General features: G+C 45.0%; 1 protein-coding gene across 3 annotated transcripts; it reads right to left on the bottom strand.

The window, feature by feature from the left end:
* Positions 1-13,975: 13,975 nt before the first annotated feature.
* PIGW (phosphatidylinositol glycan anchor biosynthesis class W) lies at positions 13,976-55,420 on the bottom strand. Of its 3 annotated transcripts, none has more exons than XR_005777778.1 (4): positions 55,153-55,420; positions 16,581-16,687; positions 14,615-16,489; positions 13,976-14,325 (listed from the first exon to the last, which is right to left on the bottom strand). XR_005777778.1 is itself a non-coding variant. In XM_040426337.1 (3 exons), exon 3 carries the CDS (start codon positions 16,487-16,489, stop codon positions 14,972-14,974), a length of 1,518 nt encoding a protein of 505 aa, XP_040282271.1. In that variant the 5' UTR covers positions 16,581-16,687; positions 33,904-33,972; the 3' UTR covers positions 14,484-14,971. The 3 variants fall into 3 exon arrangements, 1 of the variants encoding a protein (XP_040282271.1); XR_005777777.1 differs by lacking the exon at positions 55,153-55,420 and adding an exon at positions 33,904-33,972; XM_040426337.1 differs by lacking the exons at positions 13,976-14,325; positions 55,153-55,420 and adding an exon at positions 33,904-33,972 and having other exon boundaries at positions 14,484-16,489.
* Positions 55,421-72,089: the final 16,669 nt, after the last annotated feature.

Here is a 72,089-nt window from a genome sequence, read left to right as displayed (position 1 = left end):
GTCTTCCTATTCGCCATCCTGCTGGGAATTACTCTCCACCAACTTTGCACATTCCCTGAAGTTGGGTATCCGCTATGGACAAATAGCTTATAAAATCTTTGGCACGTTCCTCATTCCAAGTTTCCTCATACTTGGATGACTCTCTACGCCCCGCCATGCATAAAGCCAGAAACACCCTAAAGCTGCCTAAACAGATCAAGAAGGGAGTGTGTAAGCAACCGGACTCCCCAAGAGTAGAGGCCTCGTCTGACCCCACCACACCTCTCCCCAATACCAAGTAGAGCTGAACGTTCTGAACAGGACTCTATGCAAACGACTTTGGTGGTCCGAGAGGTCTCTAACATACTGATCCCACTTTTTGATAAGCGACTAGCTGTACTTCACTCAACTAATACAGCGGCTACTGCCCAAATAACTACCAATACTCAGAAATTGACGGACCTGGAAAATATAGTCCAAGCATCTGAAACTTCAACTTCGGAACTAGAGGTCTCTTTGAGACAAAACCAGGCGGAAGCTAACTGTCCACGATTGCAAAATTCTCATCTTCCAGGACTTCGCAGCTGCTGTCGCCCAAAAAAGGAAAACCTATGTGCCAGTGTGCCATCTCCTTGTTGAGAGGAATATAATGTTCCAGCTACTATACCCTGCCAAGCTCAAAGTTCAAGGTGGTGATCATACGATTATCTATGAGGATCCTGAATCAGCCGGGAGAAGATTCCGACCTGATAAAGACGCCACAGCAGGATGACCTACACGCTCTACTGTTTGCCTCACTTTCTTATAGAAAGACTGTTTCCTTACTGAAATGTTTTCCTTAGTAACAGTACTGTTGATATGGTTTATGTTATGCTTCAGGCTGTCACTGAACCCCTATACTAACACTTAGGGTCCGTTCACACGTCCGCAAAATGGGTCCGCAATTTTGCGGAACAGGTGCGGACCCATTCATTTTCAATGGGGTCGGAATGTGCTGTCTGCATTTGCGAATCCGCACTTCCATACCGCAAAAAACATAGAACATGTCCTATTCAAGAAAAGGCATTTTCTGAGAGTGCCGGCGATGTGCGGTCCGCAAAATGCGGAACACAGATTGCCGGTGTTCGTGTTTTGCGAATCCGCAAAACACATACGGACGTGTGAATGGACCCTTATAATGTACAATTATAATATTTTGTGTTCTTCCCCCTCCTATGCCTCAGATGCTTCCATGGGCGGGATCCACCACAGAAGACACCTTCTCCAACTGTTCATTCCTGCGGCTCGCTGGGACCGAAAGGGATGAGCTTCCTACATTACAGCACTTGACCTTGGACCCAGGATGAGTACCTCTAATACACCAGACCCCAAACACCAGACACATCTCAGCTCACCTACGGTTCGTATCATGGAACATGGCAAGCCTTAACACCCTTTTGAAAAGGAAAACAATTCTAAATCACCTTAAAAGATTTTCCCCAGATGTGGCGATCCTTCAGGAAACCCACTGGAGAACTGACAAACCTGGCAAATTATTAGCACCTTGGATTAGCGCATGCTACACCACCTCACATACTTCTTCCCGGGGAGTAGCGGGGTGGGGTGGGGGTGTAGTTTCTAAAATAGGGCCATTTATGGGTGGTTTCTATTATGTAAGCCCCACAAAGTGATGGGTTTTCGAAGTTTTGTTACTGTCCTAAAAAAATAAAATGACATTTACAAAATGATGCGAACATAACAGTAGACATATGGGGAATACTAAGTAATAAATATTTTATGAGGTATCACTCTCGGTTTTAAAATCTGAGAAATTGAAATTTTTTGTAATTTTTTTTTTTTAGAAAGTTTAAATATATTGACTCAAATTTACCACTGTCATGAAGTACAATGTGTCACGAGAAAACAATCTCAGAATGGATTGGATAAGTAAAAGCGTTCCAAAGTTATTACCACATAAAGTGACATGTCAGATTTGTAAAAAATGGACTGGGCAAAAAGGTGAAAATTGGCCCGGGGTGGAAGGGGTTAAAGGCACAGTCTCTGGTGTTGTAAACATGGGGATCTGGGTCTTTGCCTCTGGAATCCTCTCTTCTCATATAAAAACTCAGAGAGACATTTATTAAGACCGGCTATGTAGATGCCGGTTTTAGTCCTTCAGTGCTGCCGGTGGAGGTGCATGCTCCAGCAAGCCGTGCGACATACTAAAATATACGCCAACTCACTTGCTGATGTAGATCTAAGTCATTTTCCGCACCAAAAACTGGCATGGAAAATAAGAAATGAGACGTGTCTACCGGCCTGCTGTGTTCTCCACCCACTTTTCTCACAACTTGGAAAAAGTGGTGTGAGCGGCAATAAGTGGTAAGACTTTGCCGCAAAAAAGCACTGCGCCAAAATCTGCAACATTAATACGCGAAAAGTGGTGTATATTTCATAATAAATGTCCCCCTCTGACTTTGTAATTTTGTTTAGCTCTGTCTCTTGCCCCTCTTTCCTCCATTTTGATGTATGAGGGGATTGCAGGTGTAATCTTTATTCTAAGTGCAGGTTTTAGAGCCTCCTTTCAGCATGGTAGGACACTAGGACCTTCTCCCCTCACTGGTCTGCAGGTCTTCGTAAAGTCATCAGCCCTGCTGGTTGGTTGGTGAACTGCAGGAAATCATCTTGACGATCCACCCTAAGACAACAAAAGTGCAAGCAGCAAGGGAAGTCTTTTCAGGATGGCACACAAATAAAGTGAAGTCTTTTCTTGTTGGGTGGCATAAGCTGCATCTTACCACACCTAATGTTTACTTGGGCAGCACCTGGGCCCTGTTGAGGTTGTCTCTGCTAAACAGCTGATACATCCTGCATTTAGGGACAATGTAATGGCAGATAAACTTGAGCAGTTCCACATTTTTTAGAAGAAATAACTGGGTTTTTAAATAAATTCTGTTCAGTAAACTTAGGTCATGGATTTTAACTCAGTCCAGAATCACACAGTCATGGCAGGATGAGCAGTTGATGGGTCACCACCCTCGCATCAGATGGATTATACAAAACAAACAAATGTCCTGGTAACCTCTGTCGGTCCGTTGACACACCGAATAAACAGTGGTATTTTCCCATTGCCTTCTATGATCCTTGTAGCTAGGTAAAGGCTGCATGTAAATGTGCGGTCTCCTTCACTGAGCGAGCAGCAAACAGTCGGGAAGGAACGCTTCCTTCCCGACACTTGGCTATTAGATCAGGCAATGTAAATCCATCTTAAGGGCTCATGCACACGGCCACTCATCAGCCGTTCCGTACATTGGGGACCATTGCAGTCCCCAATGCACGGGCAAAATTCCGCAGACGGATCCAGACCCATTCAAAGTGATCCATCCGTAGCGCAAAAAAAAAACTAATTAAATTTTTTTGCCATGCAAAGGCACGGAGGGAAACCCCACGGAACACACCGTAGTGCCTCAGTTCCACACCGACCGACCTACTGGATTGCGAACACATTCAAGAAAATGGGTCCTCATCCGTGATGCACACAGCTGATGCCTGTATATTGTGGACCTTCTGTTTCCAGGCCGCAATACGGGCATGGCCGGCCAACGGTCGTGTGCATGAGCCCTAGCACTGGGCCATATTTCTCCCTTGCTGTAGTACAGGGTTGCTCAAACTTCAGCCCGCCAGCTTTCTCATACGCTCGGGCTCCTCAAACGGATTGTACCTACACCTTGCTCCCTGCGCGCTCCTGGTCCCCGCACAACCGCAGCTGCTTCTCCCCGTGCGCGGATGAATCAGTGTGAGGGGCCCAGGCGTATGGGGGTCCATTTCCAGCCTTGGTTAACCCCTTTAAGGAGACAGGGTGCTGTGAAGGTCACAATTAAGGGGGCAGGGTGCTGTGGAGGTCAGTTAAAATAAACTGTATAACTGCCGGGGTATATAGAGTTACTAGCAGAAAAGTGCATGGATTGGTCGACTGGGCTCCCTTGGAACAAATCCAGTAAACACACAAACAGAGCAACAAGTCATACTCGGGCAGCCCCAGGGACTTTTTCTATCAACTTCTATTGTGCACTGTCGTCATGATGAGCTTTACAGGCTTTATACATTACATTTCCACTGACCTGGCATTCACATGGTTGCAGAAGATACAAAGCTCAGAGCACGCTGTTCATATGTGATGCAGAAGTCCCTACATGTGCTGCAGTCTCTACCCAGAGGTAGAATCGGGACAAAATGTGGACATGAAGGACTGAAATAGCGACTGCCTGTGCGATCAGCTCTGTCTCTGTATAGAGGCTGCTGGGCTTGACCTCTGCAGTAAAGGAAGGCGCTCATGGGTTAAACCTTGTAACAACCACATTAAAATTAGAAAAAACCCTCACAAAACTGTCATTTTTATTGTAGATTTTTAATGTCCGAGTATATTAAAAGTAGAATGACAACTTTATTTTGTGGAGCAGTACAAATGATACTGTCAAATTTATATAATTTTTTTCTTTTTTTTATTAATATTGGAGAGGACTCCTGTGCACGTGCGTATCATTCCTAACATTGTATTTCAGCGCAACTTTAAACGCTGACAGTGGGGGCAGTAGGAAAGTACTTTCGGGGTCATTTATTATACTAAAATACGCCTATATTAAGCGTAGTTCAGGTGCAGATGGCAGTGCAGCAGTTAGTTGCTCTGCAATCTCCGCCTTACCCACTCACGCCAGGTATAAAATTCTGGGAGGGGAAGGTGATGGGCCGGTAGACCCGTCTCATTTACCATTTTCTATACCTGTTTCAGGCGTAGAAAAAGAACTAATTGTAAGGTAGCTTAGAACGGTCTTACACTTAGAACTGGTGCTGGATGCGCCAATGTTATGGAGAGGCCTGCGTCTAAAACGCTGGTCTTAATAAATGTAACACCACTCATGTATTAGGCCAGTTTCACACTAGTAGTTAATTCCTCCAGCAGAGGAACAACATGCCAGAAGACATCGTATCCAGCACAGCTTGAAAGGCCGGTGCACTGCCCGGCCCCACTGCAAGCGGCATTTATTGCCTGGCTGAAATCCAGCACTTACGCTGGGAAAAAAATCCTCGCCGAATCCCATTACAGTCAATGGGGCCTGGCGGTGTTCCAGCCATGCGAGATATAATTTTTCCGCTAGTGTGAAACTAGCCTTATTCAGATAAGGGTACGGCGACATGACGGCACTGTCGAGGCCAGGATCGCAGAGTAGCGGTGATGCCTTAGAAATGAATGGGATTGCAGTGCCAGTTGCAAGAAATCCAGTCGTGTTGGATTTCTTGCGACTCGATTCCCTTTAAGTTCTCTTTTTGTTGAGTTACCCGTGCATACAGCAAATTACAGATTTTTGTTGAAATCTGATATGAACGTCATTACGACCCATTTTCAAAAACTGAATTCCGCAGAATAATCCAAAATGGATTTTGTGCTCTTTCCACAATATAAATGAAGCCATTTTCATCACCAGTCCTTCTAGAAGTAGTAACATCCACATTGTAAAAAAAAAACAAAAAAAAACAAAACTTGCACATACCGACTGTTCAGGAAAACTAAACAAAAATGGCACGTGCAGAATAATGTGGAAAATCTTAACATCTGCCTCAAAAATGCATTGTGCTGTACCAGCTGGTGATGCTATGTGTGATACTACTGGTAATTACTTTGCGCTACTAGCTCAGGAAAATTCCTTCCAAGAAAATGGCCATGAGACCCCCCACCGCGAGCAACAAAAAGGCATTTATCCCAACCTTCCTGACTCAAGTGCTCTAGCAATTTTATGTGCTGTAGTTTCTATTCACTATAAAATGCGGTTGGATCCCAACATACAGCACCCCCGAGCAGTGTGCGACAAAGAGTATATCTTCAGAAGCTCTTCCAGAATTTGTTTCAGCACCTGCAAGAAAACGACCAGTGAAATACTGTCATTCCAAGAAGAAGCTTCTTCGATTCTCTCTCGAGTGACCCTTTCGGGTGATTTCCTTGAGACACCTTCCTCGGAATTCAAGGCATGGGACTTAGAACGTGAGTCACAACGCCTCCAGAATTATGAATTGCACAGTGTCATACTAGCAGAATACATTAAAGTGAAAAGGATCGCGAGAGGTCTACACATACAGACACATCCAACTTTCTTCAAGGAGAACCCTGAATTCTGTATGAAGTTTGAACAGATTCTGAACAAATACTCGTTTGACATCATGACACTCGTCTACCTACAATCTGCAATAACTGAAACTAAAGACCTCATTTGCTCCACAGAGGTCCAACTTCAAGAGATCCTTCCAAAAGACGACTACACTGCACTCCAGTGTTATCTGTCTGAAAAATGTTTAACTGTTTATACCCCCTCTAAAAATGTCTCAGTTGATGAGTCACTTGTTAAATTTAAACGAAGGTTACACTTCAAGCAATTCCTTCCATCCAAGCGGGTCAGATATGGCATAAAATTTACAAATTGTGTGAAAGCACAACAGGTTACACTTCTGCATTTCGAGTGTACCAAGGGAGGGACAGCAAACTAAACCCCCAAGGATGCCCAGCTGGTTTAGGAACAAATGCAAAAGTTGTCTGGGAACTAATGGGTCCAAATTATTTATAGACCATTACTACACAAGCATTTCCCCTTTTCCAGATCCTGCAAGAAGCAAATACGGGAGCATGTGGCACGTTCAGGAGAAATCTCAGAGGTTTTCTACAATCCCTGCTGGTAAAAAAAAAATACAAAGAGGAGAATCTGATGCCCTTCGGAGTGGCAACCTGCTGGCACTACGCTACAAGGACAGAAAAGATGAACTTATGCTAAGTACGATTCACACAGAAGCCACAGTAAGAGAAAGGGGGTCAAACACCGATAAACAAAAACCAACTTGTATACTAGATTACAATAAGTACATGGGGGGCACTGACCTGTCTGATCAGGTACTTAAACCATATGAGGTGATGCGCAAGTCCTATGTCTGGTATAAAAAGTTATCCATTTGCTGCAGATGGCAATGTACAACTCCTATGGGCTGTACAAAAAGTCCGGGGGAACACAAACATTTCTTTGGTATCAAGAAATAATTATTGAGAAATGAATTAGAGGCCCCAGCCTACCACTGGAAGCAGAAGAAATAAGGAGATTAGTTTAAAGGCACTTTATTGCAGTTATACCCCCAACACTAAACCAAAGAAATCCACAAAGGAGGTGCAGTGTCCGCTCAAAACGAGGCATCAGACGAGACACCACTGTGTATTGGAAACGGTTTTAAAGTGCATCATACACCGGCACGCTTTTACATTTTTCTTGCTGAAGAAAAATATGTATAATACTTCTGTTCCCTTTTTGTATTTCGGTACACATAGGGCTGTAGTAGGATTTATTATAATTTTTTTGTAGTTTGAGCTAAATCAGCAGTATAGTGAAAAAAATGTAGTGTATAAAATGGAAAATGTTAATTTTACAATAATACGTTGCATTGTCTATTTTACTCAGTAGTGTCCTTTTTAGGTGATTTTACACATTTCTGCTGCATATGGCCATTGCAAAGACAGCATGCTGGTATCTAAGCCTCTGCTTCTGGGCACCATAAAATGCATTAAGAGTGGGCGACGTACACACTTGGGGTGTTTTTTTACAGGAGTGTTTCCCGCATGGATATTGGGGTTCTTTTTCTTGATAGCTTTCAGGATGTTTGCAGTCATTTGGGCTAAATTAGCAGCAAAGTGAAAAAATGACGTTTTTTTAAATTTTTTGTTCCATCTTCCAAAAGTGGAGAAAAATGGAAAATGGCAATTTTACAATATACCCCTCGTTGAATACTTTAGGATGTCTATTTTACTCAGTAGTGTCCTTTTTAGGTGCTTTTTAATGTTTTGGCTGCATAGGGCCACTGCAAAGACAACATGCTGCTATCTAATGGCCTATGGAAAAAAATGGCACTTTAAAGCCTTTACTTCTGGGCGCCATAAAGTGCCCTGGGAGTGGGCGACGTACACAATTCAGATATTCTATACATCCAGATCAGTAAGGTAATATATATTTTGGTATCAATATTTGCATTTGTACTACTAATCAAGGGAGTGTAGTGGCCAAATTAACTATAAAAGTAAAAATTTCTCTGCTCATAATAATAATAATAAAAAAAGCACAGTAATTTATGAAATCAGTCAAAATAAATACCCTATGTGTCTTGGAAAAAATAAAGTAAAAAAACTGTGATATGCAAAGTACTTGTAAAGATATTATTATTTAAAACACTGCATACCAGAACTGTAAATTTTGACCTGGACACGAGGGCATCAATGACCCTTGGTCATGAAAGGGTTAAGAATACTAGATCCTTCCTACTAGATACCTCATCATTTTTGACCATTATCAGAAATCTGGAACCACTACCACCAGATTCCATTCTAGTGACCTGGGACGTACAGTGAGGAACAGAAGTATTTGAACACCCTGTGATTTTGCAAGTTCTCCCACTTAGAAATCATGGAGGGGTCTGAAATTCACATTGTAGGTGCATTCACACTCTGAGAGACAGAATAAATAAAAAAAAACAGGAAATCACATTGTATAATTTTTTTATAATTTATTTGTCTTGCGCTGCTGAACATAAGTATTTGAACACCTGAGAAACAGCAAGAATTCAGGCTCTCAAAGACCTGTTACTGTGCCTTTAAAAAGACCACCTCTACTCCACTCATTAATCTAACTTAGTAGCACCTGTCTGAGCTCTTTAAAGTCCCCTGTCCACCCCACAGTCAGTCAGACGCCAACTACTACCATGGGCAAGACCAAAGAACTGTCAAAAGACACCAGAGACAAAATTGTGGACCTCCACAAGGCTGGAAAGGGCTATGGGGCAATTGCCAAGCATCTTCGTGAAAATACATCAACTGTTGAAGCAATTGTAAGAAAATGGAAGAGGCTAAAGACTACTGTCAGTCTCCCTCGGACTGGGGCTCCATGCAAGATCTCACCTCGTGGGGTATCACTTTTGGTAAGAAAGGTAAGGAATCAGCCCAGAACTACAAGGGAGGAGCTGGTCAATGACATGAAGAGAGCTGGGACCACAGTTTCAAAGGTCACTGTCGGTAGAACACTATGCCGTCATGGTTTCAAATCATGCATTGCACGGAAGGTTCCCCTGCTCAAATCATCACATGTCCATGCCCATCTGAAGATTGCCAATGACCATCTGGATGATCCAGAGTAGGCATGGGAGAAAGTAATGTGGTCAGATGAGGCCAAAGTAGAACTTTTTGGTCTAAACTTCACTCGTCGTGTTGGGAGGAAAAAGAAGGATGAGTTGCATCCCAAGAACACCATCCCTACTGTGAAGCATGGGGGTGGTAACATCATGCTTTGGGGTGCGTTTCTGCGAAGGGGACAGGACGACTGCACTGTATTAAGGAGACGATGAATGGGGCCATTTATTGTGAGATTTTGAGCAACAACCTCCTTCCCTTAGTCAGAGCATGGAAGATGGGTCGTGGCTGGGTGTTCCAACATGACAACGACCCGAAGCACACAGCCAGGATAACCAAGGAATGGCTCCATAAGAAGCATATCAAGGTTCTGGAGTGGCCTAGCCAGTCTCCAGACCTTAATCCAATAGAACATCTTTGGAGGGATCTGAAACTCCGTGTTGCTCAGCGACAGCCCCGAAACCTGACAGATCTAGAGGAGATCTGTGTGGAGGAGTGGGCCAAAATCCCTGTTGCAGTGTGTGCAAACCTGGTCAAGAACTACAGGAAACGTTTGACCTCTGTAATTGCAAACAAAGGCTTCTGTACCAAATATTAACACTGATTTTCTCAGGTGTTCAAATACTTCTGTTCAGAAGTGCAAGACAAATAAATTATTAAAAAATCATACAATGGGATTTCCTGAATTTATTTTTTCAATTCTGTCTCTCAGAATGGGAATGCACCTACAATGTGAATTTCAGATCCCTCCATGATTTCTAAGTGGGAGAACTTGCAAAATCGCAGGGTGTTCAAATACTTCTGTTCCTCACTGTATCTAGTCTGTATACGTCTACAAAACATCAAAAGGACCTCAGAGCTACACAAAAATTGCTAGAGTCCACAGATCTTCATACAGATAATTCACCTCTGCATAGAACTTTTAGAACTGGTGTTCACTACTTTTTTCTGTTCCAGGACGAATATTTCATCCAGAAAAAGGGGACCGCTATGGGATCAAATGTAGCACCGCCTTATGCAAACTGTTACATGGATGATTTCGAGAATACCCATCAATACCCAAATCTGTCCTTCACTACACATGGCAGACTCTGAACTCGATTTATCCAGAGCTGCAATTCACGCTCTATTACGACTCACTATCCATTCGTTTCCCAGACACTATCGTCACTAAAGATGAACATGGCATTTTGACCACTGATCTATACAAGAAACCGACACATCGTAATAATTTACTGCACTACACCAGTGTCCACCCTCCAAGTACTAAAAAAAAACACTACCAGGTTCCCAATTACACAGGGTGCATAGGATAGTACAAGAAACAACAACAAGGGTTTAACGCATAAATGAAAACCAGATTCCTAGAACGGGACTATCCACCACATATTCTTAACCAAACCATTGAAACCCCTACACCAACCCAAAAGGATCCCTTTTGTGCACACATACCACCCGTGTGCCCAAAAGGTTCTGAACATAATACGTGGACACGGTCATATTCTCCCGGCTTTCCTGTGACATTATGTAAATACGTGTCAATTATATGATGCAATGATATAACCTGTAATATTTTACATTCACAGGCCATTTAACCTTATTGGACCACTTCTACTGCCGCACTATAGTATCCTTTGGGCAATTTTTTCTCTATCTGCCACACTTTTCCTTTTTGTTTATTCTTCCCAACATCATTGACTTCTATTTATTTTTAGTTTCTTTCTACTTTCAATCGTCATTGATTTTTACTTTCATTGTCTTAATGAATCTTTCATTTTTTCATTTTCATATTTGTTCTGATTATTTCTCTCATTTTCTTTTTTCACTCAATTTTCTTAATTTTTTATGTTTATCTAACCCCTTTTTATTTTGACCTTTATTAGATTTTTTAAATTGTGATTTTTCTATAATTTTTTCCTTCCACTACTTATGTGATGCTGATATTTTATGTATATGCTGTTTTCCCGTAGGAGTTTATTTCTATATACATCTTTACAATATCCATTATTTTACCCCTTCCTATATTACTATTATTTTTATTTGATTTCATTTTCATAACTTATTCCCCATTTCTGCATTACACCATTTTTCCCCACTTTTATTTTCATACTCATTTTTCATTGCTTATTCTCCTTTTCTCCATTATTCTAACCACTATTTCTATTCTCTCTACCTTTTCTTATTCTAATTCTCTGTTTTCCCATTCTTTATCTCGTTAGCCCATGATTCACCCCTAAAGCCCATGTGATGCGTTGCATGGGACCGCAATTACTGCGGTTGAAACGCATCGGCATGGCTTGCCGGCGGTCCGCGAGCCCGTCTAAAGCAGAACTTAGGGGACAAATACCTCCACTCTCTTGCCTTATGGCTTATTCTATGGACTCTTTACACTTATCTTTATTATTATTTGTTTATTACACTTTGCATTCCACACAGACACCACTTCCGGGTCCGTGGAACGCAAGCGTCGGGCGATCACATGATGCGGCCGCCCCTTTATAAGCTGGACAACTCAACTTCAGCATTAGGCGCTATTTTTAAACTGGCTAATCACCACATTTCTGGCTAATCACCACCTCATTTCTCCAGGACAGGGTAAAAACGAGTGAAGCTAAGGGTATTTCACTCAACCGATCTCTCACTGTCCTGTGGAGTACCCAGTCTTGTTGAACATCTATCTGAGACCATTGGCCAACATCATTAGGAGCCACAATCTTCAGGTTTCATGTTTATGCGGATGATACACAACTGTACTTTAGGCTTGCCAAAGGAACAGTTGATCAAGTCGATCTGGCCGGATGTCTCTTGGAGATCGATCACTGGATGAGTGCCAATCATCTAAAGCTTAATGGCACCAAAACTGAATGCATTACATTCAGTGACCAGAAAATTACACCCTCAGCACCCTAATGGCCATTGTCTTTTGGACCTGTCCCTGAGACAGCCATCCAGGTCAGGGACTTGGGAGTGGTCTTGGACTCCAGATTAACCTTGGCCCCTCAGATAAATCAGGTGGTTAGTACCTGCCACTACCAGCTGAAACTTCTGGGGAGGATTTTAAAATACATCGAATCCCCGCTCAGGAAAGCCTTGGTCGGAGCAGCGATCATCAGTCGGTTGGACTATTGTAATGCCTTGTACATGGGACTCCCTAAGAAGAACTTGCATAGACTTCAACTTGTGCAGAATGCCGCAGCAAGGCTACTAACGGGTGTTGCCCGCCGAGAGCATATCACTCCCTCTCTTAATGCCTTGCACTGGCTCCCCGTCCAACAACGGGTGATGTTCAAGATTGGATGCTTCATGCATAGGGTATTCCATGGTGTGGGGCCCTTGTACCTGCGACGTAAATTCACCAGGTACATTGAGGACATTGAGGTCTAGTAACTCTGCGAATTTTAACATCCCGCAAGTTAACAAGATCAGATGTGGAGGTAGATCCTTTTCGGCTCAAGGGGCCAGATTTTGGAACCACCTACCTCTGGCCCTGAAAATGATTCCCAGTCTTCTCTCATAGACGTGCACTGAAAACCTTACTTTTCAAACAGGCGTTTGATCTTCCTATATTACACTTACCTGGTTTATATAATTTTGGGGTTTTTCGAAGATCTTAGTCTATAAATTCACAGTTGGTAATGATCTTTTATTATAAAGATACTTTTTCCCCACGTTTATTAAATTGTTTTCTTCACATTCTCTATATCTCGTCTGAACCCTTTGAACCTTGAGACATCCCCTACCTTCCTCCCCTTTTTCTTGACTCTCCATTTGATAAGTGCTAGGAAATTGGTCTCTGGAATAGGTGCCCTATTCTCTAGGCCTTTGTGGCCCATGGCAAAGTGTCATGCCTTCTTTTTTCCTCCCTGTTGAATTAGTCAGCTAAGCGCATCGAGGCCCGAAGGGTAAGACTGCGTGTACACAAGACTATACATCATCATACCTGTGCAGCAGCACCTATTGCTTTTCTTCTCATCTGCGGCAGTGGTGAGTACTTTGGATCCAATTTGACACACTCTGGCTTCCCTGATACTGTACACATCTATATCTCACTACTACCATGTTCTATTAACCTAGTGATATTTCTACCTCCTATATATATAGAAATGGGATGTTTATGTTTCTATGTCCGTTTGTACATCTAGATCTTTAACTGAGCAATATAGATATCAGGTGATTATCCTTGGACAACTGTCCTTGAACCGGGTTGACGAGATACATAATCCAGATGGCACCTGGATCAGAAGCCATCTCATTTAGGGTCCATTCACACATCTGTATGTGTTTTGCGGATCCACAAAACACGGGAACAGGCAATGTGCGTTCCGCATTTTGCAGACCGCACATCGCCGGCACTATAATAGAAAATGCCTGATCTTGTCCGCAATTGTGGACAAGGATAGAACATTGCGGCGCGCTCTGGAAATACGGATAGCACATAGTGTGCTCTCTGCATCCATTCCGTCCCCATATAGAATGAATGTGTGCGCACCCGTTCCACAATTTGCGGAACGGATGCGGACCCATTATTACGGATGTGTGAATGGAGCCTTAATTAGATTTTTTGTTCAGGTATGGACTTTTTTGTTTATGGATGTATTTACTTCTGTCATGTTTCACACTAGATCATCGTAAATTTGACATTTCTCTTTTTTAATTTCTTCACGGCTAGTGTGTGATGAAGGCCTGTGTGCCGAAACGTTACGTGATCTATGCTGTATATCGAATAAAATCCTACTATGAGAGCAACAAGTACTCTAGCATCAGAGGTAGGGGGTGAGAAGACATGGCTGCAGCCTAAAAGAGTACGATGCTTTAATAATTTATTTTTTAAGTTCTGCAATTGTGATATAGGACAATAGAGGAGAAAGGAAAAAAAAGTTAGGCTTTTATTATATTTTTTATTTGGTCGGATTCTATCCTTCGTGGTCCTTTAAAAAGGTTTAGTGCAAATATTTATATCCACTTGGGTCCAGCCCCCATTTTTCAAGTAGAAACCTTATTGTCCTCTGGCAACAAGTACAATTCATTTAAAGCGAATCTGTCATGCTGATTATTACGTCAGGGCTGCAGATTATGTAACAGGAGGAGCTGAGCAGATTGGTATATAGTCCTGTGGGAAAAGATTCAGTAGAACCAGTTTTTCATTTCCTTTTCATTCTGGGCTCTGAAGTCCAGGAGGCGGTCCTCTCAGTGATTGACAGCCTTCTCCCTATGACTGTGTATACAGAGAGAGCTGTCAATCACTGATAGCTCAGCCTTCTCGACTTTAAAGCCCAGAATGAAACAGAAATTGAAATGAATGAAATACAAATCTTTTCCTATAAATCTATAAGACAGTCTGCTCAGCTCCTCCTGCTTTATAACCTGCTGCCTGCAGCTCAGACACCATGGTCAGTGTGACAGGTTCCCTTTTTCTAAGTGTATAACACTGATAAACAATCTTCAGGATACGTCATCAGTATACGATTTGTTGGAGTCTGACACCCGGCACCCCCGCCGATCAGCTGTTTAAAGAGGCCATGGCACTTAGTTAACTGTTGCGGCCTCCTTGCAGCTGACCAAGCACAGTGCTGCCCATTGTATAGCGGCTGTGATTGGAGCTGAGCTGCGTTACCATTCACTTGAATGGTGCCTAGGACATGTGAGTGATTAACTTGATGTCACTGGCCTAGGAAGAAGGCATGGCCTCTTCAAACAGCTGATCGGCGGCAATGCCGGAAGTTGGACCCCCACCGATCAGATACTGATCATCTAACGTGAGGATAAGCCATCAATATCAGAATCTCGGACGACAACTTTAACCAATACTCACCACCACTTAACAGTAATATTTTTCACGTGTAAAATACCTGAAATCAAGCAGTTTAAAAACATGTAGACAAGAAGTACAATGAGTGAGAACAAACTGGTACTGTGAATGGTATCAATGAATAGGTTCACCACGCCAGTCATGATGTTTGAGTGCAAGAACAACAGCAGCTGATTCCTATTGATCGCTTCAATTAGACAAAAGTCAATTTCTTTTTTTCTTTTTTCATATTTTGGATGAGAGTCATTTTTCTGACGACTGTCCACGCGACTGCATATATTCCATGTGCTAGGAACACGGCTTCCAGGTATCAGATACTGAACAAACAGCAAAAGAAGATCACAGAAAAAAACCATGCAAAGCCAAACCATACACTGGCCGATAGTCCAAATGCAAAATGGTAAGTTCACCATTCTACGGGAAATGGGTTCGATGTAAACCTGAACTATGGTCACACTAATAAAGAGCGTAACTGAAAGTATGGTGAACTTAGCCAATAATTGCGCCCATTCTTTCACCAATGTCCTTTTCTTTAGTAGGTAAGACCCGACTTGAACTCCGATCATATAAATTCCCACATATCCAATGACAGAGAATATTCCTTCCCGGTTTGCGTTAAGAAAGCCAAGTCTTGTGCCTCTATTATCACTGCCGTGCAAGATGAAAGCCTTCAAATATGTTGTTTCCAGGGCTATTTGATAGCTCGAAATAATGACTGTCGCTGCAATCCAGATTTTTTGCGCTGGAATCATAGTCAGCAGAAAAGACGAAAACACCCTGACAATCGCCAACGTGAAGAAAAAGTTCCAATGGACGCCATACTCAGAGACATGTTCATGGTAATCTACTGCTTTGACGCTGAGGAGTCGCGCAAGTCCGAGAAAAACCAACGGCCAAACTGCAACGAGCTGTTTCTTCATTCTGTGCAGCGGAGAGAGCTTTTCTTCATGTCGTGCTCTAGCTTCTGGGGAAATAAGGGCGTTGGCAAACGTAAAACATCCCACCCCCAGATCCATTACGCCCGTGCCATAGGTTTCCGTTTTAGCGTAGCGCCTCGGAAACATGGGAAAATCAACAGCTAAAATAGATATGGCGGTAAGCAAGTTAAGGAAAACGCGAAAAGTTGTAACGGACGGCACCTTTCGGTCTTCAATCCGTACGTTCAAAAAGGACTGAAGGACGTTCAGAAGAGACGCGCTTTTGTAAGGAATCCGTTTTCTGTAGATCATGTAGAGGCCCGAAGCACAAGTTACTGAAATACATCCCACCACCAGGGCTAGGAAATCAGAGAAGACCGTGCATGACAATACCTGTGGAAGCACTAACAGAATAAAATCAAGAAAAAGGCGATATTTCCATGAATAAAACACATCACCAAACGTTTGATAAAAGGAGATGAGTATCAAACCCCGGAAGAGAATGCAGAGAGGGGTTATACTTATGCCCAATGAGATCTCGCTGATGCTGGTGCCGTTGAGGTTCCTTACAAAGGATTCTTTAAGCTGCTTCTCAGACATCTGTGATAACAAAAGATATGTAGGGGTTTTATAAATGCATAAAACTAAGTGCTCCAATTGCTAAAATAAAAATGTAGTTACAAAAAGGTACCTTTTTTTCCTACTAGATTTTTGTTTCCCTGTGTTTTCTAACGATGAGCACAAGATAAAGTCCTCGAAAACTCCAATAATCCCCTTTAACTTCCACGAGGGCATTGCCTGTATTAAGAAAAGATAAAATTGGCAAAAGCTACAGAACAGACAGACTAAACATTACATAATGCTTGCCACTTTAATTTCTTACATTTCACAACATTTTCCTGCACTTACCTATTACTTAAAGGGGTTTTATACTGATGACCTATGCTCTGGATAGGATTGATCATCAGTATCTGATCGGTGGGGATCAGACAGCTGTTTTAGTGCCGTGTATTGAATATTGGCTGTACTTTTTTTTTTTTTTTAATATAAATATTTTTATTTTCCAGATTATAATATTAATACATAAAACAATATTAATCACATCGATATGCCTAGCGTGGCAATCATATAAATCATTATGAAAAGTTCTTACACATCATCCTAAGAACACCCCCGCGATAATATGTAATAATAACTATAACAACCCCCCCCCCCCATTGGCTGCCGTCCACTCCATTCATTGATGTATAGAATAGTATCAATCTTCATATAGCTATATACTTCTGCGTGTGCCTCTCCGTTTCCTTTCAATGCCCTCATAGACTCTAATTTGATGAAGATATGAGCTCCACTCCCTTGCTGAGGGCGGGGAGACAGAGCCCCAATACCTTATCAATATAGCTTTAGCGACCATCAATCCCCGCATCCAAATCCGTCTGACCTGGGGCGGGACTCCCACTTCTGACCCATAATCTCCAAAGATCACTATCAAAATCCCTGGGTTATAATTCATTGAGCACTCCTTTTGTAGGGTAGAGAAAACATCATCCCAATATTTTCTTATTTTGCTGCAGCTCCAAAGCAAATGGACATAGTTTGCATTAACATAACCACATTTAGGGCAGCAGCAATCCCTGTCTTTATTTTGGGGGAATTTTCCTTGGGTTTTAGGCGTATAATACAGTCTATGGAGGATCTTGAATTGAATTAACCTATGCGCACTGGAAACTGTCGCCTTTCTCACATTCCTATAGATAGTAGACCACTGTAGTGGGGGGCAATTCAACTCTTGCTCCCACTTATCTGTGCTTTTGAAAGGTGTTACGGTTGCCAGTGCCATTCGGAGTTTCGCATAAAGTCTAGATAACTTCACCTTTTCATGCTTATGACTGTCACAAAAATCAAAAAATATATTCTCTCGTGGGAAAATGCAGCCCCTATTCCTAGAGGCTTCAAATATATGTTTCAAGCGTGAATACATAAATAAGTCTAATAGTGAACTATCAGTGAAACCAAATTCTAACAGTGATTTAAGACGACCCAAATAAAACAGGTCAGACACCCTGTTAATACCATTACGTAACCAATAGGCAAAGTCTGTAATTTTGAAGAACTCCTCCAGCCCCCTGTTCTCCCACAAAGGGGTAAAACCAAACGGACCGGAAGATTTAAGAATCTGCTTCAGTTTGTCCCAGACCCTCTGTAGTGAGCACGGGATCAACAAGGACCTCCTCATTCCCATAACCCCAGTCTCCAAACATGCAAAAACATTATCCATTGGTTTATCAAAAACTTTAGTCAAATATTGTGAAAGTAAACTTTCTTTTGAATAACAACAACGCTGAATCTGTGCACATAAAAAATAACCTTGAAAAAAAGGTAACGACAGCCCACCATCTGCCTCCGACAGCCATAGATATCTCTGCTTTATACGCACCCTCTTCCTTCCCCAAATTAAATCGTTGATCAGAGTCTCCAACCTATGGAAGAAGATGTCATCTATCCAGATGGGGGAGGCACACAACGGAAACAAAACTATCGGTAAAATAACCATTTTAATGAGAGCTATTCGATCCGTCTGCGCCAATATCAATTTCCGCCACGCGCTAATTTTGTCCCTAACTTTATTCAAGACCGGGGCCAAATTAAGCTCGTAAAACCTATTTATAGGAACCCCAATCTTAACCCCCAAATAATCTAAAGTATCATTAGGGACCAAAACCCGAACTCGCTTCCCCTCATCTACAGCTTTCCGGTTCAGCGGGAGAAGCGATGACTTTGACCAGTTGATTCTATAGCCTGATAGTTTACCATAATCTTCTATTACCTCTATGACATATGGAAGGATTTTCCATCCCTGGTCCAGGAACAGAATCACGTCATCGGCGTATAAGCTTATTTTATCGCTTACTCCCGCCACCCCAAAGCCATCTATACGACTATCTAGCCGAATCCGGGAAGCCAAGGGTTCAATAAAGAGAGCAAAGAGGAGAGGAGACAGGGGGCAACCCTGTCGCATCCCTCTCTGCATCATAACGGGAGAAGAACTAATACCATTAACACTGATATATGCAGCTGGATGTGCATATAGCATTTGGGTCATTGCCAGAAACGGATTCCCAAGGCCAAAATGGGACATTGTAGCCCACAAAAAAGACCACTCCATCCTGTCAAACGCCTTTGCGGCGTCTAAGGACAGAATGGAGTGGTCTATGCTACCCCCAACAGACAAATTCAAATAAACCCTATATAGACTCATCTGTATTTGCCTGTATTTGCCGTCCCGGGATAAAGCCCGTCTGATTGGGGTGTACCAGACTCGCTATAACCCTCTTCAGACGATTAGCCAATATTTTGGCGAAAATCTTATAGTCCGTATTTAAAAGTGATATGGGTCTATAAGACCCCACATCACATGGATCCTTCTCCTTTTTTAAGACCAAGATAATAACTGCCTCACCAAATGATGGCGGTAAAGAGCCAACAGCGCGGGATTCATTCAAAACTAACAACAGGGTCGGCAAGAGTGATTTGGCATGGAATCTATATAATTCAAACGGCAATACATCTGGGCCGGGAGCTGAGTTATATCTAAGGGAGGAAAGAGTCGCCTTGAGTACCTCCAAAAGAATAGGAGAGTCCAACATCTCTCTATCTTGGGCAGATAATTGGGGGAGTTCTAATTTTTGTAGATATTGATCCATGTCATTACGACTAAACAAAGACTCAGATTTATAAAGGTTAGAATAATATCTCACAAATTCCTCCCTTATCTCCTCTGGAGATCTCACCCCAGCACCCCGTGAATTCCTAATTTCCCTTATACTGGTAGGCTCTCTCTGATTGGCCACCAATCGGGCCAGAAATCTGCCCGTTTTACCAGATTCACAGAAGCGATTCTGGCCTTGAAATAGGAGCTTATGTTGTGCTTTTTTATAAAGGAGCGTCTTAAGCTGTAGATTAGCCTCCTTTAACTGATTGATACGTTGGTCCGTGTAGGAGTCAATAAGTAAGGCGCGTAAACACCTTATTGAATCTGTCAGTTGTTGCTCCCTGCGCCGTGCTTCCTTTCTAAACCTATTAATTTTACTAAAATATAAACCCCTTATATGGGCCTTCAAAGAGTCCCACACGTAGTGAATATGTGTTGAGCCTATATTGAAGCCCCAAAATTCCTGAATATCCTGATCTAAACGGGATTGCTCCCCTATCACATCCAACCAATGCGGGTTCAATTTAAAGGTTCTTCCTGTATTGGAAGCGTCTGAAAACACAACGAGAACTGGGGCGTGATCCGAGATTCCATGGGGTTCATACCTCATTCTCAGGACGCGGCCGCACAGATCCCGACTTGCAAAGGCCAGATCTATACGGGACATTGACCCGTATGACTGGCTAAAACATGAGAAGATTTTTTTGTTGCCATAGAGGTGGCGCCAGATATCAACCAGCGCCAGCTCCTGGCACACAGCAGTCAGAGGGGTTCCAGTGCGGGCGCGCCCAGATAGAGGAGAGAACCGATCCAGCTCAGAATCGAGTACTGCATTAAAGTCTCCTGCCACTAACAATGCACATTGATTTTTTGTGGATATAAATTGGACTAACTGTAGAAACACCGCTGCTTTAAATGGTGGAGGAATGTAAATAAACGCCAATATGACCTCCTGCCCTTTCCAGAACCCATGAAGGAATACATATCTCCCTTCTTTATCAATCATACTATCTAATGGTTGATATTCCATCCCGGGATGAATATAGACGCTGATACCTCTTGCATAAGAAGAGTAGCAAGCGTGGTACTCAAGAGAAGCCCATTTCCTTTTCAGTGTATAAATCCTATCTAATGTAGCGTGGGTCTCCAATAGTACCACAATCGCAGGCAGATGGCGGACCACCAGATCAAATACCACTGTCCTCTTCACTCTGTCTCCCAGCCCCCTCACATTCCAGAATAAAATGTTACTCGGCATGTCCAATGAATGAAAATATTTACAAGTCCCCCATCTTAACAGAGATGCACACATATCTACAGAACGAGCGACGGCAGCCAATCCCTCCCCTAGACCCACCCCCAAAAAAAACAAACCCTACATGGTTGACAAGGCATTTCACAATACCCATCAACCTCTCTCCTTCCACCAAACCTCCCCCCCACCATCTCCCCTCATTAACCTCCCTCCTCACCACCTTTCCATATTATTTCATAGGCCCCTTGAATCCAACCATTGCACCACCTCAGTCTGTGTGGAAAAGAACTGCACAGAATCATTATCAACCACTCTCAATTTAGCGGGGTATAGCATTGAATACTTAATCTTGGCAGCAATCAATCTTTTTTTCACATCAAAAAAAGGATCTTCTTTTATTTTGGGTCTCTCGCGAGAAATCGGGAAAAATTGATATCAGATTACCATTGAAATGTATATCTATTACTTCTCTTTTACGCCTAAGAACCCAATCCCGATCCTTTGAGCAAACAAATTTCGCCAGGATTGCCCTGGGAGGGGCCCCTGGAGGAGGTTTTTTGAAAGGGATTCTATGGGCCCTTTCCACACAGAAGGTAGATACATCATAATCTGGGCCCAAACTTTCTGTCAACCACTTCTGAATGAAGTTCGAAGGGTTATCCTGTTCCGCCCCTTCTGGAAACCCTACTAACCGCAGGTTATATCTACGAGACCTATCCTCCAATTCCACCACTTTTCTTCTTAACCAAGCGCGGTCTTCATCTACCTCCTCTAGTCTGTTCTTTAATAGGCCATTCTCTACAGTGACCGAGTTGACTACAGACTCCAATTCCTTCACCTTTAATCTCAGTTTCATCATTTCATCTCTTATTATGGTGACATCCCCTTGTACTACTGCAAGGGAAGAGGCCAACTCAGCCACCGAGACACTAGTAGCATTTACTACTCCCAGTATATCCTGCAATTTTTTATTAATACCCTCAAACCCTTCACTATGGGAGGAACTAGACTTTGCTAGACCCCGTTCTAACTGATCCATGTTGTCTAATCCTGACTCAGTCTGGAGGGCAGATCTCTGTACACCTCCTCTAGTTTTCGGTGGGGGTGACTTCAGAAATTTGTCTAATCGGGCCTGTGGGCTCCCCCCTGTTCCACCTTTTGGGGAGGTCAAACCTGCTGATTTACGAAATTTTGGCGGCATTTCTGTCTCAGTAAGTTGGAAATTGGAAGTGTGTCCGCAATTAAATGACCCGAGTCTGAACACAGCTCAGCGCCCCCGGACACCGAACACCAGTGTTACCTAGTGCTCTAAGAGGAGGAAGGTGCGCACATACAAGTAAATAGTGAATGAGAGCCCAGCAGATAACACTAAATAGTTACAAACTAGATTGTTACTTCCCCCAACTACCAGGGTAAATACGGTTGCACACAGTTAGTAATCATATAGGAGAAAAACAATGCGGGGCCACTAACAGGCAAAAGTAGAGATGCCAACAGTTATATGACAGACATAGAAAACAATAAATTAGGGAGAACCACTAAATGTATGGATAAGTATTTGTGGTCAGAATTGGAGGTGTAAGTCCAGTATGCTATATACTGAGTGCGGCGACAAAGTACTCAGTGGTTGAAGTTAAAGTTGAGATGCAAGTCCAAGATACTGAGTACAGCAGCAAAACACTCAGTGATAACGGCTTCCTTACTAGCCAGTTGGGGCTCCAAAATTATGGCGCTTCCAGCCACCCCGCTAAAATGAGGAAAGCGTCCAGCTAAGTCCCCCCCTGACACCGACAATTATCAGACGGATCGTCCATCCTGGGGTTAAAGAAAAGGGGCTCTTATGGGCCTTGTCGCTTGTTCTGCAGAGAGCAAAAGGGATAGTTCCAGTGAGTTCCCAAAGTCCGGCTCCAACATCAAAAGAGAGTCACCCAGCTGGCAGTCCCAAGGCAATGCAGCCAGAACCGCAGATAACCGTGGCAGGAGATTCCAACCTCACAACGCCCCCCGCCAAGAACACCCGGTCGCTGCCGGCACCCGCCTCCTGAACATACCTTAGCAGTCAAGGCAGTCAAGGCAAAGCACTATTTTCACCCGCAAGCCCGCAATCCCTGGACCTCCACTTCACCCACAGATACCACAGCCCAGCATCTCCAAAGGCTTACCGGCTCCAGCGTTCAGTACCTCCCAGGTAAGAAACAGTGTACAGCCAGACACAGGTGAGTCGCAGATCCGAGGAGGCATATATCATGCGGCAAACAGCGGGTCACGGCAGGCATGCGGTGGGGTCACGGCAGACATCGGGCAGCAAAAAGCAGCAAAAAGCAAGTGCGGGCAGCAGGCGGCGGGCCACAGCAGGTAACAGGCAGCAGCAGGCGGCGGGCCACAGCAGGTAACAGGCAGCAGCAGGCGGCGGGCCACAGCAGGTAACAGGCGGCAACAAGACGGTCGCATCGAGGTGTTTCACAGTCCCATCTGGGCTCGACTGTTCAGGGCTGGTCTGCAGTCGGCGCTCCTGCTAGGTCTACATCCAGGAGCAGGAGCAGGAGCAGGCGAGAGAGACAGAGAGACAGAGAGACAGAGAGAGGCAGCCGGAGGAGGAGCGCGGCACACCTACGTCATGCCGCTCAGGACCCAATATTGGCTGTACTTGGTATCTCAGCTAAGCCTCACTTCAATGGGGCTGAGCTGAGTCTAGGCCCCATGACCGATGAACGTGACATCACATGGCCTAGGAAAAGCTAGAGAACGCAGCGGCGCTACAGCAAACATTGGTACATTCTCAAGCAGCTGATTTGGGGGGCTCCAGGATATCAGAAAACTCCTCACTCTCAAATAACACTTACTTCAGAGACAAGATTAGCAACATCTAGCATGAAATAATCTCCCAGTCCCCAACCAGTTTCCCACATTTCCACGTGCACTCTCTCCTCTTTCGCCCCTAGATGAAGACGTCTCCAGGCTACTTTCTTGTTCTTGACCCACCACCTGCAGCAGTGATCCTATTCCCTCATACTTTCTCTAGTCCCTCTCCCCAGCATTACTCACTTTACTACAATATTTAACCGCTCTCTCTTCTGGTATATTTCTGCCCTATAAAAGCATTTTGTTATAACCCCACCTTAAAAAAACAATATATGTCTTCACCCGACCCGTTTCTAACCTCACCTTTATTCTTACACTCCTGGAACATCTCGTCTACTCTCGCTTAACATATTTTTCTGCAAACGCTCTTCTTGACCCCTTATAATCTGGCTTTCGCTCTCTTCACTCTACAGTAACTGGACTTACTAAAGTGTCTAACGATCTCCTGACAGCAAAAAGGAATAGCCACTATTCTGTACTGATTCTTCTAAATCTCTCTGCAGAGTTTGATACGGTGAACCACAAACTTTCCTGGTTCTCTTTCCATCTCTTAGGCCGCTCCTTTAGTATTATTTACTTGCTCTACTTCTTCTCCTCTTCTTGATGTTGGGGTTCCTCAGGGTTCAGTCCTAGGTCGTCTACTCCTCTCTCTACACAGCCCCGATCAGCCAAACTAGGAGTAGATTTGGTTTTCAATACCATCTTTATGCTGATGACACCCAACTGTACACTCCTGACATCACCCCACTTTACTCCAAAACATGAGCGATTGTCTGGCAGCAGTCTCTAACCTCATGTCCTCTCTAGCTATAACTGAACCTCCCAAGAACTGAACTTTTTGTCTCCCCCCCCCATCTACCTAGCCACCTAAACTTGATATTTCAATTTCGGTGTGGTACTATCATAACTCATGGGCAGCACGCTCCCGCCTGTCTTGGGGCCATGTTTGACTCGGATCTTTCCTTTGTTCTTCATATTCAAATAACTTGCACGCTCTTGACGTCTGCACTTCCAGAACATCTCCGGAATCCGCCCTTTTCTTACGGTGCTGATGCTTTGATTCATTCTCGTCTAGAGAACTGGTCTTCCTCTCGCTGAACATTCTCCCCTTCCTTCTGCCCTAAATCCCGCAGCCAGGCTAATCTATCTGTCCATCCGCTACACTGATGCTTCTAGCCTGTGCCAGTCACTTCACTGGTTGCCCCTCTACCACAGAATATAGTTCAAACTGCTCACCCTCACAGCTCTCCACAGTGCTGCACCTCCTTCCATCTATCACCCTACTCATGATCTCTGTTCTGCCAGTGATCTCAGATTAAGATCCTCCATAATTCATATATCTCACTACAGTCATCAAAACTTATCTTGAGCTGCACCTACTCTCTGGAATACTCTGCCCCGGATTATCAGGTCAATTCCCAACTTCCATACCTTCAAATGTGCCTTAAAAACATCTTTTCAAGCAGGCTTATCAAGCTTCCTAATAGGACTCCTCCCCTAGTGCAGGCATAGGATCCAGCCGGTTCTGCCGAACAGTTTGTTAAAATTACAGCAGGTTCGCAGGACCGGTGAGAAGCAGGAATCCCGACCCAGTCCTGCAGCATAAATAGATTTCAAAACCCTCCAGCAGCCGCTCACTCACTCAAATCCCCCACACACAGCAAATGAATCCCCAGCTCAAGTCCCCTCCCTGCACATGCCCCCCCTCCCCTCCGAGGAATGTAATTACCAGTGCAGCTCGGCAGTCAGCTGCTGCTGGCTTGTTGCTCCTTCTCCTCTCTTGTCTTCCCTTCTTTTCTAGCAGCCAGCCCCAAGGTCTCCATCAAGTGCAGTGTGCAGTCCGCCTCCCCTGGTGCTGGCCAGTTTCACTCAGCGAGTGAGCCCAGTTCAGTGAGGAGGAGATTCTCATTAGCATGTAGTGTGGCTCCTCCCTCCTCTCCCAAGAGTAAGATCCGCAGTACTGGCACAGGCTTTGCCAGTACTGCTTCTGTTGTTCTATTGGCTGGCAGCCTGCTCTGACATATTCAGCTGACAGCCAATTATAGGGGCCAATTTTATTATAATAGTAGGTATTTGTGGGCAGTGTACAGACAGCCCACCCTTAGTTTATTTAGGCACATTCTTAGGCGGGACATGTTCTTTCCTGCTGTTTACTGGTTGTGTGAGGTGACCACTAGAGGAACTGTGTCGGTAAACTTAGCTGTTCTAGTGCTTTGTTTCTGCCTGTGGCTCCAGCCCCTCTCCCCCAACAGTTGATGTACCCTTCTGATGAGAATAAAAAACTGAACAAAGAACTAACAATTGCAAAAAAAAACTACATCTTTTGTGACTATAATAACCGCTCTCCTCCATATCAGTGCTATGTGCAGCTGTGCTACCAGTGCAACCATGTGCTCCTCTGTGTAGTAATGTTAATGCCATCACCTGTGTACGCATCTGTGCGGCCAGCATTTTCTCCTCTGTTCTGCCATGTGCCCTGTGCGGCCACCATTTTCTCCTCTGGTCTGCCATCTGCCCTGTGCGGCCACCATTTTCTCCTCTGGTCTGCCATCTGCCCTGTGCGGCCACCATTTTCTCCTCTGGTCTGCCATCTGCCCTGTGCGGCCACCATTTTCTCCTCTGGTCTGCCATCTGCCCTGTGCGGCCACCATTTTCTCCTCTGGTCTGCCATCTGCCCTGTGCGGCCACCATTTTCTCCTCTGGTCTGCCATCTGCCCTGTGCGGCCACCATTTTCTCCTCTGGTCTGCCATCTGCCCTGTGCGGCCACCATTTTCTCCTCTGGTCTGCCATCTGCCCTGTGCGGCCACCATTTTCTCCTCTGGTCTGCCATCTGCCCTGTGCGGCCACCATTTTCTCCTCTGGTCTGCTATCTGCCCTGTGCGGCCACCATTTTCTCCTCTGGTCTGCCATGTGCTCTGTGAGGCCACCATTCTCTCCTCTGGTCTGCCATGTGCTCTGTGAGGCCACCATTCTCTCCTCTGGTCTGCCATGTGCTCTGTGAGGCCACCATTCTCTCCTCTGGTCTGCCATGTGCTCTGTGAGGCCACCATGTTCCCCTTTGTGCTGCTGTAGATGGCAATGAAGACAGTTTCCTGTACACCATTTTCGAAAAATCTGCATCTTGTCACTGAATGACTTATCTCTGCCATTCTTTAGCAATTTTATCCTTCACTTAATAAGTTATGACTGTGCACATGGTTGAAATGCTTTGCTGCTTTTTAATTTGGCACATTACAGGCATTTGCTCTTTCTCATTCTTTGAAACCTGTGAAGGATCCAACTACCACCAGCAATATAGTCCATTTTGAAACCTCATTCTTCATCAACTCTAACCTGAACAGTTCTAAGGAATCTGACCAAATCATCTAAAACATTACATGAGGAGAGTCTTCACTCGGACTCTTTCAGGACAAACCTGGTTCAGGTTTCCACTGCAGAAACAGTTTGATATTGAATAGAATGGAGAGATTCTCATACAGGAAATCAGCAACAAAATACTTCACACCCAAAAAAAATCCAACTTTGTGAAAATTTGCACCTGTGGGTTTTCTGGCGGAATTTTCCACCATGTATGAAGACACCGTCAGGGTTGGCTCAGCTGCATCTCTCAGACTGACTGCGTCTTCCCTGACACAAACCGACTGTATGATAGTTCCTATTAGATCAGGAGTCTAATGTACTGTGCTCATCACTAGATCCAAGATCAGATATGACATGGCTGTATCACAAATCACTATGATGCAGTCCGCTTGGGTCAGGGGAACCACGGTTGGGTGAGCATATGTGGCTGACACATGGGGCTGTGTTCCTCAGCCAAGCACTGTTGTGAGAATCAGCCTTTAGTGGTTCAATTCTACATTCTCCTGGGTGTAGTCCCCAGGTCAGTAGTGTGGACCCCGGTCAAGAATCACACAGCAAATATTAAGCAGTTTAATGACTTTCGTTCGTTTTTTTTGTGTGCGATTCTTCTTTACTTCCTGCCAGACTATGGACTACATTCAGTAATTAAAAGGTTTGTCTGCAACCATTAATTTTTGATTTGCAGGACAGTTGAAGAAGGTTTTAATAGCAACTAATAATTGGCTTTTTCAAGGGTCCAAAAATCTCAGCCATCCTCTGTAACTGCTGCCAGCGACCTCAGTGGTGATGTGGGTGATGACCACAGAGGTCTGATAGCCCAGGACTCTTTATTTTCGTTATCAAAGCAGTAAACTCTTTTTTTACTAATTCATATCGAGAGCCATTTATAAAACATGATGCAAGCCTATTGTACCTGAAGAAGGGGTTAAACCCCGAAACGCGTTGTACCACTTGCTCAAATAAATGATCAACCTATATCACTCCAACTCTTGGGTGGTTTTTGCGCCGTGGGACACCTTTTCTATTATCTGAACCACTGGCTTTCTGCGGGATTCCAGGCATCCCTGAACAGAAGTATCCATCCCGGGCTGCACACCATCCGTTGTGAGGAGTTCATGGCAATTTGACACACGTCCACATTAGAGTTGTGCCTAAAGTAGCACAACTCCATCAGGTGAGCCTCCCAGTGGAGATACCTTTTTATCTATAATCTCTACGTTATTACCCTATGGTGCGCCATTCTCCTTTTTGTTCTATAGTTGAACGACGCCTGTTTCTGTCATTTATAAAACATTGGCTTTTAACGGCGGTCTTTGATACCCCTGCCGGAGGATGCGCCTGATTTATAACAAGACGCACACTTCATCATAAATTAGGTGTGTCCACCTGCAGCCCCTGATTGGACTAGTTTTCCATCATCATTTATGCCAGTGGTGAGGATGGTGTAAAAACGCTACGTGCAGTAAAATATTGTTGCGCAAGTTTAAAAGTCACAGAAAGGGGTCTTGCAACTTATATTTTTTTCTCCTTACACCAAACTGACATTAGTAAATGACCTTATTTTATCACAGTTGTGCACTACAGACTGTTAATGCAAAGAAGGACCTACAGCTACATAGGTCCCCCTAGGTGATAATTCAAGCTTGCTCAGCTTTCCTATAGGTGTGTATTAGTTGCTACTCCCTCCAACTTACAATCAATTCTCTGTTTAATAATGTCTACGTCTGTATTCCAGGAGACCTCACCATCACTTAATATTGTGTGAAATTGGACCTTATTTCTGTGGGCCTTAACATCGGATTGTAGCTGCCAAGAGTGATGTGACTGGTTGTGTACAGCATTACAGATCTTTCAGGTTCATTATATTTTTTAATTTATTTTCATTTGTATAAAAAATAAAAATAAAAGAGTAAATCGTTTCTTCATACGTTTTTATATCGCCACAGTGTCATGGAATGTACAGTCGTGGCCAAAAGTTTTGAGAATTACATAAATATTGGAAAAGTTGCTGCTTAAGTTTTTATAATAGCAATTTGCATATACTCCAGAATGTTATGAAGAGTGATCAGATGAATTGCATAGTCCTTCTTTGCCATGAAAATTAACTTAATCCCAAAAAAAAACGTTCCACTGCATTTCATTGCTGTCATTAAAGGACCTGCTGAGATCATTTCAGTAATCGTCTTGTTAACTCAGGTGAGAATGTTGACGAGCACAAGGCTGGAGATCATTATGTCAGGCTGATTGGGTTAAAATGGCAGACTTGACCTGTTAAAAGGAGGGTGATGCTTGAAATCATTGTTCCGGGTGATAGAGTGCCTGTTCCATTATACACATAACCTAAACAGCCATCTGTTTTGACATTTCTAATAAAAATCTTTTTCTCCCCCTTTAAGACTTTAGGCAGCTGCTATCAATACCGTGCAGAATCACTGATGAAACAGGAGTCCAGAGTGTTTTCTATACAGGCATATATTGTGGCAGTGGAGCTGCCAGAGAGCCATGTGAGGGCCATCAAAATGGTGCATCTCACTTAGAGGAAGCTGGGCGAGAACAATAAATACATGGGAAAATAGGGTTCCCCCTCTGTGTGTGTATCAGCCAGGCTGTTAATGAGAGGCAATTAGGAGCCCGCTGAGGAGATCAGGTAAAGGTGGGCTTGGCAGGAGTAGAGAGAGGGCTCCCCGTCTGGGGATGAGACAGGCAGTGCCAAGGCCTGTGGGAACCAGGAGCCTCTAACCCCAGGTGGGGGGAATCACTGAGTTGGGTTTTGGGGAGCTGGGTAGTAGACCCAGATCCCGAGAGAAAGAGAAACTACTGTGTAGTCAGGGGCCAAACGACCTAGGATTTGTGTTAATGTTTTTGACTGTTGTAAAAGTGACAATAAAGCCGGTTGCAGCCAGTTTGCACCCAAATCGGCAGTGTTGGAGTGGCTTCGTGAACAGTACCAACCATCTAAGCTGAGAAGACGGCGATCCTGGAGAGCTTAATGACCCCAAGTTGTGACTATATAGTATAGGCCTCATGCACAGGAACGTATTTAGTCTCCGTGTCAGTTCGGTTTTTGTTTTTTTCTGCGGCTAGGATGTGGACCCATTCATTTGAATGGGTCTGCAAAAAATGCGGACAGCACACCGTGTGCTATCCGCATCTGTATGTCGGTTCCATAGCCCCACAACAAAAAAAAAAGTCCTATTCTTGTCCGTTTTAGGCATTGTTACAATAGATCCGCAAAACACATACGGTCGTGTGCATGTAGCCTATAGTGTGATTTTGCACACTTGATTGTCAGGAGGAAAGTGTTTCTTCCTGGCAATTGCCTGCTCGTTGGTGGAGGAGAGTGCTGCTATTACATCATTTACATGCAGTGATCTCCTCCTCAGTATGGGAGCAGTGATTGCTAATGCCACCACTCATACTGCATTATTGTTGGCCGGCAGCAGATCGTGACTACACAGCACAATCTGCCAAAAGATTGTGATAAAGTACACCAGACCTTGAGTGGAGTACAAATTAGGCTACATGCACACGAACGTCGTTTGTTTCCGTGTCCGTTCCATTTTTTCTGCGGATAGGATGCAGACCCATTCATTTCAATGGGTCCGCAAAAAATGCGGACAGCACACCGTGTGCTGTCCGCATCAGTATGTCCGTTCTGTGGACCCGCAAAAAAAAATAAAAAATATAGAACATTCCTATTCTTGTCCGTTTTAGGCATTTTTACAATGGATCCATCAAAAAAACGGATAGCATACGGATGTAATTTTTTTTTTTTTTCCGGATTCGCAATTTGCAGACCTCAAAACACATACGGTCGTGTGCATGTAGCCTTAGGCCTAGTTCACACGAACGTTTTTTTTTGCGAGTGTACGGGCCTTTTTTTGTGTTCCGTATACGGAACCATTCATTTCAATGGTTCCGTAAAAAACAAAAAAAACGGAATGTACTTCGTATGCATTCTGTTTCCGTATTTCCGTTCCGTTGAAAGATAGAACATGTCATATTATTGCCCGCGTTCCGTGGCTCTATTCAAGTCAACGGGTCCGCAAAAAAAAAACGGAACACATACGGAAATGCATCTGTATGTCTTCCGTATCCGTTCCGTTTTTGCTGAACCATCTATTGAAAATTTTATGCGTAGCCCAATTTTTTCTATGCAATTACTGTATACTGTATATGCCATTTGGAAAAACGGAACAGAAACGGAAACACAACGGAAACAAAAAACGGAACAACGGACTGCAAAACACTGAAAAAGCCATACGTTCCTGTGAACTAGGCCTTAGGCTACATTCACATGTCAGTATTTTTCTATATCCCGATTTTCGGTCCGTTTTTTGCGGATCCGTTGTTCCTGAAAATGTTTCCGTATGTCATCCGTTTTTTGCGGAAACGCAAAAAACGGAAACATGTATAAATTTCAATAAGCAAATAAAGTTGTTTGGATTTCTTTGAAAAAATAATAAAAAAAAAAGTGAATAAAAGTTTATAAAATAAAAATTTAATTTCCATGAACGGAATCCGCATAAAAACGGATGACATACGTAATGACATCCGAATGTCTTCCGTTTTTTGAGGATCCATTGACTTTGTATTGTACCAGGGTCCGAATTTTGCGGAAAAGAATAGGACATGTTTTATATTTTATCGGACATGCGGAACGGAACAACGGAAACGGACAGCACACATTGTGCTGTCCGATTTTTTTACAGGACCCATTGAAAATGAATGGGTCCAGATCTGGTCCAGATGTGTTCCGCAAAAAACGGAACAGATCAGGAAAGAAAAAACGGACGTGTGAATGGACTCTTAGACTGTTTTTGCAACTAAATCAGGTGCAAAAAAAGGCGCACCTACATAAATAGGTTGGAAAATAGGCACAAAAGTTTAAAACTTCTGAATTTGTCAAAAAAAAAAAAAACACAAGACAGCCGAACGAGCTGCAACAGCCTTGAAAACAAGTGCATTTTCTGTAGACAAAAAATATATAAATATGGGTCTAAAATAGTATTTTTATGGTGCAGGTGCAGACGATAACAACCATTAGTGAATTACGCATTAGATCCAGGTGCCTCCAGTTTTCCCTGTAGCCCCATTCATTTCCACGGGGCCAGGGCTGTGTGAAAAATGGACAATACAGAACACACTGCGATTTTTCTTAACGCAAAGATGACGATGAAAAGCAACGCTCGTGCACAGGCCCATTAATATAAATGGGTCAGGATGCGGTCTGTTAGCAAAACAGAATGCATCTAGATGAAAAACGGAATACTGCGGTTTGTTGAGCTCTGCCATCTTTTTTTTTTTTGGTAACCGTTTTAGGGCTGTTTCACACAAGCGTGTCCAGTACGGGAATCACACTTCGTGTGTGAGCTTAATTCGCTGTTCTCGACAGTGCTCATCTTGCAGAAGCGCACGGCATTAGGGCTTGTTCACACGACCGTATGCATTTTGCGGTCCGCAAAAAATACGGGTGACGTCCGTGTGCATTCCGTATTTTGCGGAACGGAACAGCTAGCCCCCGATAGAACAGCCCTATCCTTGTCCGTAATGCGGACAATAATAGGACATGTTCTATTTTTTTGCAGAACGGACATACGGAAACGGAATGCACACGGAGTAATTTCCGTTTTTTTTGCGGACCCATTTAAGTGAATGGTTCCGCATACGGTCCGCCAAAAAAAAAAAAAAAAGACACGGAAAGAAAATATGTTTGTGTGCATGAGCCCTTAGGCTACATGCACACGAACGTTGTTTGTTTTTGTGTCCGTTCAGTTTTTTTTTTGCGGATTACGATGCGGACCCATTTATTTCAATAGGTCCGCAAAAAATGCGGACAGCACACCTGTCCACATCAGTATGTCAGTTCCGTAGCCACGCAAAAAAATAAATAAAAATAGAACATGTCCTATTCTTGTCAGTTTTAGGCATTGTTACAATAGATCCACAACCCCCCCCCCCAAAAAAACAAAAACGGATGGCATACTTTTTCTTTTGCGGATCTGCAATTTGCGCATCGCAAAACACATACGGTCATGTGCATGTAGCCTTATACTGATTTATAATGCTGTGTGTCTCTGTACTGTATGTCCTGCATCTAAAGAACCACAGTGACAGCTTTTTGTCAGTATAAAGCCTCATTCACGCGTCAGCAATTCACTCACACGTGTTCTCCACAGACGGCACGCGTACCCATTTATTTTTATGTGTGTATTCGCAGATCCATGTTTTAGCGCGGTCTGTGTGTCCGTGGTTTTGGTCAGTTCACCGATCTATCGTGCCCATTATAGTCTATGGGTCCATGAAAAATACAGACAACACGGATGACACACGAGAACATAAAACAGACGCGGACATCTTCACTCCTAATTCACTGACCCATCCGATCATGGACACGTGAAGGAGGCTTAATTCTCCAGTAATAAGGTCATGCAGAGACACACAGCATTATAATTCAGTACACACTAAATAACTTCATCTTTTAATTTTTTGCCCAGAAAATAATTTTTCAATGTAATGGGAATCGTGGTGAATCAGTCACATTTGCCTTAACAGAACACTGCGCGACATCATTTCATTTTTTAGATCATTTACCATCATTTCACCCAAACCTGCACTTGCACATTTGACCAATACATGTCTTTTTTAGATGATATCCTGTATAGACAATGAGGACCTTTAAAAAAAAAAAAAAAAAAAACAATTTTTATAGAAAACCTAATCATATCCCTCAAATCCTGATGAGTTTTGTTGTGGCAGCAGTTCATGCATTCATCATTAATAAAAGCCACACATGGCACACACATACAGTGCCTTGTACTTACCTTGCTTGCTCAGCTGGTCGGTCAGCCTGCTCTGGGCTTCACTTCCTGGTTCCCTGCCTCCAAGGCTGGGCGGGCTTAGGCTGCCCCTTCATGACGTCACATCTGCTATCTGATTGACAGCCCGGCCAGCCCCTTCATGACGTCACATCTGCTCCTCAGCCTTTCCTGCTCATTTGTAAGAAGAGGCAGCTTTCCTGCCAAGTTATAAGCAGCCGTGTTGCTGAATGGTTGAGTTTATTTTATCACATACATAATCAGGTAGAACTTAGAAGCAAATTCCAATCAGCACTGCCACCCCCTCCCACAGGCATGTCCTTTCATCACAAAACTGGCTCTGCTACATCCTCCAGACAGCACGACCTACATTCCCACCAGCCACGTCCCTTTCAGGCAAACCCAGCCCTGCTATGTCATGCTGGCAGCAATAAGGCTACTTTCACACTTGCGGCAGTGTGATCCGGCGGGCAGGTTCAGTCGTCGGAATTGCCCGCCGGATCCACCGATCTGGATGTGACTGAAAGCATTTGTGAGACACATCCGGATGCGGATCCGTCTCACAATGGATTGCAAGAACGGATCCGTCTCTCTGCTTATCATGCGGACAGATGGCACTAATACTGTCCTATGGGGAAAAAGGCCGGATCCGGCATTCCGGCAAGTCTTTAGTTTTTTTTCGCCGGAGATAAAACCGTAGAATGCTGCGGTTTTATCTTTTGCCTGATCAGTCAAAACGACTGAACTGAAGACATCCTGATGCATCCTGAACGGATTACTCTCCATTCAGAATGTATGGGGATAACCCTGATCAGTTCTTTTCTGGTATAGAGCCCCTGTGACGGAACTCTATGGCCTCTTTCACACTTGCGTTGTTGGGATCCGGCATGCACTTCCGTTGCCGGAGGTGCCTGCCGGATCCGGAAAAACGCAAGTGTACTGAAAGCATTTGAAGACGGAACCGTCTTCCAAATGCTTTCAGTGTTGCTATGGCACCCAGGACGCTATTAAAGTCCTGGTTGCCATAGTAGGAGCGGGGAGCGGTATACTTACAGTCCGTGCGGCTCCCGGGGCGCTCCAGAATGACGTCAGAGCGCCCCATGCGCATGGATGACATGATCCATGTGATCACGTCACCCATGCGCGTGGGGCGCCCTGACGTCACTCTGGAGTGCCCGGGGAGCCGCACGGACGGTAAGTACACTGCTCCCCCGCTCCCCGCTACACTTTACCATGGCTGCCAGGACTTTTGCGTCCCGGCAGCCATGGTAACCACTCTGAAAAAGCTAAACGTCGGATCCGGCAATGCGTCGAAACGACGTTTAGCTTAAGGCCGGATCCGGATCAATGCCTTCCAATGGGCATTAATTCCGGATCCGGCCTTGCGGCAAGTGTTCCGGATTTTTGGCCGGAGCAAAAAGTGCAGCATGCTGCGGTATTTTCTCCGGCCAACAAACGTTCCGTACCGGAACTGAAGACATGAAGACATCCTGATGCATCCTGAACGGATTTCTCTCCATTCAGAAAGCATTAGGATAATCCTGATCAGGATTCTTCCGGCATAGAGCCCCGACGACGGAACTCTATGCCAGAAGACAATAACGCAGGTGTGAAAGAGCCCTTAGGCCTCTTTCACACGAGCGATATGGATTGTGTCAGGATCTGTTGGGTAAAAAACTGATGGTTTCGCACACAAGTTCAGTCAGTTTTGTCTGCGATTGCGTTCAGTGTGTGTTTTTTTCCGCACCGGGTGCAGTCAGTTTTTGAAGGGTTTTTCACGTGCGTGAAAGAAAAAACTGAAGAATTACAAACGACATCTCCTGCAACCATCAGTGAAGAACACATTGGATCTGGATGCAATCCGTTTTTTACACAAGCCCCATTCACTTGAAAAACGAAGAAAATAAAACATGCAGCGATTTTTCCTGAACGCAGAACTGATGTGTGAAAAATGACACAATGTGCACAGGCCCACTGAAATGAATGGGTCCGGATTCAGTCGGGATGCTATGTGTTTGCTTCACACATCACACCCGGGTGGAAAAGTCGCTCGTGTGAAAAAGGTATAACTCCCCTCCACCCAGCCAGGTCCCTTCCAGTGAAACCCAGCTCTGCTACATCATGTTGGCAGCAATAACTCCCCTAAGGCTACTTTCACACTTGCGTTGTTCTTTTCCGGCATAGAGTTCCGTCACAGGGGCTCTAAACCGGAAAAGAACTGATCAGTTTTATCCCCATGCATTCTGAATGGAGAGTAAGGGCTCTTTCACACTTGCGTTATTGTCTTCCGGCATAGAGTTCCGTCGTCGGGACTCTATGCCGGAAGAATACTGATCAGGATTATCCTAATGCATTCTGAATGGAGAGTAATCCGTTCAGGATGCATCAGGATGTCTTCAGTTCCGGTACGGAACGTTTTTTGGCCGGAGAAAATACCGCAGCATGCTGCGCTTTTTGCTCCGGCCAAAAATCCTGAAGACTTGCCGCAAGGCCGGATCCGGGATCAATGCCCATTGAAAGGCATTGATCCGGATCCGGCCTTAAGCTAAACGTCGTTTCGGCGCATTGCCGGACCCGACGTTTAGCTTTTTCTGAATAGTTACCATGGCTGCCGGGACGCTAAAGTCCTGACAGCCATGGTAAGTGTAGCGGGGAGCAGGGGAGCAGCATACTTACCGTCCGTGCGGCTCCCCGGGCGCTCCAGAGTGACGTCAGGGCGCCCCAAGCGCATGGATCACGTGATCACATGGATCACGTCATCCATGCGCATGGGGCGCTCTGACGTCATTCTGGAGCGCCCCGGGAGCCGCACGGACTGTAAGTATACCGCTCCCCCGCTCCCCGCTCCTACTATGGCAACCAGGACTTTAATAGCGTCCTGGGTGCCATAGTAACACTGAAAGCATTTGGAAGACGGTTCCGTCTTCAAATGCTTTCAGTACACTTGCGTTGTTACGGATCCGGCAGGCACCTCCGGCAACGGAAGTGCATGCCGGATCCCAACAACGCAAGTGTGAAAGAGGCCTTATCCGTTCAGTTTGCATCAGGATGTCTTCAGTTCAGTCGTTTTGACTGATCAGGCAAAAGAGAAAACCGCAGCATGCTACGGTTTTCTCTCCGGCGAAAAAAACTGAAGACTTGCCTGAACGCCGGATCCGGCATTTTTTCCCATAGGAATGAATTGGCGCCGGATCCGGCATTCAGAATACCGGAATGCCGGATCCGTCGTTCCGGCATGCACATGCGCAGATCGGTAAAAATTAGAAAAAATGTACAAGACGGATCCGTCGGTCCGCATGACAAGCGGAGAGACGGATCCGTCCTTGCAATGCATTTGTGAGACGGATCCGCACCCGGATCCGTCTCACAAATGCTTTCAGTCAGCGGCAGAACGGCGGATCCGGCGGGCAGTTCCGACGACGGAACTGCCCGCCGGATCACACTGCCGCAAGTGTGAAAGTAGCCTAAGCCAGGTCCATTCCAGTGAAACCCAGCTCTGCTACATCATGCTTTCAGCAATAACTCCCCTTTCCCCAGACATGCACTTTCCAAGTAAACCCAGCTCTGCTACATTATGTTGGCAGCAATAACTCCCCTGTGCCGCAAATGGAACAGATCCCATTGACTATAATGGGATCCATTTGGGAAAAACATTTTTAGCGCAGAAAAAAGTCCTGCATGCTATTTTTCACAATTTACGAAAAGAGCCTCTGACACAGATGTGAACATACCCCCAAGGAGTGCACATCCTCACATTAATATTTGATTTGGCTCCGGATTTCAGCACCCTGGGGGAGATTTATTAAACTGGTGTAACGCCTGGCACTAATATCCTTGCAGGGTAATAAGTAGAGATGAGCGAATTTCATGTTATGAAATTCGTTTAGACTTCGTTTGGTGGTAAAAGCAGAATTGCATTATGGATTCTGTTACCACGGACCATAACGCAATTCTATGACGGAATGCCTTTAGAGGCATTCCGTTATTAATTTCGTCATAATAGAAGTCTATGGCCTGCAAAACGGATCCGTCCCGTTATGCAGGGGAGGACTCCCCTGCATAACGGAAACGGGGCGGATCCGCTATGCAGCCTATTGACTTCTATTATGACGAAATGAATAACGGAATGCCTCTAAAGGCATTCCGTCATAGAATTGCGTTATGGTCCGTGGTAACGGAATCCATAACACAATACAACGTATTTTGACTTTGGCGACAAGTTCTACATACAGATCTGCGGAACTGCAGTGGATTCAAATGTGGCTCCACCTTACGCAAATACTTACATATCACCATTTGAAAACGAACATATTTACGCTAATATTCTTTTTTCCCAAAAACGCCATACGTTGCCACAGGTACATTGAAGACATTTTGCATTTGGACATAAACTCCCAAAACTCTTTTGGGTTCATTTATCAAACTGGTGTAAAGTAGAACTGGCCTAGTTGCCTATAGCAACCAATCAGATTCCTCCTTTAATTTTTCTTTTATTCAACACCATCAATAACGCCACACCTGAACTTAAGTTTCCCTTACGTCCTAACCAGTGGCACAGATGGGGTATTCTGCTCCTGTGGACTAGTTAGGACAGGTGGAAGTTTTAATAAAATTAACAAACACACACACACACACACCCTCCCTCCCCCAATAAAGAGGGGGCGTGACCCCCAGGCCCTTGTGTTTTTTTCTGTCCTTTGGACAGCTAGGACGGGTGGTCCCCCTCCTCCGTTTCGGTCTTGGCCTGGTTCTGCTTTCTTGCAAGTTCTTGTGTGTTGCGATTTGCAATTCAGACCTTAGGATCTTCTGGGTAAAGATCCTGAAGCTTGCTGTTAATTGTCCTTTATCCTCTGACTTTTACGGTTTATTCCCTTCTCTTGTATTGCAGCCATGTCTTCTACCGGGGACGGTGACCGGGAGCCCAGCAGAAAGAATTCTGGCAAAAGGCGTCACCTGCAGCGCCATGATTGCCAGGTTGTGCTGGAAGACAGCTATGCTTTTTCCAGATGCCCACCCTGTAGGGCCAAAGCACTCCCCCAGCAGGAACCGACGGTCCATGACGTCGTCGACTGGAAACCAACATTAGTCAGATGAACGCTTCCATAGAGGAATTGAAGCATGCCTTTGTCTCCAAACGCCGACGTCCTTCCTCTCCTCATCGGGCGATGGGAGTATCGGGGGCTCAGGATGTAAGAGAGGGATCGGTCTCTTCCTCCTCTGAGGACGAGGATGGTTTTGCTTATTCTTTCCCTCCTGAAAAAGCCCAGCGGCTGCTAAGATCCATCTGGAAGGGGAACCAGGACGTTGATCCAGGGGAAGCCTCATCTTCTGCCTCTAAGGGGCCCAGGGCCTTTAAAGCGGACAGTTCCCTACTTTCGGTAATGAAGATAGAATGGAAAAAGAAAAGGGTCCCGTATTGACCAAGAGATTCAAGACGGTTTTTCCTTTGAAGGAGGATCAGGTATCATCCTGGGTGCCTGTCCCAAAGGTGGACATGGCTATTTCCAAACTGTCAAGGAGGACTTTAATCCAATCGGATGACGGATCAAGCCTCCAAGATCCGATGGATCGGAAGGCGGATTGCGGGTTTATTCTTCGGTGTCTGCCTCCGCCTCAGTCGCTATTGCGTCATCAGAAGTGGCGAATTTTCTTAGATCGAGGTTCACCCAGGTACAGTCTGACCTGGACCAGGGGGTTTCCAGGGATTACATCTTGGCCTCCTGTAAGACGGCCAGTTTAGCCATCGACTTCCTGTGTGACGCTGCTCCTCAACAATTGAAGTTGGCGTCCAAATCCATGGCGCTTTCAACCGCGGGCAGGCGTCCGCTCTGGTTGCAGCCTTGGAAGGCTGATACTACCTCTAAGCATAACCTTTGCGCTATGGCTTATGAACCCGGCAAGCTTTTTGGAGCAGAGCTAGACCAGATAATGGAGGGGCTGTCGGACAAGAAGGGCAAGTCCTTTCCCCAGCAGTCCTTTCGTGGTCGGGGCAAAAGGTATGGTTCTAGGCCAGAACCTCAACCTAGAACCCAGAGAGATTGGGGTTCCCGTAGAGGAGGAAAATCCTAGGGGATCTAGACCCCCTAAGAAGTCCTCGACGCTCTGATTGCGGGCCTCCTCGAGGCTCTTGGTATTTAGCCGGTCTGACTGGATTTCCAATGCTCCCTGGTCACCACATTCCCGTAGGCGGCCGCCTACAACATTTTCTAGGTTTTTGGCAGGATCATATCCAGGACCAATGGGTCCTTCGCATCATTTCACAAGGTTACCCTGTGGACTTGAGCAGTCCGCCCGTGGACAAGTTCGTCCAGACAAGGTTACTTCTCTGCAGCAAGCCAAGAGTTCTAGAGAGCTATGTTCTAGAATATCTTCAGAAGGGGGCTCTAGAGGAGGCCCCCCCCCAAGAGAGGGGAGCAGGTATCTATTCCCCAGTGTTTCTGGTACCCAAGAATACCGGAGGATGGAGGATGATTATAGATCTGAGGTACTTCAATAGTTTTATCAAACGAAAGAAATTGCGTATGGAAACTATCCAGTCAGTGACCAATCTTCTCGTGCCGGGAGATTTCTTGGCAACCTTGGACCTCAAGGATGCTTATCTCCATATTCCCATCCACCCTGGGTCCAGAGGATTGTTAAGGATCGCGGTACAGATCGGGGGGGTCTTAAAACATTTCCAGTTTGTGGCCCTCACACACTTTTACCAAGGTGGTGGTGTCCGTGGTGGCCGCTCTAAGGCTTTAGGGTCGGAGCATAGTTCCTTACCTGGACGATTACCCCTTCCCAAGCGATCCTGTCCCAACACATTCAACAGGCTGTCGCCTTCCTTGATCAGCTATGATGGATAATCAACTGGGACAAATCCCAACTTCTGCCAGCCACCTCGGTAAGGTTCCTGGGGTTCGTGGTGGATTCAGTAAACATGACTATTCATCTCACTCCCGAGAGAAGGCGATCCGTTCAACTGACTGCCCGTTCTCTCTCAGTACCACGAGAGGTAACAATTCAAACATTGATGAAGATGTTGGGACTAATGTCATCAACCGCAGAGGCGGTACCTTGGGCATTATGGCATCTGCGTCCGCTTCAGTCGGAGGTACTAGCCAAGTGAAATCACAGTCCGGTGGGACTCAAATCCGTGCACTCCCTTTCTTACCATGCCCGATCCTCTCTAAGATGGTGGTCTCACCTCGAGGACGGCAAGTCCTTGGTCCAGCCCTCGGATCATACTTACTTCAGATGCATCCCTAGTAGGCTGGGGAGCTCATTTTCTGGACAAGACAGTCAAAGGAACTTGGATACCACAGGAGAAATCATTGTCATTGAATCTCCTGGAGATCAGAGCAATCAGACTAGCTCTTTTTCATTTTGCTCCCTTAATTCGAGGGAAAGCAGTGAAGGTACAGTCAGACAGCATGACCGCTGTGCTGTATATAAACAAGCAGGGAGGCACGAGGTCACAAAGTCTCCTGAGAGAGATAGGGGTGATATTGGATTGGGCAGAACTGAACCTCACCCACTTATCAGCCGTTCACATTCGCAGAGTTCACAATGTGATCGCGGATCGCCTGAGCCGAGGTCTTCCAACCGGAGAATGGTCACTTCATCCAGAGGTCTTCAAGGAGATAACGCTCAGGTGGGGCATGCCAGAGATCGATCTCATGGCAACGAGGTTCAACACCAAGGTGGAGAGGTATTGCTCCCTTTACAGGGAGGAAAACCCGGTGGCAATAGATGCACTGTCAATCCCGTGGAGGTTCAGGCTGGCCTACATCTTCCCTCCAATTTCCTTGATACCGAGGGTCTTGATGAAAATCAGGCAGGACCAAGCGTCAGTCATCGTCATCATTCCATACTGGCCAAAGAGAGCTTGGTTTACCCAACTCAACCAGATGAGTCGGGGTCAATTTTTGAGGCTTCCCCCAGAGAGAGTACTGGTGTCGGGGGAAACTCAGATCTCCTCAAATCTTCAAATGTTCAACCTGACGGCCTTGAGGTTGATCAGTCCCTTCCAAGGATAGAAGGGCTTTCGGGGTTTGTCATGAGAACCTTAGAGCACTCCAGATCGGAAGCTACTAATAAGTCCTACTCAAGAATTTGGAAGATTTTTTTCATCATGGTGTTCTATGCATCAGCAGTCATCCACTGAAGCTTCCATTCCAGCAATTCTTCAGTTTTTGCAAGATGGTCTGGGCAAGGGGCTGTCCCCTTCTACCCTCAAAGTGCAGGTTTCAGCAATTTCAGCCTGCCTCAACAGGTCTTTTTCTCAAGAGCCCCTTATTAAGAGGTTCCTGAAGGGAGCTTCAAGATTAAAGCCTACAGTGATTAGACCTGTCCCTGTTTGGGATTTAACGGTCGTGCTCAGGGGGTTATCATCTCCCCCCTTTGAGCCCCTAGAGGAGGTGGAATTCAAGTTCCTTACCTGGAAGATCACCTTTTTGTTGGCCATTACCTCTGTAAAGCGAGTTGGGGAACTCCAAGCTTTTTCCGCGTTTGAACCTTATACTAGGTTCCTTCAAGACCGGGTACTACTTAGATTTCTGCCTACCTTTATTCCAAAGGTGCCTTCTTTTGACAACATTAACCAGGTGATTTCCCTGCCGACTTTGGCTCCACCCCCCTCCTCTGAGGAAAGAGGGCTTCATACCCGTGACATTTTGAGATGTCTTAGGATTTACCTGGAACGCTCCAAGGTATTTAGGAGAGATGAAAACCTCCTTATCCTCTTTTCCGGTACCCACAAGGGGAGGAAAGCCTCTAAGCCCTCCATCAGTCGATGGATTAAAGAGGCAATTCAGGAGTCCTATATGTCTCAGGGCTCGGAGCCTCCTGAGTTTGTAAGGGCCCACTCCACTCGGGCAGAGGCCACTTTGTTTGCAGAGAGAAGCTCGATTCCATTGGATGTGATCTGTAAGTCGGCTTCTTGGAGTTCTCACTCCACCTTTATCTCACATTATAGAGTGGATTCTAGAATTCATAGCTATTCCTTATTTGGCCGGACAGTATTAGCTTCCGCCAGGCATGAGGACCTTCCCATGGGGGTTTCTTCTTTCTAAATCCCCATCTGTGCCACTGGTTAGGACGTAAGGGAATCGTTAATTTCTAACGATAATTTGTTTTCCCTTAGTCCTAACAGTGGCACACAAATATCCCCCCCTTAGTTATACTTTAAAGTTGTTATTTTCTTCTTTTGTTTTTTCTCTACTTGTAACTACACAAGGGCCTGGGGGTCACGCCCCCTCTTTATTGGGGGAGGGAGGGTGTGTGTGTGTGTTTGTTAATTTTATTTAAACTTCCACCTGTCCTAACCAGTCCACAGGGGCAGAATACCCCATCTGTGCCACTGTTAGGACTAAGGGAAAACAAATTATCGTTAGAAATTAACGATTACCCAAAAGAGATTCGTTTTTTTTAACACCAAGGCCCCAAAAAAATGACAATAGTCACAATTAGGGTTGAGCGTTCATACTGAACTTTAGGATTTTTGGACCCCGGACCCGAACATTTCAGTAAAAGTTCGGGTTCGGGGTTTGGCTTTTTTATGGCGCTTTCCAGGACGTCCTCCATGACAGCACTACATGGAGGTTGTCTCCCCCGCCCACTATTGGGACAGGAAACAGAGAGGTTAAAAGCTCCCCCCCACCCACCATCACCAGTGTTTTTTCCTGTCCCAATAATGGACAGGGCAGAGAGTGGTCTCTTGTAGACCTGCATAAACCTTTTTTCTTTTCCATTTCGCCGGGCTAAAACCCCTATGCTGGGGTCCCTTAGCCTCCCAGCCCTCTCCAGTACCTGTGGGTCACGCGACTCGCGGCTGGAGGCGGGTATACCAGGGGCTGGGAAACGGTAGCCGCAACCCCGCCGGGGCTCTGGGTGGCAGGACGCTCCTCCAGGAGGGATCGCGTGGGAACCAGAGCGCTTCTCTTCTCACTTCCGGGTTCGGCGCTGAGCCGGAAGTGACGACTAAGCGCCGGCAGAGGAGTGCGCATGTGCGTGACCTCCGACGCCGGATCCAGTATGGCGGCGCCCTGCGGTCGATCCCCAAGCGATGGGAGAGAAAGATCCTAGGTGGACATAAAAAAGAAGCCCAGGAGATGCGCTATTTGCAATAAAAGGCTTCAGGAGTCATATACAAAGAAGCTTTGTACCGATTGTATTAACAAAATGATGAAAGAGGAACAGTCGTCCCTTTTAACGGACATTAGAGCCATCATTAAAGAAGAGGTCAAAGCGTCAGTTTCCTCCTTAATAACGCCTAAGGTGGCTGAACAGACCACCAGGATTAAAAGACCTAGGGAAATCTTGGAGTCAGACACAGAGGTCATAGAGGTGGAATATTCAGGGGAGGAGGAAGAAGAGGAGTCTTTACCTTCCTCATCCCATGAGGAGAGACGCAAGTACTGCTTCTCAACTGAGGATATGGATTCCCTCCTAACTGCAGTTAGACAGACTATGGATATCTCAGACGAACCAGCTAAGAGATCCATTCAGGAGGAGATGTTTGCTGGCCTGATTACAAAACAGAGGAAGGTGTTCCCTTTAAATTATAGCCTAAAACAAATGATCCAGGATGAATGGGAGGATGTAGAAAAAAGGCTGTTTATTCCTAGAGAGTTTAAAAGCCGTTTATCCGTCGACAAAGAGGACACTAAAATTTGGGAAGAAATCGCCAAAATCGACACCCCGGTCGCAAGGGTAGCTAAAAAAACAGCGATCCCATTTGAAGACTCCTCCCAGCTGAAAGACCCCATGGACCGCAAAGCCGATGGTCTCCTGAGGAAATCTTGGGAAGCTTCTGCGGCCTTAATGTCTACTAACGTGGCAGCTACTTCAGTGGCTAGGTCCCTTTTATTGTGGTTATCTCAGCTGGAGAATCATTTGTCAATGCGAACTCCCAGGGAGGACATTTTGGAGACTATCCCGCTCCTAAAGATGGCGACAGCCTTTACAGCGGACGCCTCAGCAGAGTCAGTCAGGTTCGCAGCTAAAGGCGGGGCCCTTCTGAACACCGCAAGAAGGGCTTTGTGGCTGAAGAACTGGTCTGGTGATCTCACCTCAAAGAATAAGCTATGTGCAATCCCCTTCTCAGGATCATACGTCTGGACAAAATTCTGGAAAAGGCCTCAGATAAAAAGATAGGTTTTCCTGAGACTAAAACTAAGAAGACACAGTTTTTTCGTAAAAAATTCCAGCCAAAAAACCAAACGTATAAGGATAAGGGGAAGTCGGGGAGATGGTCCTATCCTAAAGGGGGTAGGGGCAGAGGATTTCTGCTTAATCCCAACACTTCCCAGGACAAACAATGACGCCAGACCAGTCGGGGGGAGATTAAGATCCTTTCTCCCAGCATGGAGCCAGGTAACTCAGAACCCTTGGGTGCTCCAAATTATTCAAGAAGGGTACAAGATAGAATTCATATCTATTCCGCAACACAAATTTGTGCTAACAGGGTACGGAGGAGGTACACAACAGGAAAATCTTTTAAAAGACGTTGCAAAACTAAAAAATCTAGGTGCAGTCACTCGCGTCCCTGCGGGTCAGGAAGGCAGGGGCTTCTATTCAAGGTTATTCCTGGTCAAGAAGCCAGATGGTTCTTTCAGAACTATAATCAACCTAAAACCTCTAAACGTCTTCATAAAGTACCGTCGTTTCAAGATGGAATCAATAAGATCAACAACCCCCCTCATTTCTCAGGGAGCGGTAATGTGCACCTTAGACTTAAAAGATGCATATTACCATGTACCAATACATCCGGACCACCAAAAATTCCTAAGATTTGCAGTAAGGGAAGCAGACAGAGTAAACCATTATCAGTTTCAGTGCCTGCCCTTTGGGATATCAACAGCCCCCCGGGTGTTCACAAAATTGATAATAGAGATAGTGGCCTTCCTCAGACTGAAGGGAATAAAGATTGTACCTTACCTAGATGATCTCCTCCTAACCGCAGACTCTGCACCAGTTCTAGCGTCACAAACACAGACAACAATATCCCTCTTACAGGATCTCGGCTGGATCATAAATTGGGAAAAATCGGACCTAGTACCAGAGACCAAGAAGATCTTCCTGGGAACACTACTAGATTCGAACCTACAGAGGTCTTTCCTTCCACCTCAAAAACAACAAAACCTTGTCAAAAAATTGAGAGCATTTCAGGGGAAATCAGTGTGCACCATCAGAAATGCCATGAGCATTCTGGGCCTGATGACATCTTGCATATTTACAGTACCGTGGAGTCAACATCACACGAGAGTCCTGCAGAAGATGATTCTATCAGTCTGGGACGGAGACCACCGATCCATAGACCGGAAGATCCTTATAAAGGAGAATGCTCGAAGATCCCTGGATTGGTGGCAGACATCAAGCAACCTATCAAAAGGCGTCTCCTGGAATCTAAATCCGTACGTCGTAGTAACTACAGATGCCAGCCAACAAGGTTGGGGGGCAAAGGTTGGAATCTACTACTTCCAAGGAACCTGGAGCCAGACCATAAAAAACAGGTCAACTTCAGAGAACTTCAGGCCGTTTGGGAAGCTCTCAGACAGAGTCAGGATCTTCTGAGTGGACAGAACATACGAATCCTGTCGGACAACATGACAGCAGTCTCTTTCCTCAGACATCAGGGAGGAACAAGATACCCTCTCCTCCAGAATCTAACAAACAAGATTTTTTCCTGGGCAGAGGAGAATGTGCTGTCAATCTCAGCAGTACACCTACAAGGTTCAAAAAACCAGTCGGCAGATTTACTCAGCAGACACTTTATAGATCCAAACGAGTGGACTTTGAACAGACAAGTGTTTCTAGAGTTGACAGCCTCATGGGGATATCCGGACATCGACCTCTTTGCTTCAAGGGAGAATACTCAAACAACCTCCTTCTTCTCCCGGAATCCTGCCGATCACCCCACGGCCGTAGACGCTCTATCTCAATCCTGGAACATGAAGCTGGCGTATGCGTTTCCTCCTTTCCTTTTGATTTCAGTAGCCCTAAAGAAGATCAGCAGGGAATCGGCCAAAGTGATCTTCATAGCTCCCTTTTGGCCAAAACAAGCCTGGTTCCCGGTCCTGTCCTCTCTGAGTCAAGAAGAACCGATTCCCCTCCCTCTCAGGCCAGACCTGTTGCATCAGGATCCAATATGAAATCCGGAAATAAACAGGCTGAAACTAACAGCGTGGCTTCTGAAAGGGACTTGTTAAGATTACAGTGGTTCTCAGAAGAAGTAATAGCCACTATTCAGAGAGGCCATAAACAGGTGACCTCGGCGATTTATAATAAAATCTGGAAAAAATTCTGCTCCTGGATGGCGCTGAGAGGGAAGAATCCCCTACTCCCGAGTGTGGGAGATATTCTTGATTTCCTCCAGGAAGGGTTTAACATGGGGCTCAGGCCCAGTACCCTTAAGGTCCAAACTGCAGCCTTAAGTTGGTTTCTAAACTACTCCCTGTCAGAAAATCGATGGGTAAGCAGGTTCTTAAAGGCAACCACACGGATTAGGCCAACACTAAGGTCCCAGGTCCCTCCCTGGGATCTGTCGCTAGTTCTTAATGCCTTAACAAAATCACTTTTTGAACCCCTACACGAGAGTAGCCTAAGAAACCTGACCTTAAAAATGATGTTCTTAGTGGCTATCACATCAGCCCGTAGGCTAGGGGAGATCCAGGCCCTCACATCCGTGAACCGTACCTTACAATCTGTGAAGACAGAGTCATATTAAGGCTAGACCCGTCCTTTATACCAAAGGTAGCTTCTTCCTTTCATCGTAACCAGGAGATAGTACTACCAACTTTCTTCACAGACCCAAAGACCGAAAAGGAGAAGGAGTTCCATCTTCTAGACGTCAGACGTTCTCTCCTTTTCTACCTAGACGTTACCAGTACCTTTAGAGTGGACTCAAATCTGTTTGTTCAATTTTCAGGCCGCAATAAAGGCAAGAAAGCTTCTAAAGCAACCTTAGCTAGATGGATTAAGATAGTCATTAAAGAGGCCTATCAGAGCCAGGAGCTTCCCTGTCCCCAGGAGATTAGGGCTCATTCAACGAGAGCAGTCTCGGCTTCATGGGCCGAACATGCGAATGCTTCTATCGACCAGATATGTAGAGCAGCCACCTGGGCAAGCTCCCAAACCTTTTGTAAGCATTACAGATTAAATGTGTCAGGGAATATTGACCAGTCTTTTGGACGTAAAGTTCTTCAGGCTGCGGTCCCTCCCTAGTTATTGGATTAATTTGGTATTCCTACTCCATATAGTGCTGTCATGGAGGACGTCCTGGAAAGTAAGAATTAGTCTTACCGGTAATGATGTTTCCAGGAGTCCGACATGACAGCACTGGTATTTCCCTCCCTAATGATTAGAGTAATCTTCCTTTTTACTTTTTTGTACTATGTTACCCATTATTGTGTGATAATCTATAAAACACTGGTGATGGTGGGTGGGGGGGAGCTTTTAACCTCTCTGTTTCCTGTCCCAATAGTGGGCGGGGGAGACAACCTCCATGTAGTGCTGTCATGTCGGACTCCTGGAAACATCATTACCGGTAAGACTAATTCTTACTTTTTGAAAGGCTGCAGAGCAGCCAATCAACAAGCGTTTAACTCTGTGCCGTTAGAAGCCATCACAGCCATGCCTACTAATGGCATGGCTGTGATTGGCCAGTGCAGCATGTGACACGTCACTCTGCTCTGATTATTGTAGGGATAGGATGCTGCTGCTGTGAGGGAGAGAATAGGAAAGAATCTTTAATCTGAAGTGCTTGTTAACTCAGCGATCTACATAGATTTAGTTGTGTGGGTGGAGTGCACAATCTTTTTACCCTGCCCTGAGCCCAGTGACCCAGAAAAATAACTTTTATCTGTCTGTTAGGTGGGCGGCGGCGGCCATTTTATGCAAGCTCAGTGCACCAGCACTGCATCTGAACTTTTGTGACATTCAAATCCAAGCTTGAAATACTGCAATTATATTCTGGGTTTAAAAAACACAAATTTTTGGCAAAACACAACATCTGGTGCCTTTGCAGTCAGTGTGCAAGTTAAGCTAGAAATACAGCAATAATTTTCTGGGTTTTAAAAAACAACCTTTTTGGGCAAAATACTCAATTTTACAGCCCTTGCTGTCAGTGTGAAATTCAAGCGTTATATACTGCTGTCATATTCTGTTAGTAAAAAAAACACAGATTTTGGGCAAAATACTTAATATTGCAGCCTTTGCTGCATCTGTGATTGTTAAAAACAAGCTTGAAATACTTCAATAATTTTCTGGGTTTTAAAAAACACCCATTTTTTAAAATACCCTCCATCTGGGGCCTCTGCCGCATTAGTCAGTGTGCAATTTAAGCTCGAAATACAGCTATAATTTTCTGGGTTTTAAAAAAACACCCTTTTTGGGCAAAATACTCAATTTTACAGCCCTTGCTGCATCTGTACATGTGAAATTCAAGCGTTATATACTGCTGTAATATTCTGTTATAAAAAAAAACTTTTTGGGCAAATTACTTAATTTGCGGCCTTGTCTACATCTGTCAGTGTGAGATACACGCTTTAGACACTGCTGTGCTATTATGCTATTAAAAAAACACGCATTTTGGGCAAGAGCCTAAATTTGAGAAATATGAGGAGAGCGTCAAATAAGGGATGTGGCCCCGGTCGTGGTGCTGCTGGTGGAGCTCCTGTTGCAGGTAGAGGACGTGGTCGATCTGTGCCAGCTACACGCACAAGGGAAACACCTTCCTCAGGGGAGAGTAGGCGACAGAACCTGCAGTGGTATTTAGTCGGGCCTAATGCGGCTCTACGAATGGTGAGGCCAGAACAAGTACAGGCGATAGTAGATTGGGTTGCTGACAGTGCCTCCAGTTCCTTTACATTGTCTCCCACCCAGTCTCCTGCTGAAAGATCAGAGTTGGCACCTGCAGCCGATGTCAATCAGTCTTTTACCTCACCCCCTTGCAAATCAGCCAAACAGTCTGAGCCCCAAGTAATGCAGCAGTCTCTTCTGCTTTTTGATGACTCTGCTAGCAGGGTTTCCCATGGCCATTCACCAAGCCCTGCCCCAGAAGTGGAAGAGATTGAGTGCACCGATGCCCAACCACTTATGTTTCAAGATGAGTACATGGGAGGACCACCGCAGCACGTCTCGGATGATGACGAAACACAGGTACCAACTGCTATGCCTTTCGAAAGTGTGCAGACCGACAAGGAGGGCAGGGGTGAAGACTGGGTGGAAGATGATGTGGATGTCGATGAGGTCCTCGACCCAACATGGAATCAAGGTTATGCGAGTGACCTGTGTAGTTCGGAGGAAGAGGCGGTGGTCACACAGAGCCACCAGCACAGCAGAAGAGGGAGCAGGGTGCAAAAGCGGAGCGGCCTTCCCCTAGACAGTACGCCTGCTACTGCCCAACACAGCAAGGGACCGAGCACACCAAAGCCAGTTCCAAGGAGTTCCCTGGCGTGGCAGTTCTTCAGACAATGTGCTGATGACAAGACACGAGTGGTTTGCACACTGTGCAATCAGAGCCTGAAGCGAGGCATAAACGTTCTCAACCTGAGCACAACCTGCATGACCAGGCATCTAAGTGAAAAGCACGAGCTGCAGTGGAGTAAACACCTCAAAAACCAAGAAAGGCCTCTGGCTCCTCCTGCTTCCTCTTCTGCTGCAGTCTCTGCCTCTTCATCCACCTCTGGAGTCACAATGCCACCTGCCACCCCCGCAAACAGAGGATCTGCCAGCAACACCACCACCTGGGTCACCAAGCATCTCCACAATGTCCCACGGAAGCGCTCAGCTCTCCATCTCCCAAACACTGGAGAGGAAGAGGAAGTACCCCCCTACCCACCCGCGATTCCTGGCCCTGAATGCCAGCATTTCAAAATTACTGTCCTTTGAAATGCTGTCATTCCGTCTGGTGGAGACAGAGTTTTAAAAGCCTTATGGCGGTGGCTGTCCCACAGTACGTTGTGCCCAGGTGCCACTACTTTTCCAGGCGAGCCATCCCTTCCCTGCACAACCAAGTGGGGGACAAAATCAGGTGTGCACTGCGATACGCCTTCTGTGGCAAGGTGCACCTAACTATAGATACGTGGACCAGTAAGCACGGTCAGGGACGTTATATCTCCATAACAGCACACTGGGTAAATGCAGTGGCAGCTGGGCCTGAGGCTGATAGCAGTTTGGCGCATGTCCTTCCACCACCGAGGATTGCAGGGCGCTTCAGTTTGCCTCCTGTTGCTTCCTCCTCCTACTCTGCTTCCTCATCCTCTACCAGCTTCTCATCCGGTCAGCGTAACACCTTCACCACCAACTTCAGCACAGCCAGGGGTAAACGACAGCAGGCAGTTTTAAAACTTATCTGTTTGGGGGACAAACCCCACACCGTGCAGGAGCTGTGGACGGGCATGGAACAACAGACCGATGAGTGGTTGGTGCCAGTGAGCCTCAAGCCCGGGGTGGTGGTGTGCGATAATGGGCGAAATCTCGTAGCAGCTCTGGGACTAGCCGGTTTGACGCACATCCCTTCCCTGGTGCATGTGCTGAATTTGGTGGTGCAGAGGTTCCTTCAAAATTACACCGATATGTCAGAGCTGCTGAATAAAGTGCCGTCTGTGCGCGCTTTCGGCATTCTCACCCTGCTGCTGCTTGCATGTCAGCGCTGCAGTGTAACTTCGGCGTTCCCGCTCACCGCCTTATATGCGACGTGCCCACAAGGTGGAACTCCACCTTGCACATGCTGGACAGACTGTGCGAGCAGCAGCAGGTGATAGTGGAGTTTCAGCTGCAGCACACACGGGTGAGTCTCTCTGCGGACCAGCGCCACTTCACCACCAATGATTGGGCCTCCATGCGACACCTGTGTTCCTTGTTGCGCTGTTTCGAGTACTCCACCAACATGGCCAGTGCCGATAACGCCGTTCTCAGCGTTACTATCCCACTTCTATGCCTCCTTGAAAAAACTCTGCTGGCGATGATGGAAGAAGATGTGGCACAAGAGGAGGAGGAAAAGGAGGAGGAGGAAGAGGGATCATTTCATAGGGTTTCCGGCCAGTCAATCACAAGTGGCTCCGAGCGTGGGTTCCTGCACCCACAAACTCCAGGTAGACAATTGTCCAGCCAGGGCACAGTTCTAGAGGATGACGAGGTGGAGGATGAGGAGGAGGAACCGTGTTCACAGCAGGGTGGCACCCAGACCAGCTCATGGCCATCACTGGTGCGTGGCTGGGGGGATACAGAGGACACAGACGATACACCTCCCACAGAGGACAGCTTTTCGTTGCCTCTGGGCAGCCTGGCACACATGAGCGATTACATGCTGCAGTGTCTCCGCAAAAACCGCAGAGTTGCCCACGCTGCTGGATCCCAGTTACAATGACAACGTACAGTCCTTAATTCCGTCACTGGAGCGTTATCGTAAGATGCGAGAGTACAAGCGCACGCTGGTAGACGCGCTGCTGGTGGCATTCCCACCTGACAGCGGGGGCACAGTGGAAGCACAAGGCGAAGGCAGAGGAGGAGGAAGAGGTCTCTAACGCAGCTGGGGCACTACCAGCACCTTAGAAGGCAGGGTTAGCATGGCCGAAATGTGGAAAAGCTTTGTCAGCACGCCACAACAACCAGCACCACCAGCTGATATGGAACGTCTTAGCAGGAGGCAGCATTTCACCAACATGGTGGAGCAGTATGTGTGCACACGCCTACACGTACTGAATGACGGGTCTGCCCCTTTCAACTTCTGGGTCTCCAAATTGGGCACATGGCCTGAGCTTGCCCATTACGCCTTGAAGGTGCTGGCCTGCCCTGCAGCCAGTATATTGTCTGAACGTGTGTTTAGCACGGCAGGGGGCGTTATCACAGACAAGCGCAGCCGCCTGTCCACAGCCAATGTGGACAAGCTCACGTTCATTCAAATGAACCAGGCATGGATCCCAGAGGACTTGTCCGTACCTTATGCAGAATAGACATGTATACCGGCCTTAACTAGCCATTGTTATACTACAGCGCAATTGCTCATTGTTGTATTTTGGATATTTCACACTCTTTTGGAGTGTACCCTAATAAAAAAATATATATAAAAATTTAAACCAAAAACCAGTGTTGGCTACCTCGTCCTCCTCCACCACCGCTTCCACCTACACTGCTATGTCCACCGCCTCCTCAAACTCGTACTCCACATGGACCTCCACCTCATAAATCAAGTTTTTTTTTTTATTTGTACGTATGTTATTTTATGTCATTTCACTAAATTGTCTGTTACATTTTCTGGTGAAATTCACAAATTTTTGGCTGTGATATACCCCTGCTCTACCTAGTAGACAGGTTAATAAATTTCACAAATTTTTCTGTTACATTATTGGGTGTAATTTTTGCCGTGAATAAACCCCTGCTCTGCATAGGTGACAGGGACCGAAATTTTTTAAAATCATCTGTTCCATTGGTGGGTGACATTAACCCATTTTTGGCAATGAAAAACCCCTGCTCTGCATAGGTGACAGGGGATTAAATTTGTAAAATTCGCCTTTAATTGGCCCTTTCATTCGATCCTTCCGTTTTAATAAATTGTCCCACATTTCAGCTCGATCATATTGCAGCCATTGACCTCCCTTGGATGAGGTCTCCCCTTCTCGCGCTCCCTCTCCGGCGTGGAACCCTGATTCGCCGATAACCGTGATCAACATGGTAGGCTCAGAAAAGAACATCGAAAGTTGATAGAGAAGATATCCATATGGATCGTGGACGTCACAGGGACGTGCGATCAGGCAGAAGTTATCTAGAGTTAACAAAGCAGCAGCAGAGCCTCTCCTGGGCAACGTTTCCAAATCTAAAATACCTCAGTGACATTCCCTATAATTTTTTATTAATCATTCCAATAACAGGGCATCTTAGGAGTCCCGTATTGTTATTTATCGTCGCTACCTCCCCGAGTCGGGAGTGGGTAATTGCCGCGCGCCCCCTCCTTTCCTTAAATTTTTCCGTTTCTCCCACATTTCCGCTCGATCACAATTAAATTTCATCCATTGATCTCCCTTCGATGTGGTCTCTCTTTCTCACGCTCCCTCTCCGGCGTGGAACCCTGATTCGCAGCTAACCGTGATCAACATGGTAGACGCAGAAAAGAACATTGAATGTTGATAGAGAAGATATCGAATTGGATCGTGAACATCACGAAAACGTGCGACATGGTGGAGCAGTATGTGTGCACATGCCTACACAAACTGACTGATGGGTCTGCCCCCTTCAACTTCTGGGTCTCCAAATTGGGCACATGGCCTGAGCTTGCCCCTTACGGCTTGAAGGTGCTGGCCTGCCCTGCAGCCAGTGTATTGTCTGAACGTGTGTTTAGCATGACTGGAGGGGGTTATCACAGGTTATATTTCCAAATGTTTTGGGGTGTACCCTAATTTAAAAAAATAAAAATAAATTTAAAACCAAAAACCAGTGTTGGCTACCTCCTCCTCCTCCACCGCCGCTACCACCTACACCGCCACATCTACCGCCTCCTCAACCTCCTACTCCATATAGACCTCGTCCTCCTAGATCAAGATTATTATTTTTTATTTTTATGTATTTAAAGTCATTTCCCTAGCCACATTTGTTTGCAAAGCACTTGCCATGCTCTTAGCCACATTTTGATGCCATTTGCAGCCCTCTAGCCCCTCCATGACATTTTTAGAGCCATTTTAGTGCTCAAAAGCTCGGGTCCCCATTGACTTCAATAGGGTTCGGGGTCAAGTTCCCGTCGAACCCGAACATCCAGGTGTCCGCTCAACTCTAGTCGTCTTCCATGTGCAATGAAGAACTCTCTACCTAGGTCACAATTTACCAGGGTCGGACGTGTGGTCGCAAACCGACCTTTTTGATGTGATGCGGTGTCCTAATTTGTCTGAAATTGAGTGTGGGGGCCCCACGGAGTGTATAGCTTGGGGGACGCATGGGGACACGATCACTTGTTCTTGTTTCATGGTTTTATTGTTTTGGCCGGTGGTGGTGTGTTTTTTGTGCCCAGCAAAAGAGATAGACGGGCAAAGCGCTCGTATTCTCCACCTCCTAAAGCTGGCAATAAGAGGGCCCGATCGGTAGAGTGTCCAGAAGTGGACCCTGTGTCATCGGCTGACGCCAGTAGAAGACGTCATCGAAATGCGGCGCTCAGCACAGCACCCAGAATTATTCAGCAACAGCAAGTAGCGGTGGTGAGCAGGAATACAGCCAATCCAGCGTGTCAGCATGAAGAAGCAGTGATCACAGACCCTGAACTACAATGGATTTACAGCTTACCTGGATACAGCAAGGGAGAATCCTCTACTCCGGCACCTGCTAAAGTTCCTGAGGTCAGCGGTGAATTTCCTGGGAAGCTGAAGTTCCCTCAGTCCTCGGTTTCTGGGCAGGAGGTTCCATCTAGTGGTGAGAAACTACATGTACAGTCTCTGTCTAATTTGTTGTCTAATCAGAAATTTGTTTCAGGTTTATATCCCCTTTTTTCCGATTTTGTTCAAAATGAGAACACTAATTCGCCAGCTGGAGTTTGGGTTAGCCATCCAGTGGCAAGGGATTTTAGTCAATCTACAGTCAGCGCCCCTAATCTTGACAGGGGTTTGGGGGTATCTGAAGCCTGTGTTAAGGAGGCAGTATCTTGTGAGGTTTCACGCCTTGGCTTTCATTTACCATCAAATATTAACCCCTTAAGGACACAGCCTTTTTACACCTTAGGACCAGGCCATTTTTTGCAAATCTGACCAGAGTCCCTTTAAGTGCTGATAACTTTAAAACGCTTTGACTTATCCAGGCCGTTCTGAGATTGTTTTTTCGTCACATATTGTACTTCATGACACTGGTAAAATGAAGTCAAAAAATTTTTTTTTTTTTGCACAAAAAAATACCTATTTTAACAAAAATTTGGAAAAATTTGCAAATTTCAAAGTATCAGTTTCTCTACTTCTGTAATACATAGTAATACCCCCAAAAATTGTGATGACTTTACATTCCCCATATGTCTACTTCATGTTTGAATTGTTTTGGGATTGATATTTTATTTTTTGGGGATGTTATAAGGCTTAGAAGTTTGGAAGCAAATCTTGAAATTTTTCAGAAATTTACAAAAACTAAATTTTTAGGGACCAGTTCAGGTCTCAAGTCACTTTGCGAGGCTTACATAATAGAAACCACCCAAAAATGACCCCATCTAAGGAACTACACCCCTCAAGGTATTCAAAACTGATTTTGCATACGTTGTTAACCCTTTAGGTGTTGCACAAGAGTTATTGGCAAATGGGGAGGAAATTTGAGAATTTCATTTTTTTGTCTAATTTTTCATTTTAACCCATTTTTTCCACTAACAAATCAAGGGTTAACAGCCAAACAAGACTGTATCTTTATTGCCCTGACTCTGCCGTTTACAGAAATACCCAATATGTGACCGTAAACTACTGTACGGCCACACAGCGGGGCGTAGAGGGAAAGGTGCGCCGTATGGTTTTTGGAAGGCTGATTTTTATGGACTGGTTTTTTGACACCATGTTCCATTTGAAGCCCCCTGATGCACCCCTAGAGTAGAAACTCCCTAAAAGTGACCCCATCTAAGAAACTACACCCCTCAAGGTATTCAAAACTGATTTTACATACATCGTTAACCCTTTAGGTGTTGCACAAGAGTTATTGGCAAATGGCGATGAAATTTGAGAATTTCATTTTTTTGCCTAATTTTCCATTTTAACCCATTTTTTCCACTAACAAAGCAAGGGTTAACAGCCAAACAAGACTGTATCTTTATTGCCCTGACTCTGCTGTTTACAGAAACACCCCATATGTGGCCGTAAACTACTGTACGGCCACACAGCGGGGCTTAGAGTGAAAGGTGCGCCATTTGGTTTTTGGAGGGCTGATTTTGCTGGACTGTTTTTTTACACCATGTCCCATTTGAAGCCCCCCTGATGCACCCCTAGAGGAGAAACTCCATAAAAGTGACCCCATCTAAGAAACTACACCCCTCAAGGTATTCAAAACTGATTTTACAAACTTTGTTAACCCTTTAGGTGTTGCACAAGATTTAATGGAAAATAGAGATACAATTTCAAAATTTCACTTTTTTGGCAGATTTTCCATTTTAATATTTTTTTTCCAGTTACAAAGCAAGGGTTAACAGCCAAACAAAACTCATTATTTATGGCCCTGATTCTGTAGTTTACAGAAACGCCCCATATGTGGTCGTAAACTGCTGTACGGGCACACGGCAGGGCGCAGAAGGAAAGGAATGCCATACGGTTTTTGGAAGGCAGATTTTGCTGGACGGTTTTTTTTTTACACCATGTCCCATTTGAAGCCCCCCTGATGCACCCCCAGAGTAGAAACTCCAAAAAAGTGACCCCATTTTGGAAACTACGGGATAGGGTGGCAGTTTTGTTGGTACTAGTTTAGGGTACATATAATTTTTGGTTGCTCTATATTACACTTTTTGTGCGGCAAGGTAACAAGAAATAGATTTTTTGGCACGTTTTTATTTTTTGTTATTTACAACATTCATCTGACAGGTTAGATCATGTGGTAATTTTATAGAGCAGGTTGTCACGGACGCGGCGATACCTAATATGTATACAATTTTTTTTATTTATGCAAGTTTTACACAATGATTTCATTTTTAAAACAAAAAAAATGTTTTAGTGTCTCCATAGTCTAAGAGCCATAGTTTTTTCAGTTTTTGGGTGATTATCTTAAGTAGGGTCTCATTTTTTGCGGGATGAAATGACGGTTTGATTGGCATCTATTTTGGGGTGCATATGACTTTTTGATTGCTTGCTATTACACTTTTTGTGACGTAAGATGACAAAAAATGGCTTTTTTTACACCGTTTTTATTTTAATTTTTTTACGGTGGTCATCTGAGGGGTTAGATCATGTGATATTTTTATAGAGCCGGTCGATACGGACGCGGCGATACCTAATATGTATACTTTTTTTTTATTTATGTAAGTTTTACACAATGATTTCATTTTTGAAACAAAAAAAATCCTGTTTTAGTGTTTCCATAGTCTAAGAGCCATAGTTTTTTCAGTTTTTGGGCGATTATCTTGGGTAGGGTATGATTTTTGCGGGATGAGATGACGGTTTGATTGGTACTATTTTGGCGTACATGCGACTTTTTTGATCACTTTTATTACCTTTTTTGGGAAGTAAGGTGGGCAAAATTTCAATTTCATCATAGTTTTTTATTTTTTATTTTTATGGCGTTCACCGTTCGGGTAAAGTAACATAACCGTTTTATAGATCAGGTCGTTACGGACGCGGCGATACCAAACATGTGTAGGGAATTTTATTTTTTTCATTTTTAATCAGTGATAAATGTGTTTTTTGATTTTTACTTTTTTTTCACTTTTTTTTTGACCCAGACCCACTTGGTTCTTGAAGATCCAGTGGGTCTGATGTCTGTATAATACAGTACAGAACAATATATATTGTAATGCACTGTATTTTACTTACACTGAACAGATCTATGCTTTTAGCACAGATCTGTTCAGCACCATGGACAGCAGGACGCCTGAGAGGCGTCCTGTTGCCATGGGAACCTTCCCCGTCTGCTCAGAACTGCGCAGACGGGGAAGGGTAAGCACAGGGCTGAGGGGGGCTCTCTGGGGGCTCTCTCCCTCTCCCATCGGGGGGCTGCAAAGGCACAGCAGACCCCCGATGGGAGAGGGAGGGAGCTCCCTGCGCTGTTAACCTTTTCCATACAGCGGTCCGTACGGACCGCTGTATGGAAAGGGTTAACGGCTGACATCGCATCGCAGATGTCAGCCGTTTATACCAGGGTGCCAGCAATGTGCTGGCACCCTGGTATACCCACTAGAAGCCAACGATTATACCAGGGGAGGCGGGCGGGGGATCGCGATCCCGCCTGCCGCACCGCCCGCCTCCCGCACCGCCCGCAACCCTCCCCCTGCACCTCCCACCGGGCTAAAATCACTCGGGGGGTGCAGGGGGAGGGATACAGATCTATTTTAGGAATACTAAAGTTTCTGATCCCCGCGGTCAGGGACCGCAGGGATCAGAAACTGCAGAAATCGCAGCAAACCGCAGGTCTGAATTGACCTGCGGTTTGCCGCGATCGCCGACATGGGGGGGTCACGGGACCCCCCCGCGCATTTAGCCTAGGTGCCTGCTCGATGATTTGAGCAGGCACCGGGTTCCGATCACTGCCGGCCGGGCGGCAGTGATCGGAACAACACATGACGTACCGGTACGTCATGTGTCCTTAAGTACCAGGACATCATGACGTACCGGTACGTCATGTGTCCTTAAGAGGTTAAGGAGCGTATTTGCTGCTCAGAGTTTATTGATATAATGTCTTTATTACCTTCTAAAAAAAGAGCGTAAGTAGTGACAAAAAGGATGAGAAATCAGAAGAAGTCAGAAAGCGTAGTCAGCCGTGCTCTTTTAACAATTGGCTGCAGGCCTTTTGTATTTATGCATCAGTGTTAGGCGAAAAGCTTGCGGTCAAGTGCTGTGGTCTTTTCAGCACTTGGATACAATTCTGGAAGCATACCGTAATTTCGGTGGAATGGCCTGGTTCCATTATGATGAGATGTTCAGGCAAAAATTGGCTATCCACCCTTCTTTAACCACCTCAGCTCCCCTAGCCTTATTGACCAGACCACTTTTTACACTTCTGCACTACACTACTTTCACGGTTTATTGCTCGGTCATACAACTTACCACCCAAATTAATTTTACCTCCTTTTCTTCTCACTAATAGAGCTTTCATTTGGTGGTATTTCATTGCTGCTGACATTTGTACTTTTTTTGTTATTAATCGAAATTTACCCAAATTTTTGCAAAAAAAATTAAATTTTTACTTTCAGTTGTAATTTTTATTTTTTTTAAATACATTTCTATATAAATTTTTCTCTAAATGTATTGTTCTACATGTCTTTGATAAATAAAAAAAATGTTTGGGTAAAAAAAAAAATGGTTTGGGTAAAAGTTATAGCGTTTACAAACTATGGTACAAAAATGTGAATTTCCGCATTTTGAAGCAGCTCTGACTTTCTGAGCACCTGTCATGTTTCCTGAGGTTCTACAATGCCCAGACAGTAGAAAAACCCCACAAATGACCCCATTTCGGAAAGTAAACACCCTAAGGTATTCGCTGATGGGCATAGTGAGTTCATAGAACTTTTTATTTTTTGTCACAAGTTAGTGGAAAATGATGATTTTTTTTTTCTTACAAAGTCTCATATTCCACTAACTTGTGACAAAAAATAAAAACTTCCATGAACTCACTATGCTTATCACAAAATACCTTGGGGTGTCTTATTTCCAAAATGGGGTCACTTGTGGGGTAGTTATACTGCCCTGGCATTTTAGGGGCCCTAATGCGTGAGAAGTAGTTTAAAATTCAAATGTGTAAAAAATGTCCTGTGAAATCCTAAAGGTGCTCTTTAGAATTTGGGCCCCTTTTCCTACCTAGGCTGCAAAAAAGTGTCACACATGTGATATCGCTGTACTCAGGAGAAGTTGGGCAATGTGTTTTGGGGTGTCTTTTTACATATACCCATGCTCGGTGAGAGAAATATCTCTCTAAAATGACAACTTTGTATAAAAAAATGGGAAAAGTTGACTTTTACAGAGATATTTATCTCACCCAGCATGGGTATATGTAAAAATACACCCCAAAAAACATAGCCCTACTTCTCCTGAGTACGGCGATACCACATGTGTGACACTTTTTTGCAGCCTAGGTGGGCAAAGGGGCCCAAATTCTAAAGAGCACCTTTAGGATTTCACAGGGCATTTTTAACACATTTGGATTTCAAACTATTTCTCACGCATTAGGGCCCCTAAAATGCCAGGGCAGTATAAATACCCCACAAGTGCCCCCATTTTAGAAAGAAGACACCCTAAGGTATTCAGTGAGGAGCATGGCGAGTTCCTAGAATTTTTTTTTTTTGGCACAAGTTAGCGGAAAATGATGATTTTTTTATTTATTTTTTTTCCTTACAAAGTCTCATATTCCACTAACTTGTGACAAAAAATAAAAACTTCCATGAACTCACCATGCCCATCACGGAATACCTTGGGGTGTCTTCTTTCCAAAATGGGGTCACTTGTGGGGTAGTTATACTGCTCTGGCATTTTAGGGGCCCTAATGCGTGAGAAGTAGTTTGAAATTCAAATGTGTAAAAAATGTCCTGTGAAATCCTAAAGGTGCTCTTTAGAATTTGGGCCCCTTTGCGCACCTAGGCTGCAAAAAAGTGTCACACATGTGGTATTGCCATACTCAGGAGAAGTAGGGCAATGTGTTTTGTGGTGTATTTTTACATATACCCATGCTGGGTGAGAGAATATCTCTGTAAAATTCAACTTTTCCCATTTTTTTATACAAAGTTGTCATTTTAGAGAGATATTTCTCTCACCCAGCATGGGTATATGTAAAAAGACACCCCAAAACGCATTGCCCTACTTCTCCTGAGTACGGCGATACCACATGTGTGACACTTTTTTGCAGCCTAGGTGCGCAAAGGGGCCAAAATTCCTTTTAGGAGGGCATTTTTAGACATTTGGATTCCAGACTTCTTCTCACGCTTTAGGGCCCCTAAAATGCCAGGGCAGTATAAATACCCCACATGTGACCCCATTTTGGAAAGGAGACACCCCAAGGTATTCCGTGAGGGGCATGGCGAGTTCATAGAAGTTATTTTTTTTGCCACAAGTTAGCGGAAATTGATTTCTTTTTGTTTTTTTCTCACAAAGTCTCCATTTCCGCTAACTTGTGACAAAAAGTTCAATCTTTCATGGACTCAATATGCCCCTCAGCGAATACCTTGGGGTGTCTTCTTTCCGAAATGGGGTCACTTGTGGCATTTTAGGGGCCCTAAAGCGTGAGAAGAAGTCTGGAATATAAATGTCTAAAAATTTTTACGCATTTGGATTCCGCGAGGGGTATGGTGAGATTTAATTTTTTGTCACAAGTTAGTGGAATATGAGACTTTGTAAGAAAAAACAAAAAAACAAAAAACAATTTCCGCTAACTTGTGACAAAAAAAAATCTTCTATGAACTCGCCATGCCCCTCAAAAGTGATCTTTTTATAGCGCCGCAGCGATTTTACGGTGTTTTTGCAGTGATCAGAAAAAAAAAAAATTCTGTCACTGCGGTGGGGCGGACTGAACGCAAGTGTGCGCACAACATCAGGCCTGATCGGGCGAACACTGCGTTTTTTGTAGAGCCTATAGAACATGTCCTATTCTTGTCCGCAATTGCAGACAAGAAAAGGCATTTTCTAAATAGTTCTGGCAATGTACGGATCCGCAAAATGCGGAAAGCACATTGCCGGTGTCAGTGTTTTGCGGATCCGCAAAACACATACGGACGTCTGAATGGAGCCTTACGGGGGGTGATCAATGACAGGGGGGTGATCACCCCCCTGTAAGGCTCCATTCAGACGTCCGTATGTGTTTTGCGGATCCGTAAAACACATACTGACGTCTGAATGGAGCCTTACAGGGGGGTGATCAGTGAAAGGGGGGTGATCAGGGAGTCTATATGGGGTGATCAGGGGTTAATAAGGGGTTAATAAGTGACAGGGGGGGAGGGTGTAGTGTAGTGGTGTTTGGTGCTACTTTACAGAGCTGCCTGTGTCCTCTGGTGGTCGATCCAAGCAAAAGGGACCACCAGAGGACCAGGTAGCAGGTATATTAGACGCTGTTCTCAAAACAGCGTCTAATATACCTTTAAGGGGTTAAAAAAATCGGATCTACAGCCTGCCAGCGAATGATCGCCGCTGGCAGGCTGCAGATCCACTCGATTACCTGCAGTGCCTGTGTGCGCGCGTTCACAGGAAATCTCGCCTCTCGCGAGATAATGCATAGATGCGTGATTGTGCCTGAGCCAGCCTCCGGAACGCGATCCTGCGTTAGGCGGTCCGGAGGTGGTTAAAATGGGGTTTTAAGGACATTGGGCTTTGGATTAATTTAAAGGGGTTGTCCGAGTTATTTTTTTTATTCTTTCTATGTTTCTAACTAGGCAAATGTAACAGCTTTCCAATTAACTCCCTTTATCTCCAGTGGCTGGTTTCTCAGATTTTACTGAGGGTCACTTGACCTGTGATGTCAGCTTCTCTCCCTGCTCTGATAATGTTCAACAAGCCTGAGAGATCTGTACATGTCACTATGCTGGCCACGCCCCCTGCTGTCACTGTGCTGGCCTGGTCCCCCCTGCACTGCCGGCTGCTGCTTATTGCTCTCTCCCAGGATTCTTAACCCCTTTAGCTGCACAGACTCAGGGCTGAAGTGTTTACTGTGTAGCTGCAGGCAGTGAGGAGATGAATGCTGGGCACAGGAGCTGTAAGAGAAGTTCTGCAGAGCATTGCAGGTAAGGGGAAGATCCTGTGTGTATTAGCAGTGTCATTGTACAGCTAGGACTTGTAGTTCTACACATACAACATGCTGCTGAGTGTCCCAGCAGGCTGTCACGGCCATGGTCAAGGTCGTGACTCCTGTTACCGCATGCAGTTGCCTGCGGTCTTGGTGTTGTTGTCAATCACAGGTGAGGGCTATAGTATGTTGCCTCACCTGTGGTTGCCGCTGGCAACATTGTGTATGTGGCAGCAGAGCAGCCTGAGCGGTGCTAGGCAGCTTGCTGCAATAGGCATGCGGTTGCCCCTGGCAACCTTTCTTTATAGGTGTGCCTTTTATCGGTGTGCACGGGGTGTTATAAGTGTGTGTGTGCACTTCCCCTTTAAGTTTATGTCTATGTGATGTTCAGTTGATATTTTCCTTTTGTTATTTGGTGCAGCTATGGATCTGGGTTCCTGTGTGTGGATTTGTGTTTGCTGGGTTCATTGAATGTTGTGTGGACATCAGTTTGCCAGCACAGGGATCCAGTCAGCAAGGCTGTGGCAGGTAGGTGGAACTAGTTCACTTCACCTGCCATATCCATAGGACTGTTTGTGTTCCCCTTTTCCCTGCAGCTTGGCCAGTGAGACTCCTGTTCCTCCGTGTCCAGAAGGAACAGGTCGTCTTACCCTGCTCCTAGTTTAGGGCCATCCTGAGGGCCAGCAGGGACTTCAAGGTTCCGGAGCATGAGCCCTCCTACCATCAAGGTCGGCTCATGCAGCTAGGAGTCAGGGTCAGATTAGGGATGCGATTAGGAGGTGACCTGCTCCCTAAATCAGTCCTCCTGGTCGAGCAGCGACCACCATCTTCGATCATCGCACGGCTGAGGGTTTTCCCCATCCTCAGCCGTGACACAGGCAGACATGTCACTCAGAGCAGCACTTGTATTCACTCCCTTAGCAGTGTCATTATAAAGCTGAGCAGTGGCGTACCTCCGATAGATGCAGACCACGCAGCTGCTATGGGGCCCCTGAGGGAAGGGGGGCCCGCAGTGGAGGATAGGCCCCGCCCACTAATTACACTTGTATGGCTACCTGAGAATGTAAGCGGTGGAGAAGGACCTTTGGTGATGTCATAAACCATGTGACCAGTGCAGGAAGCCAAGGAATAGCAGAGCAGCAGAAGTCTAAAGGACCTTTGGTGATGTTATCATCATGTGACCCGTGCAGAGGACTGGTGAGGGGGCAGAGCTTCTGTGTGGTGCCTGGAGGAGAGGTTAGTGGTGTTCTGGGATAACCCATAACATCCTAGAAAAGCTGGAAGTTGTAGTTCTGTCCTATTATATCTCTCTCTATGTAATTTAAATGTATGCCCTAGTACAGTCTGGTAATGTTAAGAGTTGTAGTTCTTCTGTCCTATTGTATCCCTCTCCATATAATTTAAATTTATGCCCTAATACAGTTTGGTAATGCTGGGAGTTGTAGTTCTCTCCTCGTATACCCCCTCTCTGTAATGTATACTAATGCCCCATAATAAGTCTGTCCATACGGGAGGTTATAGTTATTTCTTTTTAAAGCTCTCACCTAGTACAACTAGATGATGTCCTATAATAATCTGGACATGCTGGGAGTTGTAGTTCTCACTTCTTAGGCTGGGTTCACATCACCATTTAGGTTTCCGTTTTGTGTGTGTTAAAGATGTGTGAATTTTATTCTATATTTTGTATTTCTAGGACTGTAATGAGTTAAACTTTTTCTTCTCCAAGTGCCTCCCACCCCTCTCTTTGTTTCAAGACTGTAGAAGAGAGGGGGGGGGGGGGGCAAAGTGCTGCGGGCAGTGTCTGATTTCTCATCTTTTTGCAGGTGTCCCATAGAGTGTGGTGGAGATGCGTAAGCCAATCATATGGCTTGATGATATATATTATTCACTGCCTATAGAGAAGCACCTCTTTGAAGTGTCACATATGACGTATGCAGTATTATTGTTAGATTGTCCGCCATTACAAAATGGCGATGGTAACGAGATGTTTACATTAGTTCACATTCCAAAGTGGTATTCACTGCGCAGATGCCAGGGTGTTATCTCTTCTCTCTTATCTCTTCTTCCTTTTTGACCAATGAAACAATGTTTAAGCCTCAGTGAGGACTGCCCTCTTCTGAAGATGTATAATACGGCTTACCTGATTTAAATAAAGTTAGAGATTGCTTTGACCAACTTCTGTGTCAGTGTTCAGTCTCTCAGCCACGCGTGGATATTAACCCCTGGGGGGGTATATTGATCTGGAACACCAGAGTGTATCTAAAATGCCCTAATTTAGGGCTGCTTTAACATGTGCAGGACTTTTTTCCGTCTAAAATAACGGATCTCCGACAGAAATTGCATAAACGGATGCCAAAGGTGCAGAACTGATGCTTGAAATACAGGATCCGTTTTTTTTCTTTATTTTTCTGTTCATCTGACGGATCAGAAGAGCGGAAAACTAAGCAGTGATGTGACCCCCGCCTTATACTCTCTCTGTGTAATCTCTACTTGTATCTGATAATAACAGCCTGGACATGCTGGGAGTTGTAGTTCTCTCCATTTTAACTCTCCCTGTGTTGCTCCCTAATTTCCAATAATAACAATCTGGTCATGATGAGACTTATAGTTCCCTTGTCACTATTATAATGTTCTGTAGCCGCTGAGGTGTATATTAGGCTTTGTTCACTTCTGTGCTGGTGACGTTCACTGTTCTGCCGTCATAGGAGCAAATGAACGAAAAATCACTGCAGTTCCGGATCTGGCACTTCATGGACGACAACACCCGAAGGATCCCGCTGACTATGATGAGATCTGACGGGTTTCCACCTGCCAGGCTTTAAAATTGTGTCCAGAATTTATGACCTGATCTGAAAATGAGGCCCCAACACAGATGTGATCAAAGCCTTTTAAGTTCTCTAGCATCAGATTATGATGTTCTGTAGCAGCTGAGGTATGTATTGGGAGGTTTTGCAGCAGCTGAAGTGTGTATTAGGAGGTTCTGCAGCAGCCGAGGTGTGTATTAGGAGGTTCTGCAGCAGCTGAGGTGTGTATTAGGAGGTTCTGCAGCAGCTGAGGTATGTATTAGGAGGTTCTACAGCAGCTGAGGTGTGTATTAGGAAGTTCTGCAGCAGCTGAGGTGTGTATTAGAAGTTTCTGCAGCAACTGAGGTATGTATTAGGAGGTTCTGCAGCAGCTGAGGTGTGTATTAGGAAGTTCTGCAGCAGCTTAAGGTGTGTATTAGGAGGTTCTGCAGCAGCTGATGTGTGTATAAGGAGGTTCTCCAGCAGCTGAGGTGTGTAGTAGGAGGTTCTGCAGCAGCTGAGGTGTGTATAAGGAGGTTCTGCAGCAGCTGAGGTGTGTATTAGGAGGTTCTGCAGCAGAAAGGGTGTGTATTATGAGGTTCTGCAGCAGCTGAGGTGTGTATTATGAGGTTCTGCAGCAGCTAAGGTGTGTATTATGATGTTCTGCATCAGCTGAGGTGTGTATTAGGAAGTTCTGCATCAGCTGAGGTGTGTATTAGGAGGTGTGAGCCATGAGCCGGAGGTCAAAATATAAAGACACAGCAACCTCTGTTTCTCGTAATGACCTCTTTATTGTAATGAACAGTGCACTTATTTATACACAGACCGACACAATAGAAACTGTCCTATTGACTTCCGGGAGGCGGGGCTTCGCAATGGCCGCATCTAAACAGAGCTCAGAGCTCCGGTCTCACCGCGGAGAGACGGCTCCCACGAGTGCGCCTGTCACGGTCACTCCCAGGCTAGGTGTTAGAAGGTCAGAGAGGCTGTCTGCACGTGATGTCATCTGACAGCCTCTTTTAATTTCACTTTGTTGTTGATGGTAATGAACACACCTCTAGTCAGGTGCAGCATAGTGGTCATTACTATTTAAGTCTGGCTACTCTCTTCACTCCTTGCGGTGTATAGCTTCATTTGCAAGTGTAAGAGCTGGTGTGTGTTGTCTCCTCTGGTGTTTCTGCTCTTTCTTCTACTTCAGGAATTAAGTGTCCCATTCCTTTGTATTTGTTTTCCCTGCCTTCTGGTATCTGGTCTGAGTCAAGACCCCTGTTCCTTCAGCCTTAGGAACGGGTCGTCTTTGGGCCCTATCACTACCTCAGAGCATTACAGGGAAGTCAGGCTTTAGGTTCCAGTAAATGAACGGTCCTACCACTGAGGTCTGTTCATTCGGTTAGTAGTTAGGGCTAGGGTTAGGATTCATTAGGTGGTGACCCTTTTCATCTCCCTAGCTTCTAGGCCAGATACCCCCCCCCCCCTGTTTTTGGTGTGGTGTTCCCTCCCAGACCTCGTTGTGACAGCGCCTGGGCGAACACAAGAGGACGGCGAGGACCGGATAGGGGTAGGACAAGGGTGCCAGCATCTCACCCAGCTATCCTAAATCCCCGGAGACCATCTCCACAGCACCGTTATCTCATAGCGACCGCGCTCACCGGAGGCTGCCTACAGCAAGCCCCTGCCAACCAGTGCTGCAGCGCTTCCAATACAAAGAGGCTGCTGCATCTCTCAGACACTGTAAAAGAACAGGGCAGAACAGGGGGGTGCTGCAGGGGTACATAAAACCTTACTATTAAGGGGAACATAAGGGAGGGCGCTTCCTCACTTTTGCTCCATTACTGCCCAGGCGCAGTCTGGGAAGTTATACTAACAACAGGGCTGCAGACTAGATCGCTGTGCCTCACTCCACATACCTTTTCACCTTCTCCTTGAAACCACAAGCTGCCTGTTGCCCTCTTTATAAAGACACTAAACGAGCAAAGCCTGCACTAGACTTTTACCCCACTGGACTGGGAAAGGCTGCAAGTTGCAGGAGACCCATTAGGTTCCTTACTTGAGCACGTATATCGGCATATTACTGGTGCATGTAAGCTCACCTCGTTGTCAACTATTGGATCTTCATATTGAGTGACTTATCTCACATCTGCTATAAGCGTTATATTTCCTACACCCCGATTCTTTACCCTTGACACTCTTATTTGAATCCTCATGTAATACAACTGATACCGTGACTCCACTAACATCCTTACATTGAAGTTCAGCCTATACAGAAAGTATTAAAAAAAAATACAGCTACTGCTAAGGGTCCCCGGACCCAAACCCGCAGTCAAATTCCTTCATCCCCGGCACATACACCTCCAGATCCTATCATGGAGACCTCAAAAGCGACAGCCCAGGCTATCTCAGATTTATTAATGCCAACTATTGATACAAGGATCGGTTGAAGGAAGAATTCAGACCATTCCAAGCGGTGCTGATGCAGAAAGGACTCCGTACTACAATGTTACCATGAACGGTAATCTTTTATTCAAAGTCGACGCGTTTCAGGGGTGAAATGCCCCCTTCATCAGAACAATAAAACTTTTACATGTGACCACATCCTTTGTCATTATTTCTTTTTGCACTCCGTTTGAGCGCGATGTGCACGAATCACAGGGGGTGGGAGAGGGGCGGGGTTAGGGGCAGAAAAGCGTGGGGGGTCGCTAGGATACAGTGAATCCCTTCCAGTTGGGAATCAACCAGTAGCCGGATTTAATGGGCGGCGATAGTGATCAGCTGGTTGACAGGTTTGATGGGCGGCGTTTATACCATATGCCGTGCCTCCGACTAACGTGTGGAGGCGTATACCAAGGCGGTTATGTAATCTATCTTGTGACGTATAATGGCCTGAAAGGTGAGTTTAATATTGAGATTGTTATGGTTCAATTCCCCCATAAAATGGTCTGATTCTTCGGTGGATCCCTCCCATATGAACAGCACATCGCCGATGTAGCGCATCCAATTGTGGACCCCTTTCCACACCAACGATACAACTGTCATGGAAGATGTTTCTTTCCCACGCCCCCAAAAACAGGTTGGCATAAGAGGGGGCACACGTGGCCCCCATTGCCACACCCTGAATCTGTAGTATTTGTCCTTGAACACAAAAAATTTTTGCTCAAGCACAAACTCCAAGAGGTCCAATATTAAGTTATTGAAGGATTGTTCCTGATTGTTACCTCTTAAAAATTCCGCCACTGCCTTCATTCCATCTTCATGTCTAATGCTGGTATATAGAGATTCTACATCCTGTCTAATGCTGGTATATAGAGATTCTACATCCCATCTATAACGCCCACCTACAAAGGTAATGACGAACTTCGTATGAAGTGCATTCATATGCACTAGTCACTTTATTTCAATCAGATTCATGGATCGACATCAGTGCGGTTGAACATAGTCAGGATTTCTCATATCCCATTGTTCCACATAGTCAGGCACACAGCATGTCTTTTTGATAATAATATATGATTGTTATAGTTCCATCTCCACAGTAATTGGGTGTTACAGATGTGGTCAATTTTGGATAGTCTCACTATACATACTGTCTGTATTAGTGTCATGTACACTTTTTAAATGAATTTCCATAAAAATATATTTTATTCAAGGAATTATATATACTCTTTTTTGGTTGTTGTTGAATTTAATTGTTGAGTATTCCGGTCACGTTAGATTCGTCTAAACATAGACCTTGTTGTGTAATAGATAGGCACCTGTTGTGAAAAAAACACCCTCTTATATTAAAGACACCACCCAAATAATCAAAATAATAGAGAAACTTGAATATAACCCTAATTGGATCTTGGGCACTTTAGACGTACAGTCCTTATACACTGTTATTGACCACGAACAGGGTATTAAAGCGATAACCACCCAACTGGAAAAAAGTGGCCTATTCGAAATAGAACAGATTACATTTTTGGCAGAAGGAGTGGGTTAAATCTTGATCCATAACTACTTCGCCTTTAATACAGAATTCTTTCTACAAATTAAGGGCACTGCCATGGGTACTAGGTTTGCCCCCAGTTACGCGTATCTATTTATGTCCCAATGGGAAGACTGGCACATTTAACCTAGACCTGGTCCTATGGCAGAGATACATTGAGGACATCATTTTTATATGGCGAGGTAGTGAGACGGAACTCAAGTCCTTCCTTGAGCAGATCAACGACAATGCCCTAAACTTACGATTCTCCTCCAATATCAGTAGGGATCAAATAGAATTCCGAGCCCTACAGCTTAAAATACAGGAAGAGAAACTAATTTGCAGCACCTATGGAAAACACACAGCAAGAAACAGTTTCATTCTATTCTAAAGCTGTCACCTTCCGAGATGGTTGCTTAACATCCCCACAGGCCAATTTAGACACCTGAAACGGAACTGTACGCTTGAGCAGAATTTTGAACAGGAGGCCAACATACTAAAGGAACAATTCCTAATGAAAAAATACCCCATAAATGAGGTAGAGAAATCTCTAGCCAAGATAAAAGATATGGACAGATCCACCTTTTTTTATGTAAGTGCCAAGAACCCTAATGAAGAAAAAGCTAATGATAATTCCTTCCATATTATACTCCCATATAATGCTCAACACAGGAAGGTGGAATTAATTATAAAGAGACACTGGCATCATATTCTGAGGGATAAAACAATAGGCATGCTCATTCCCACTCATCCACAAATCACATACAGTAGAGCCCCAAATTTAGGCCTGAAAGTTGCACCCTCCATTAAACCACAAAAAAATAAAACACATGAACACCCAATTGGTAGTTGGTTTAAACTTAAAGGTTTCTACAAATGCAACAGATGCTGTAATTGCAAACTTACCTCTTTTCCAAAAAAGAATGAAAAAATGTGTTCCTCTACAAACAGCTTCTCACATGAAATTTCTCACCTGCACTAACACTAACATTATCTATATTATTAAATGTCCATGTAGGAAGCAATATGTGGGTAGAACAGAGAGGTCTTTGAAAACAAGGATAGCAGAACACATTAACAACATCCAAAAAGGCTATGATAAGCATTCACTATCCAGCCAGTTTAAAAGATGCCACAACCAGGACCGAAGAGGTATATCCTTTGCTGCGATTGAGAAAATTGAGAAGAACTGTAGGGGAGAGGACCTCATTACAAAAATGTCCCGTGCAGAATCACGATTTATTTTCGAATTCAACACACTTCTACCCGACGGCCTGAATGCCGATGTTGAACAATTTGGATTTTTGTATACCCCAGGGTCGGGTGCCCCGGGCCGATGAGAAATCGGAGTCCGGCTGTTCTACCAGCACTCCGATCTCCCCTTGGTCTGGGGCCCTCGTCCCATTTCTACTATTAACCAATCTACTATCGACATATTCTCCCCTAGCAACAATAAACAGAGCATAATATAGTATTAGCTGTAGACTCACCATATGCAATATTAACTACAGATACATTGTATACCATATAACTTCAAAGCTCCACATATAAGAAATCACCTTATTTTATTATGTCTAGCATCTTTATCCACTATGCCGTAATTTTTTCCGTATAAAATCTCCTCTATAAAAATTTATATGTAAAAAATGTTTTTGGTAATATACATACTTTTTTATACTCATACTATCGTTTTTAGATATATTCATTTATTATTTTTTTTACAATCCTCATATGTGCCTATACTGGACTTTAGGACCCAGCTTAAGGCCGAATGCACACAGCCGTGTTCCGCGGCCGAGAGCGGTCCGTGGTATGCCAGGCTGGATTCCTGTTCAGAGCAGGAGCGCACAGTGTCATTGGTTGCTATGACGCCGTGCGCTTCATGTCGCCGCAGCACTACAGTAATACACTATACGAACAGGAATCCAGCCCGGCATACCGTGGACTGCTCTCGGCCTAATGCTGTTGCCGATTAAAGGAAAAGTATCAATAACGAAATCACAAATGAAACCCTCTATATTTTGACTATATTATCAAAACCAGCCTTGAAAGACTGATTGTCAATTATCTGATCAATCCAACCTAATTGGGGGGGTGTTTTAAATAGGCGGGCT

This window comes from Bufo bufo, chromosome 3 (genome assembly GCF_905171765.1).
Source record: "Bufo bufo chromosome 3, aBufBuf1.1, whole genome shotgun sequence".
NCBI classification, from domain to species: Eukaryota; Metazoa; Chordata; class Amphibia; order Anura; family Bufonidae; genus Bufo; species Bufo bufo.
This window is presented reverse-complemented; position numbering and strand designations above follow the sequence as displayed.

What these genes read in the sequence shown, in the direction of transcription:
- PIGW (XM_040426337.1), bottom strand. Translation starts at nt 16,489, where the DNA reads ATGTCTGAGAAGCAGCTTAAAGAATCCTTTGTAAGGAACCTCAACGGC.